Here is a 72089-nt window from a genome sequence, read left to right on the forward strand (position 1 = left end):
GCCAGGAAACAGCAGAGAATGCAGGTCTTCTGAGAGTAATCCTGAACTGTCTCCACTACATTGGAGATGCCTCCCTTTCATATCTTTATCCTAAACACAAGGCAACTACTGACCCAGGAATGTTTCTGCACATATCTATTAATGCAGCAGACACTTTTGTTGCTTCCTAACATCCAACCCTACCCATCTTCCTTGCTAACAAAACACAATCTTTTTCATATACCGGCAGTGTATGAGGACTCTAATTTTTCCATGTTTGCCAACTGCTGTTATAACTCCATCTTTAGTATAGCCATTCTAGTGGGTATAAAGTGGTATTGCATTGTAGTTTTGATTTATATTTCTGCCATGACTAATGCTCTTGAGCATTTATTGGCCAGTTATGTATCTCCTTTGGGGAAAAGTCTACTGAAATTCTTTGCCCATTTTAAAGTTAAGTTATTTGTCTTTTAGTTGTTGAGTTGTGAGAGATCGTTATATATTCTACACACAAGTTCCTTATCAGATATATAATTTGCAAATATTTCCTCTAATTTTGTGAGTTGTAATGGTGTTCTTTGAAGCAAAAAAAAAAAAAACAAAAAACTTTAATTTGGATTAAATTTAATTCATCATTTTTCTTTTATTACTTGTGCTTTTGCTGTTGTATCTAGATACCACTGCCTAAACCTATAGACCATAAACTTTTAAAGTGTTCATTGATAATAGTCAGGTTGAAATCTATCATCTTGCTGTTTATTTACTATTTGCCCCATTTAATGTATTATTTATTTTCTTTGTCTTCTTGTGGTTTATTAGATATGAAATATTTATTATTTTTGTGATTCCTTTAGGGTTTAAAGTACACATCTTAATTTATCACATGCTATCTTTAAGTGATATAGATATAGTACAAGAACCTTACAGTAGTTTTCTTTCCTCTTTTCCCTCCCTCCCTCCCTCCATCTCTCTTTCTTTCTTTCTTTTTCTCTCTCTCTCTCTTTCTTTCTTTCTCTCTTCCTCCCTTCCTCTCTCCCTCTCTCCTTCCTTCCTTCCTCCTTTCCTTCCTTCCTTTCCCTTTCTTTCTTTTCTTTTCTTTTCTTTCTTTCTTTTCTTTTTTTCTTTCTTTCTTTTTCTTTTTTCTTTCTTTCTTTTTCTTTCTTTCTTTTCTTTTTTCTTTCTTTCTTTTTCTTTCTTTCTTTCTCTCTCTCTTTCTTTCTTCCTCTCTCTCTCTACCTTACAGTAGTTTTTCCCCCTTCCTCCCCTCCTCTCTCCCTCCCTCCCTCTCTCCTTCCTTTCTTTCTTCTCTTTCTTTCTTTTCTTTTCTTTTCTTTCTTTCTTTCTTTCTTTCTTTCTTTCTTTCTTTCTTTCTTTTCTTCCTTCTTTCTTTCTTTCTTTCCTTTCTCTTGCTCTGTCACACAGGCTGGAGATCAGCAGCATGATATCAGCTCACTGCAACCTCCACCTCCTGGGTTCAAGTGATTCTCCTGCCTCAGCCTCCTGAGTAGCTGGGATTACAGACACCTGCCATCATGCCCAGCTAGTTTTTGTATTTTTAGTAGAGACAGGGCTTCACCATGTTGGCCAGAACTCCTGACCTCAGGTGATCCACCTGCCTTGGCTTCCCAAAGTGCTGGGATTACAGGCATGAGCCACTGCGCCCGGCCCTTACAGTAGTAGACTTTAATTTCTTCCCTCTAGAACTCTGTGCTACTGTTATCATGCATCTTACCTTTATGTATGTTATAAACTTCAGACTACATTGTTATTATTTAGGTTTAAATGATTGATTATCTTTTAAACAGATTTAAATAATAATTAAAATTTCATCACATAGTTACCATTTCCTTTGGTATTCATTCCTTTGTGTGGACCCAGACTTCTATTTGGTATCATTTTCTTTCTTCTTATAAGACTTTAATATTTCTTGTAGTGTGGGTCTAGTGGTTATAAATTCTTTCAGCTTGTTTGTCTGAAACAGTCTTTATTTTGTCTTCATTTGTGAAAAGTAGTTCTACTGATATAGAATTCTAGGTTGACCAAGTTTTTTTTTCATTCACTGCTTTAAAGATGTTGCTTCACTCTGTGCTTGTGTTGTTTTCTGTGAGAAGTCTGCTATAATTTTTATCTTTATTCTTCTAGGTAACATGCCTTTTCTTTCGGTTGTGTTAAATATTTTTCTCTTTATCATTGACTTTGAACAATTTGATTACGATGAGCTGTGGTATAGTTTTTTATGTTTCTTGTGCTTGGGCTTTATTGAGCTTCTTGGATCTACATGTTAACGGTTTTAGTTATTATTTCTTCAGATATTTTTTCCCATACCTCTTTCTCTCTCCTCTCCTCTGTGGGCTCCAATCAGAGTTAGGCTACCTGAAGTCTTATAGCTCACTGCCTCATAGCTTAGTAGAGAAGGCAGGAAAGTAAGTTGGCTCATCCAAGTGAATGTATCATATGTTGAACAAGATAAATGTCCAAGGGGCTATAGGCACAGAGATAATGGGCACATGACTTGCCTGAAGAAAAACTGATGGGATAAGTCAGAGAAAACTTCACAGAGGCAGCTCTGTTTATTTTTAAAATTCTATTTGTCTCTGTGTTTGTCATTTGGTATAGTATTTACTGCTGTGTCCTCAAGTTCACTAATCTTTTCTTTTATAATATCTAACATTCTTTTTTTTTTTTTTTTTTCTTGAGACAGGTCTTGCTCTGTCGCCCAGACTGGAGTGCAGTGGTGCAATCATAGCTCACTGCAGCCTTGAATTCCTGGGCTCCAGTGATCCTCCCACCTCAGCCGCCTGAGTAGCTGAGACTACAAATGTGTGCCACCAAACCTGGGTAATTTTAAAATTTTTCTGTAGAAACGGGGTCTTGCGATGTTGTCCAGGCTGGTTTTGAACTCCTGGCCTCAAGCAATTCTCCTGCCTTGGCCTCCCAAAGTGCTGGAATTATAGGCATGAACTACCATGCTTGGTTGCTATCCAGTGTATTTTTCATCTTAGACATTCAGACATTGCAGTTTTCATCTATAAACATTCAATGTGGTTTTGTTTGTTTGGTTTTTAGATATTTTTTATCTTCACTTAACATGGTAAACATATGGAATGCAAGAATAATAACTGCTTCAATATCCTTGTTTTCTATTTTTAACATATTCATAAATTTTGAAAGGGTACAATTGATTGAATTTTCTACTTTTTATGGCTATTTTTTCCTGTTTCTTTACATGCTTGGTAATTTTTTATTGGATGCCATATGTTGTAAATTTTACTACGTTGAGTAGAGGATAGTTTTGTATTCCCATAAATATTCTGGGTCTTTTGCTCTGAGATGCAGTTTAGTTACTTTGAAATGCTTTGATCTTTTTAAGTCTTGCTTTTAAGATTTGATAGGCAGGACTGGAACAGTGGTCTCGCCTAGTAATAAGACAAGACCTTTCAGCATAATGTGTTCAATGTCCATAAATCATGAGGTTTTTCATTTGTGCTGGTAGAAACAGGCACTATTCCTGGCCCTATGTGAGTGCCAGATACTGTTACCCTCTCATCCTTTTGGTTGGTTCTTTCCTTAGCCTTGGATAATTTCCTTGCTGATCAGTTGTCTGGGGATTACTTGAAGATCTGCAGATCTCTGGAGTTCTTACCTGTGCAGCTGTCTCCTCTCCAGTACTCTTTTCTGCAAACTCTTGCTGACTTGGTCTTCCTGAACTCTTAGCTCTGTCTCCTCAACTCAAGGAATTCACCACAATTTGCCTTGGTTTTGCCTAACTGTGTCATCGCCTAGAAGCTGTCTCAAAGCAATAAGCTGGGGCAATTGTAAGATTCTCATAACTTATTTCTAGGTTTTCAGAGATCAGTTTCCTTCATTGTATGATGTCTAGTGTCTTGGAAACTATTTTATGTAGTTTGTTTGTTTTTTGGTTGTGACATGCAGAATGATTAACCTTGGCCAGAAACAGGGGTTAAATTTTTTCTTAATAATCATATTATCTTCAAGTAGTGATAATCTTAGCTCTTTCCTTCCAATCCTTCTACGTATCATTTCGTTTTCTTGCCTTATAGTCTTGGCTAAGACTGCCAGAACTGTCATAACAATAATGGTAATAGTGGATTATCTTGTATTATTCTAAATTTTAAAGTTTTCTTGTGTTTTTACCTATGGTAGTTGGTGTAGGTTTTAGCTAATCAATTTCACTTGCTTCCTTATTTTAAATTTGAGTCCAAGAGATCTCCTTAGCACAAATGTATGCCAAGCATTGTACTTTAGGTGCTGGGTGTAGAAAGAGGTAGGTGATAGAATCTTTGAGGAAGGGAGCTCAGAGTTTAATAGGGAAGGCAGAAAATCAAGTCAGCTTTTTCAAATGCAGTGTCTTTGATGCTAAGCAAGAGATTGGTCCAGGTTAGTATGGGCACAGAGATAAAGGGCATATGACTTGCCTGAAAGAAAGAGGGTGGGAGAAGTCAGGGAGGACTTCACAGAAATGGTAATACTTAGGCCTAATATTGAAGGATAAATAGGAGTTCAACAGTCTGACCAAAGGGGAATGGAACTATGGGCAGAAGGAAAAGCATATACCAAGCAGAAACATGTGAAAGCAAATAGTCAATGTGACTACAGAAGTGAGTGCTTGAGGAAATAATGGGAATGATGTCAGGTCTTGACGGTTTTTGGATAATTTTTAACTTTTATTCTGGAGGCTAATTCCTTTCTGAGTTGATCTGTGAATCATCTCTGTTGAAATATAGGGCATATAACCCTGGAATGTATATTGCCTATTCTCATTGTTTTATGGTTTTTTGTATTAACCAGACGAAGTGATAAAAAAAAAAGTCTAGCAGAATAAGAAGATCTGGGCAAGGTGTAGTGAAGAGGGGCATTTTAGCAATCCTGCTTTATACCCTAGGGTCTCCGGTTTTTAAAATTCATAAACCAATAACATTTTCAAAAGAATTTTGGTTGCAAAGATGTTAAAATATAAAAATAATAATTACTATAGATGATCACATCATAACATAAACAACAAAAAAGGCAAGAAAGGCATCATCTGAGCCTGGTTGGCAACCTGATTCTGATTTGTTCTGTAACCCAGTCACGATGTAATAGTTGTGTTTTCAGGTTGGGAATGAAAAGATAGAACAACAGACTGATAACAAAATTAATAACATGTGGCAGGTAAGTCTTCTTATGTGTGCCTCATGGTCAAACCAGGTCCTCCCTACTTCTCCACTCCCATGTAGACGGCCTCCCACTCTAGGCTGGAAGGAATGGTGAACGGAGGTCAGGAGCCTGGTGCCAGCATGTATGTCCCAGTGGGGTGGCTCACAACTTTAGTGACCCTGAGCCTACTTTTCCTATCTAAAAACTTGGCCTTTTCCTATCTAAAACCATTGACCATCTGGCCATGAGCCACATATCATAATAGTCTTATTTAGATTGGGAAGCAGCAATCTAATCAGTGGCTCTTTTGATTAGACCTGGATAGTATGAAGTCAACACTCAATCCCAGAAGCTTCCAGTGACCCTAGATAATGGGCAGAGCTGTACCATGGCTCACCTCTGGGTGAAAGGTCTCTTCAGTCTTGACAAAGTTGACTAAGGACCTTTGAACCTATGACCACACAGATTGCCTCACCCCTTCCCAGTAACTGTGAACTCTCCCAGCCCAGTTTTCCATTTATGTGTCTATGGATGGAATGAAGAATTAGCACCGCAGCCATTATCAAAATCATTACTATAAGAAATTTTGTACTTCTCTAGAAAGGCCATTTATTCTAGAATCTGAAGAAGGTTAGAGCTCAGGCCACTTCCTCAGGCTGATCCTTTTATCTTTCTTGATAGTCAGTTTCTGATAAATTCAACCCTTTTGAGATATTCTGCTTTTTTTTTATTGCCCTGGATGTCCTTGGTCACTCAGCACACCCAGGATGCTTAGCTACCATTATCTTGGTGAAGGTGGGGTAGATTTTTGTCCTGTTTGTATCTGCCAAGTTAGTGACCAGCTCTTCGTCCCTGTAAAAGGCAGAATGAAGTGCTGGTTCAACGTATGTCAGGAGACCACCCACAGGCTGGGATTCTAAACCTGCTGTCTAAAGCGAGTTGTGTCCTCTCCCCAGCCAGGTTGCCCACAGCACCCAGAATCCAGATCATCCATGAATGTCAAAGTTGACAGATCTTTGAGGACATTTATTCTAAGAAATTATAACTAAGAGACTTTAGGAGTCTAGAGAGCCCAGAAACACCTGAATTATGTGTAAAATTTCAGATTACATTTTTCTGATAAGGCTTTCAATAGATTCTCAAACTTAACCTCCCCAAAAGTTCAAGAAGCCTTGACTTAACGCAATCCCTTGTTAACTAATGAGCAAACAGAGAAGTGAAGTAATCTGCACAAGTCACACAGGTAGGAAGGAGTGGAGCTGGAAGAGAAACTTGGGGTCTGCTACATTCCACTCTACTCCCACTTGGAATCTAGAGCAGAATTCCCCAAAGTGGTCCACTCAGTTCCTATACAAGTTAAACATTCAGACATCTGGGTCCATCACAGACCTACTGAGTCAGAGTGTCTCAGGACAGGGCCTAGGTGTTTAGCAAGCTCCCCTAGTGTTTTGGGGACACACTAAAGTTTGGCAATTCAGGACCCTTCCCCAAATTAAAAAACACACAAAAAAGATAAAGTAATAAGATGGCTGTAACCAGTTTCAACTCTTTTAGCTACTTTCTCCACATTTCTAAATGACATGTTTTTATAAGCTTTCTTTCCTCCTCTTCCCCATTTTCCTCCCCATTTTCCTTTTAGCTTGAGATATTATCACCTGATTTATTATCATGGAAATTAAGGATCATGAGACTGATTTGGTTTTCAGGTGCCCACCTGGGCACACCCCTATCATCTCCATTTTCAGGGAATGCTCCAGCAGCACAACTGACCCCACTTCACCTGTCATAGCAGGTTCAATCTCTGCTTATCTGGGAAAGCCGCTCTATGACCCATATTCCTAGCTGCCTTCCACAGCTTCCCTGATCCCACAACACACTTAGCAATCATTAACAAACCTCAATAGGAACATGCAGGTAAGGGAGGGGATCTTTGCATTCTCCTGATTTGCAAGGTCCACCTGCAACCTCTCTGCTACCTTTCTCCTATGTCCAGTGTTTTCATTCCCCTACCTGCACACTTTTCACTGTATATCATCTTCCCAGTTCATCAGTGTTGATAAAATACTCCATACTTCTTCATTGGTTGTTCTTTCATTTATGTTCACTTTTTTTTAAAAGGGTCATTCCTCTGCTAAGGACTCAGTAGTGTAATATTCTTTGTTTTCACCACTTAGGATGGGATGGTTCACATTCTCACCACAGACATCTGCAATCCTAGCTACAGGAGAGCCCCTTGGCCCTCGCGGCCCTGAGTGTAGTATAGAGAGCTGCCTAGTGTCCCAGAGAAGGAATTTACCCTGGGTCACATCCTTCTCCTAGGACCCAAATGCTGCAACATGGCACAATTTTGAGAGTGGAGTCAACACCACACAACGTCCTGCCCTGGGATACATATCCACTCAGAGAGCTGCAGCATTACAACCCTGGCTGGACCCAGCAATGCAGCTGTGTTCCTAGTGCCCAAGCCCCTGCAGTGGCCTACACCCTAGGGAACAGAGAGCTCAGCACCTCAGGGAGACTGCTCCTAGGACATAGGGAGCCAAAACATATGCTTCACAGAGTTTGAGAGTCACCTGCTTGGGACCACTGCCACTGACCATAGTCCCACTCCCTCCAGAGAAGGATCTGCTGTGTACCTGTATGAGCCATCTGGGGACCCAAAACCCAGGCTGCCTAGGCCACCAGTACCATCACAGGTGCTCATGCATGCTGCATGGGGGCCTGAGGACTGGCTGTCTGCCCAGACCAGCACAGCTATCTGCACTTGTTGGCCAGGGGCCAAAGGACTGGCCTTCCTGTCAGTGCAGGACCACCACTGCCATTGCAGACACCTGCATATGCTGCCCAGGAGGCTGAGGACTGGGCTTCCTGGACTTCTACCACCACTGCTCACACTCTTACATACCACCTGGGGGCCCAAAGGTTGGCCTGCCGGGCCTGCTGCCACAATCATGCCATCATCACTTTGGACACTCATGTATGCTAGCCAGGGTCCCAAGAACTAGCTCGCCCTAACTGTTGCTGTCATTTCAATTGCCTGACCTGCTTCCTGGGGGCCCAAATACTGGCCCACTCATCTCACTGCTATTGCCACCTGTGCACCCTGCCCAGGGGTCTAAGGACCAGACTGATCAGGGTTTGCCACCACAACAGATGGTGCTCAGCCATACCACTCAGGGGCCTAAGAACTGGCCTGCCTGGCACCTCAGTTTCCAGGAAAGCCTCACCACAGCCTCTACAAACAACAGTAGCCTAAGCCACTGAGAAACTCACCGACACCACTGACATTGATTATAGCCAAATAAATCATGCAGAGTACATTATAGTGCCTACCCAGAACCATAGCAAAAGTACCCTACCCAACCAACACTATGGATATATCTATAGGAAAAAGACTTTCACTATGGAGGTTACTTCAAAAATTGGAAGAATCAACTATTACACCGGATGCACAAATATCAACATAAGGACACAAGAAACATGAAGAAGCAAGGAAACATGACATGTGAAACACATACACACACACACACACACTCCCTGTAATTCTTCAGTAACAGGCTCCAAAGAAAAGGAAATATATGAAATGCCTGAAAAAGGAATTCAAAATAATGGTCTTCAGGATACTCAGTGAGATACAAGAGAACACAGATAGATAATACAAAGAAGTAAGAAAACTATTCTATGATTTGAATGGAAAATTTTAAAAAGAAGTAGAAATCATAAAAAAAGAAACCTGAATCCTAAAATCCTGAAACTGAAGAATTTAATGAATGAAAAAAATATATAATACAGCTTCAACAATTGACCAGATCAAGAAGAAAAATGAATTTCTGAATTTGAAGACAGATCTGAAATAACCTAGTCAGACCAAAAAAGAAAAAAAATAAATTAGAAAGAGTAAAGAAACCTACATAACATATAGAACACCATCAATAGAACAAACATTCAAATTTGGAAGTTCCATAAGAAGAATATATAGGGAAAAACATAGAAAATCTATTTAATGAAATAATAGCTAAAAATTTCCCAAGTAATGGAAGAGATATAAACATTAAGATACAGGAAGCTCAAACGTACTGAAATAGATTCACCCCAAAAAGATCTTCCCTGAGGCACATCACAGCCAAACTGTGAAAAGTCACAGATATAGAGAGAAGACTAAAAACAGCAAGAGAAAAATGTCAAGTCACATATAAGGACATTTCTATTAGACTAACAGCATATTTCTTATCAGAAACATTATAAGTCAGGAGAGAATGGGATGATATATTCAAAGTATTGGAAGAAAAAAAAGTGACAGCCAAGAATACTATACACAACAAAGCTATCCTTCAGAAATAGAAGAGAAAAAAAATTTTTTCCAGAAAAGCAAAACCTAAAGGAATTCATCATGACTAGACTAGCCCTACAAGAAATATTAAGGAAGTCCTGCATTTGGAAGTGAAAAAACAATGTCTACCACCATGAAAACACACAAAAGTACAAAACTCACTGATAGATACACAAATGAGAAAAAGAAAGGAATCAAACATCACTGCAGAAAACCACCAAATTGCAAAAATAAATAGTAAAGGAGAAAGAAAGGAACAAAGGATATACAAAACAATTAGAAATCAATGAACAAAATGACAGGAGTAATTTACCACTTATCAATATAATGTTTAATGTAAATGATTTAAATTCCCCAACTGAAACATAAAGACTGATGGAATGAATAAATTTTAAAAAGACCAAACTTTATGCTTCCTACAAGAACTCACTCCACCTAGTTTCAAACACACATAAACTGAAAGTGAAGAGATGGAAAAAGATATTCCATGCAAACAGAAACCAAAATTGTCCAGAAGTAGCTATACTTACACCAGATAAAGCAGTTTTTAAGTAAAAATTTAAAAAGACAAAGAAGGTCATTATATAATGGTAAAGGGATCAGTTGCATAAGAGGATATAACAATTGCAAATATATATGCACCCAACATTGTAGCACCCAGATATATAAAGCAAATATAATTAGAGCTAAAGAAAGAGACAGACTCCAATACAAAAATAGTTAGGGACTTCGACACCCCATTTTCAGCATTGGACAGATCACCTGGACATAAAATCAACAAAGAAATATCCAACTTAAATTCCACAATAGACCAAATGGACCTAATAGACATTTACAGAACATTTTATACATCAGCTGAAGAATAGACATTCTTCTCATGAGCACATGGAACATTTTCTAGAATACACCACATATTTGGCCACAAAACAAATCTCAACAAATAAAGAAGCAAAATCATATCAAATATTGTCTCAGACTAAAATGGTATTAAACTAGAAATCAATAACAAGAGAAACTCTGGATACTGTACAAATACAAAGAAGCTAAATAATGTGCTCCTGAATGATTATGTGTCAATGAAAATATTAAGGAAGTCAAAAGATTATTTGAAACAAGTTAAAATGAAAGCACAACACATCAAAATCTATGGGATACAGGAAAAGCAATACCAAGAGGGAAGTTTATAGCAATAAACACTTAATCAAAAAAGAAAAAAGACTAAATAAATGACTTAATAATCTACCTCAAGGAACTAGAAAGCAAAAACAGACCAAACTCAAAATTAGCAGAAGGGAAGAACATAATAAAAAATCAGAGAAGAACAAAATGAAATAGAGACTAAAACAATAATCAAAAAGATCAATGAAATGAAAAGTTGGTTTTTGAAAAGATGAACAAAGTTGACAAGCTATTAGAGTAACCAAGAAAAAAAGAGAGAAGACCCAAATAAATAAAACCAGAAACAAAGAGAATACATTACAACTGATAACATAGAAATTAAAAGGGTCATTAGAGACTTTTATGAACTATATGCCAACAAATCCCCACCTAGAGGAAATGAATGGATTTTTGGACACTTATAAACTACCAAGATTGAACCAGGAAGAAATAGAAAACTTGAATAGGCCAATCATGAGTAACACTGAACCAGCACTTTAAAAAAAAATCTCCCCAAAAAGAAAAGCCCAGGGCTAGCTGACTTTACTACTGAATTCTACTAACATTTTAAAGAACAAGAATTATTTTCAAACTCTTCAAAAAAGTTAAGGAGAAACAAATTCTTCCTAACCCATTCTGTGAGGCCATTACCTTGTCATCAAAATCAAACAAGTACACAACAAACAAACAAACAAACAAAAACTGTAGGCCAGTTTCACTAATGAAAAATTAATATCGCTGATGCAAAAATCCTCAACAAAATACTAGCAAACTAAATCTAACAACACATCAAAAAGATAATATGTCATGACCAAGTGGAATTTATCTCAGGAATAGAAAGATGGTTCAACATACAGAAATCAATAAGTGTGATACATCTCACCAACAGAATGAAGGACAAAAAACACATGATCATGTCAGTAGATGCAGAAAAAGCATTTGATAAAATGTAATATTTCTTCATGATAAAAACTCTCAACAAATTAGGAATAGAAGGAACACACTTCAACACAATAAAGACCATACATGAGAAACCCACTGGTAATATCATACTGAATGATGGATGCCCACTTTCATCACTGTTATTAGATGTCATACAGCAATTAGGCAAGAGACGAAATAAAAGGTTTCCAAACTGGAAAAAAGAAAGTCAAATTATCCCTCTTTGTAGATGATATAGCATATATAGGAAAACCTAAAGACTTCCTGAAGGAACTCTGAGCTGATAAACAAATTCAGTAATGTTGCAGGATACAAAATCACCATACAAAAATCAGTAGAAATTTTATACACCAAAAACAAGTTGGCTGAAAAAGATATCAAGAAAATAATCCCATTTGCAATTTCTAAAAAATCTCCACAGGTGTAAATTTAACCAAGAAGGTAAAAGATCTCTACAATGAAAATTAAAAACTGATGAAAGAAATTAAAGAGAACAGACAAAAATGGAATGATATTCCATGCTCATGCATTGGAAGAATTAATGTTGCTAAAATGACCATACTGCCCAAAGCAATCTACAGATTTAATGCAATCCCTATCAAAATACCAATGGCATTCTTTACATAAATAGAAAAAACAATCTTAAAATTCCTATGGAACTAAAAAAGACACTGAATAGCCAAAGCAATTCTTAGCAAAAATAAAAAAGCCGGAAGCATCACAGTACCTGACTTCAAAATATATTACAGACCTATAGTAATCAAAACAGCATGGTATTGGTATAAAAAGACACATAGACCGGTGGAACAGAATAAGGAGCCTAGAGACAAATCCACATATTTATATCTGATTCTCAACAAAGGCACCAAGAACATACATTGGGAAAGGACATCTTCTTCAATAAATGTTGCTGGGAAAACTGGATATCCATATGCAGAAGAATGAAACTTCATCTGTGTCTCACCATCTTCAAAAATTAACTCCAAAAAATTAAAGGCTTAAATGTAAGACCCAAAACTATAAAACCACTGGAAGAAATCATAAAGGAAACACTTCAGGATATAGGTCTAGGCAAAAAATTTTATAGCTAAGACCTCGAAAGCATGGACAACTAAAACAAAAATAGACAAATAGGACTATATCAAACTGAAAAGTTTCCAGACAGCAAAGGAAACAAACAAGAGTGAAGAGACAACCTGGAGAATGGGAGAAAATATTTGCAAACTACTCCTCTGAAAAGGCATTAGTATCCAGAATATACAAGGAACCCAAACAATTCAACAGCCAAAAGCCCAAATAATCTGATTTTTAAATGGGCAAGTGATCTGAATAAACATTTCTCACAAGAAAACCAAATTACCAACAAATATATGAAAAAATGCTCAACATCACTAATGTCAGGGAAATGCAAATCAAAAACACAAGGAGCTATCATCTCACTCCAGTAAGAATGACTATCATCAAAAAGACAAACAAAAACAAACAAACACTGGTGAAGATGTGAAGAAAAGGGAACTCTTATACCCTGTTAGTGGCAATGTAAACTAACATAGCCATTATGGAGAACAGTGTGGAGGTTCCTCAAAAAACTAAAAATGGAACTACCATAACATTCAGCAATAATATCCAGTATTTACCCAAAGGAAAGGAAACGAATACGTCAAGGAGATACCTATACCTCCATGTTCATTGCAACATTATTCACAACAGCCAAAAAATGGAATCATCCAAAGTGTCTATCGACATATGAATGGATAAAGAAAATGTGGTATATGTACACAGTGGAATACCAGTCAGCCATAAAAAAATGAAATCCTGTCATTTGCAGCCACATGGATAATCCTGGAGGACCTTATGTTAACGGAAATAATTTGGGCACAGAAAGATAAACATCACATGTTCTCACTCATATCTGGGAGCTAAAAAAATTAAGCTTATAAAAGTAGAGAGTAGAACTGTGATTATTAAGTGCTGAGTAAAGTAATAGAGAGAGGAAGATAGGGAGAGATTGGTTATGCATACAAAGTTATAGCTCTATGGGAGGAATAAGTTACAGTATTTTGTAGCACTGTAGAGTGAATATGATTAATAATAATTTAGGGTATATTTTCAAAAAGCTAGAAGATAAAATTCCGAATGTTTACAACATAAATAATACATGTTTGAGATGATGGATATGCTAATTACTCTGATTTTATCCTTACGTAGTGTATACATGTATTGAAGTATGCTCTATCCCATAAATATGTACAATCATTACACATCAACTAGAAATAAAAGAAAAAATAAAAAGAAAAGAAAAAAGAACATTTGTGATTCATGAAAGGAGGTAAAAATAGCAACACTAATAGGACTTTGGAAGAAGTTGATGGCAACTCTCATGAATGACGTTGAGGGTTTCAAGATTTCAGTGGGGAAAGTAACTGCAGATGTGAAAATTAGCAAGAGAACGAGAATGAGAAGTGGAGCCTGAAGATGTGACAGAATTGCTGCAATCTCATGCTAAAACTTGAACAGATGAAGAGCTGCTTCTTATGGATCAGCAAAGAGGGTGGTTTCTTGAAATGGAATCTACTCCTTGTGAAGATGCTGTAAACACTGTCAAAATGACAACAAAGGATTTAGAACAGACATAAGTTTAGTTGATAAATTAGCAGCAGGGTTTAAGAGAATTGACTCCAATTTTGAAAGAAGTTCTATTGTGGGTAAAATGCTATCAAACAGCATCCCATGCTACAGATAATTTTTTTTTTTTTTTTTTTTTTTTTTTTTGTGAAAGGAAGAGTCAATGGGTGCAGCATACTTCATTGTTGTCTTATTTTAAGAAATTGCTGCAGCCACCCCAACCTGCAGCAACCATCACCTTGGTCAGTTAGCAGCCACCCTCATTAAGGCAAGACCCTCCACCAGCAAAAATATTACAACTTGCTGAAGGCCCAGAAGACCACTAAAATTTTTGGCAATAAAGTATTTTTATTTATCTATCCATTTTTGTTTTTATTGCGAGACAGGGTCTTGCTACGTTGCCCAACCTAGACAGGAACTCCTGGTCTCAAGGGATCCTCCTGCTTTAGTCTACTATGTAGCTGGAACCACAGGCACATGCCACCACACCTGGCTTTAGCAATTAATTATTTTCATTTTTTAAATTTTTAAAAATTCTTTATTTCCATAGGTTATTAGTGAACAGGTGATGTTTTGTTGCATGAGTAAGTTCTTTAATGGTGATTTGAGAGATTTTGGTGTACCCGTCACCCAAGCAGTATACACTGAACCCAATTTGTAGTCTTCTTTTTTTTTTTTTTTTTTTTTTAGATGGAGTTTCACTCTTGTTGCCCAGGTTGGAGTGCAGTGGTGTGATCTTGTCTCACTATAACCTCCGCCTCCCAGGTTCAAGCAGTTCTCCTGCTTCAGCCTCCCAAATAGCTGGGATTACAGGCATGTGCCACCACACCCAGCTAATTTTGTATTTTTAGTAGAGACGGGGTTTCTCCATGTTGGTCATGCTGGTCTTAAACTCCTGACCTCAGGTGATCTGCCCGCCTTGGCCTCCCGAAGTGCTGGGATTGCAGGTGTGAGCCACTGCACCTGGCCCCCAATTTGTAATCTTTTATCCCTCACCCACTTCCCACCCTTTCCCCCTGAGTCCCCAAAATCCATTGTGTCATTATTTATGCCTTTACATCCTCATAGCTTAGCTCCCACTTATGAGTGAGAACATGTTTGATTTTCCATTCCTGAGTTACTTCACTAAGAGTAATAATCTCCAATCTCTTCCAGGTTGCTGCAAATGCCACTAATTCATTCCTTTTTATGGCTGAGTAGTATTCCATCAGATACATATGTACATATATATCATATATATACACATATATATATACATATAGTGTGTGTGTGTGTATATATATATCATAGTTTCTTTATTCACTTGTTGATTGATGGGCGTTTGGGTTGGTTCCACATTTTTGTAATTGTGAATTGTGCTGCTATAAACGTGTGTGGAAGCATCTTTTTCATATGACTTATTTTCCTCTAGGTAGAAATCCAGTCGTGTGATTGCTGGATCAAATGGTAGTTCTGTTAGTTCTTTAAGGAATCTTCACACTGTTTTCCATAATGATTGTACTAGTTTACATTCCCACCAGCAGCGTAGAAGTGTTCCCTGTTCACCGCATCCATGACAACATCTATTATTTTTTGATTTTTAAATTATGGCCATTCTTGCAGGAGCAAGGTAGTATTGCATCGTGGTTTTGATTTGCATTTCCCTGATCATTAGTGATGTTGAGCAATTTTTGATATGTTTGTTGGACATTTGTGTATCTTCTTTTGAGAATTTTCTATTCATATCCTTAGCCATGACCACTTTTTGTTGGGATTTTTTTTTCTCCTTGTTAATTTGTTTGAGTTGTAGATTCTGGATATTAGTCCTTTGTCAGATGTATAGATTGTGAAGATTTTCTCCCACTCTGTGGGTTGTCTGTTTACTCTTCTAACTCTTCCCTTTGCTGTGCAAAAGCTCTTTAGTGTAATTAAGTTCCAGCTATTTATCTCTGTTTTTATTGCATTTGCTTTTGGGTTCTTGGTCATGAAAGCCTTGCCTAAGTCAATATCTAGAAGGGTTTTTCCAATGTTATCTTCTAGAATGTTTATAATTTCAGGTCTTAGATTTAAGTCTTTGATCTATCTTGAGTTTTTTGTATAAGGTGAGAGATGAGGATCCAGTTTCATTCTCCTACACGTGGCTAGCCAATTATCCCAGCACCATTTGTTGAAAAGGGTGTCCTTTCCCCACTTTATGTTTTTGTTTGCTCTGTAGAAGATCAGTTGGCTATAAGTATTTGAGCTTATTTCTGGGTTTTCTATTCTGTTCCATTGGTCTATGTGCCTGTTTTTATACTAGTACCATGCTGTTTTGGTGACTATGACCTTATAATATAGCTTGAAATAAGGTAATGTGATGCCTCCAGATTTGTTCTTTTTGCTTAGTCTTGCTGTGGCTATGAGGGCTCTTTTTATGTTCCATATGAACTTTAGGATTGTTTTTTCTAGTTCTGTGAAGAATGATGGTGGTATTTTGATCGGAATTGTGTTGAATTTGTAGACTGTTTTGGCAATATTGTCATTTTCACAATATTGATTCTACCCATCCATGAGCATGGGATGCGTTTCCATTTGTTTATGTCATTTGTGGTTTCTTTCATTTGTTGGTGTCATCTATGATTTCTTTCAGCAGTGTTTTGTTGTTTTCCTTGTAGAGGTCTTTTACGTCTTTGGTTAGGTATATTCCTAAGCCTTTTTTTTTTTTTTTTTTTTTGGTAGCTATTGTAAGAGGGGTTGAGTTATTGATTTGATTCTCAGCTTGGTTGCTGTTGGTGTATAAGAGAACTACTGATTTGTGTACATTAGCAATTAAGTATTTTTAAATTAAGGTATGTACATTGCTTTTTAGATGTAATGCTATTCCACACTTAATAGACTACAGGATAGTGTCAACATAGCTTTTATATGTACCTGGAAACAAAAAAAATTTATATGACTTGCTGATTTCACTTATTGTGGTGGTCTAGAACCAAACCTGCAGTATCTCCAAGGTATGCCTGTACTGGAAAAGGAGCCAGGTGACCTTAAAGATGAGCCTCAACTCTATTTGTTGCATCTGTAAAATGTGGGGGAAGGCCCAACCTATCTTCTGATTCTAACATGTTACAAACATTTTAGACAATTGCTGCTTTCCGATCATCATCTACTTAACAGAGAAGCTGAGGGAACAGGAAAAAGTGATAAAGTCACTGCTACTTGGAGATCAAGGAAAACAATTTAAATGTAACATCATTAATATGGGTACACAACTGGTAGTTAACCAAGAGGTAGCAGGGACATAGTAAGGAAAGATAGTTCTCATAGAAAAAATTCCAATGCTGATAATTTTCTGGAAAAACATTTATTGTGTCTTCTTCTTCTTCTCCTCCTCCTCCTCCTCCTCCTCTTCCTCCTCCTCCTTTTTCTTTCTTTCCTTTTTTTTTTTTTTTTATAATTTCCAATCTATATGGCTATAGCTATATCATAGTGTTTCTTGAGTTTTTTTGGGGCAGGTTTACACTCTGTTTGCCCAGGCTGGGCAGTGATCACAGCTCACTGCAGACTCAACCACCTGGGTCACAATCTCCTGAGTAGCTGGGACTACAGACCCATGGTGCCATGCCAGGTTAATTTTTGTATTTGATGTAGAGACGGAGTTTCACCATGTTGCCGAGGCTGGTCTCGAACTCCTGGCCTCAAGGGATCTGCCTGCCTCAGTCTCCCAAAGAGCTGAGATTACAGGTGTGAGCCTGTACAGTTTAACGAATTAAAGAAAAGTTTCTTTGTAATCCATGCAATTCTATTGCCACTCCTAAGGATTTCCTCCTCCCTCCGAACCAAAATCAGACCTAAGGCTGATTTGTAATAAAAACCCTGGTTTCAAGCACTTTTGACCAAGTACTGCCATCTAGTGGCAGTGAGTGTAACCAGCTTGGGTTTTTTTGCTGGCACAAGGAACCAGAAAGTTTGATCTCAGGGTGCCAGTACCACGTAGGAAAGAAGGCTGTCAGACACCGCATCAGCCACCTTTCTGCCTGGTGCAGGTGGATAAACAGAAACTCTCTTCAGTTCCACCTATGACTGCAAACAAAGTCACCAAGGCTAGTTCAGAGGTCACCTCCTCCGAGAAGCCTTCATTGAGTCTCTCACAGGCCCCTCTACTCTCTGTGCTGTTCCAAGGCCTGTGCTTGCTTCCCTTAGAGCACTTCTCAGCTGGGCTATGTATGTCCCTCTGTCTGTCCCAGACTATGGACTTCTGGAGGGCAGACATCTTGTTTCACACTTTCTTTTATATGCCTAGAGCCTGGCATATAAATAATATATACAAAATTACACATTATACATATATATAATTATACAATTTATGGAATAAAAACGAGTGAATGACAGAGTAAATGTCCGTTACTTTAATGCTAGTTCCAAAAGAATGCGACATCTGCTTCTCTTAAATCATTTTGTAGACATGGCAGATGCTGCAAAGCTTTGCCTAGAGGCTTCTGCAGGAAGACAGAGCTTCTTCCCCAACTGCTGGGAACTGCTGGCAGAAGGTCCTCAGCTGTAACCTTTGTTGGAAATTGTGTCAGTTGAAGAAACAGCCTCGCCCAAGGCCAGCGCTCCTCCTGGGACAGCCGCATCCAATACCTGACTAGTGTGGGACTATGAGGGTCCACAGTTAGAGATTCACCTCTGATTCCTGAAGATGTTGTGATGTTCCTAAGGTCTGCCCTCAGAGGCTTAATGTGTCTTCCTTGTGTTTCCTTCCCCAGGCCCTGAGTAATTCACCCCATCTCTGCACCTGCAGAAACACGCCCCTCCCATGGCCCAGGACACACTTCTCGTGTCCCTGCTCCTTCTGCACTCAGGCAAGCTCAGCCGAGTACTTTGGTTTAATTGGCAATGTTGCCCATGTTTTCAACTGTTCCTTTTGCCTCTGTATCCCTTTGTGTCTTGCATTGTTTCTTGGGTCTCCAGGGCCTGCCTTCCTTCCCCCTTCCCTTGACAAATAAACACCAAACTTTGTCTTGTGGAGTCTCACATTGTGAGAGATAGAGAGTCCACGAGTTCTGAGTCTCCCCGACAGTGTTCGAACAAATGCTGCCCATCTTCACTTCTCAGACAGTAATTGTACCAAGGAGAGTGCTTCCAGACCAGAACCCAGTGAACTTTTTCTGTAAAGGGCCACACAGTAAATATTTTAGACTTTGCGGGCTACATGGTCTATGTGGCCACTATACAATACTGTACTATTGGAGTACAAAAACAGCCATAGGCGATACTCAAATAGTTCCAGTATAACTTTATTTACAAATCAGGCAGTGGGCAGGCTTTGGCCCATGGATCATAGTTTGCTGATGCTGTTCTAGGCAGTCAACATCTACTTCCAGGCCGGGCTTGATCTATGGCTGTCTTGCCTGACTTGTGTGTTCTCTGTCTTCCAATGAGTCTCGGCCTCGTGTAGTCTCAGGCTTGTTCTTCATGACCCAGAACTGTGTCATCCAGATGTCCTGTGTAGTACCTGGGTCAGCCTGAAGCTCACCTAAAGTTTTCCAGTCACCTGAAGTAATAAATTCTATGCTGACCTCGCCCTATTTTATGGTGAAAAGAAACCAAAGACTTTCTCCAGTGTCTGGTAGTGATAAGCCTACGCAGAAGAATTAAGCCCAAGGAGAGGGCTGTTTTAGACAAAGTACTTAGGGAAATCCTTTCTAAACAGGAGAAGTTTGAACAGAAACCTGGCTGCATTAAGAGGGAAGACCTCTAGGGGAAGCCCTTTCCAGGCAGGAGGGCAAGTGAGTGCAAAGATGTGAGGTGGCGATGCGTTTGTCACGTGGAGGAAGAGTCGGGTGCCGTGTGGCTTGAGCAGAGTGAGCAAAAGGTAGACTGTAGAGGATTAAGTTCGATTTTAATCTTACACTTCCAACTACCTGTGAAAATGAGCTTTCCAAAAACACAGGTGCTGTAGCCCTGGTTATTTCCTGAAATATCAATCCCGGCCCATTGTTATGAACAATGCCAAACTCTGTATTAAGAACTCATGACTTGCCCAGGCGCAGTGGCTCACACCTGTAATCCCAGCACTTTGGGAGGCTGAGGTGGGCGGATCACGAGGTCAGGAAATCGAGACCATCCTGGCTAACATGGTGAAACCCTGTCTCTACTAAAAACACAAAAAAATTAGCCAGGCGTGCTGGCGGGCGCCTGTAGTCCCAGCTACTGGGGAGACTGAGGCAGGAGAATGGCGTGAACCCAGAAGGCGGAGCTTGCAGTGAGCCGAGATCGTGCCACTGCACTCCAGCCTGGGCGACAGAGTGAGACTGAAGAACTCATGACTTCACTAGCACATTCATGAGCTTCTGTGTTGGAAGTTTTTAGGTATCTGAACAAAGGCCGTTTGCAAACACTGTACTGCAAACATCATATTGACATCACTCTTCCTCATCATCCATAAGAAAGTACCTGTATAAAAGGTTCCTTCTCTACCATGCCCGCAATCCATTCGCTATTTCTTTAGCCACCTTTATTCAAGGCAGCTTGTTAGTTCATCACTCTTCATTATGACGAACAAATGCATAAGTTCTCTAAATATATTCACAGACCACTGGATCAGAATCATCTGGGGCACTTGTTAAAAATAAAGTTTCTGGGGTCCCTCTCACTGATCATGTAAATCAGAATCTCAAGGTCGAGCCCACAAATCAGCATTTTAAATAAGCTTCCTAGGTACTTGCTACTCAAAGTGTGGTCCTCAGACCAGCAGCATGAGTCCCTGCGAACTTGTTAGAAATGCAGAATCTGGCTTGGTGTGGTGGCTCATTCGTGTAATCCCAGCACTTTGGGAGGCTGAGGTGGGTGGATCACCTGAGATCAGGAGTTCAAGACCAGCCTGGCAAACATGGTGAAACCTGTCTCTACTAAAAATATAAAAATCAGCCAGGCGTGGTGATGGTCGCCTGTAATCCCAGCTGCTCGGGAGACAGAGGCAGGAGAATTGCTTGAACCCAGGAGATGGAGGTTGCAGTGAGCCAACACGGTGCCACTGCACTCCAGCCTCGGTGACAGAGTGAGACTCCGTCTCAAAAAAAGGAAAAAAGAAAGAAAAGAAAAGAAAAGAAAAAAGAAAAAAAGAAATGCAGAATCTCGGGCCCCATGCCAGGTCTAGTGAATCAGAATCCACATTTAACAAAATTCTCCGGTGTTGCCTTTGCCTATTAAAGTTTGAGAAAAACAGGCCTAGACGTTTCTTCTTACATCCTGGAGTGTGAGAACCACTGATTGAATGCTATTAAAGGGAGACAGCAGACTTTTTCAGAATAGGGCCTACACTGAGATTTGGGTCCCAGGAAATGGTTGCTTGGCTTGCCCAGTAGAAAAGGAACTTATGCAGTCTGCAGGTTCCCTTTCTGCATGTGAGACCGCTTCAATCTACAAAGATTTTCTAGTTTTCAATGTATCCAACTGCAGAAGTGTGCCTCCCTTCTGAAGCTTGCAATGTCCTTGCTGACAATTGTTTTCCAGGAGTGTTTATCATGGCCGCCCGTTGTGGAATTTCATATTGGTATCAAATCCACTTTTGCAGGCTGGCTCTGTGCTGAGTTATTAGTGAAATTCAGGTGGCTGGCAGTTTATGCAAGTCAATGTTGTTTTCTATGTATTTTATTCATTCATTCAACAAGCATACACTGAGTGTTGCTAGTTACTGTTCTAGGTGCGGAGGAGAGTGTTGAATACAAAAAATAAGGTTCCCATTCTCACAGAGCTTCCATTAGAATAGAGAGGGGGGAAAAGCTAACAAGCACATTAATGTGATAGCAATAGTGGTATGAGGGCAATAAATCAACAGTACGATAGAATGACTGTGGGCAGATGGGCTCTTCGGATGCTCTAAGGCCATTCTGAAGTTATAAAACTATTACCTCACTCCTAGAAAAGAGAGGTGGTCATCACACCTATCAAAACCAACATTGATTAAGAGCTCAAGTGGCTGGTATGTGGCCCAAGGGCTGTAGGCACAGTGGTGAATGGAGCAGGCTTCTGCTCTCAGGCAGTTGATGTTCCAGCAGGAGTTGGGCTGGGGTGGGCAATAAACAAAACAAAATATAAGGAAGGCAGCTTCAGGCTGCAGTAAGTGGAATAAGGAAAGTAAGAGTGGTGCTTTCATAGAGAGAAACAGGGAAGGGAGAATGATCAGGAAATGTTCATTCAGAAGGTGATGTTAGTGCCGATACCTCAGTCGTGAGAAAGAGCGTGTCACGGAAGACCCTAGGGAACAGCATTTAATTAGAAGGAACGACAATGCCCAAAGATGTGAAAAAGCTTGGCTTATTTTAGAAAGGAAGAAAGCTAAGTACTACTCGAGCATCACAGTGGGTGAGGGTTGGAGTGTTTCAAGGTGAGACTAGGGAAATCACTCAGGGACACACGGGCTCAGAACTGAACGGTGGAATGGCGATGCGAATTGTGAAGACTTTAATCACTGGTGTGCTGGGACCAGTTCTGCTGCTGGAAGAATGTACTGTGATGTGGAAGGGCAGAGACAATAGGTGGTAGTGGTGGGTAGGAGGTGGAGGTGGTGGGAAGTGGACCCATACATTCTAGGGATAGAACCCATGGGGCTTGCTGATTGATAGAACATGGGTGACACGGGGAAGGGAAAAATCAAGAATGCCTGCTTGGGGGCCTCAGCAGCTGAGCCAATGACAGTGCTGCTTACAGAGTGGGAAATAGTAGTAGGGAGAATGCAGAGTTCTGTGTAGGGCATGTTGCACTGACGATGACACGAGCACTTCATTTCGTACCCTAGCTTTGTAACCATTGTTTATGCCCCTTACACTTCTTTCTTTTTTGCTTCACTTCTGTCCTGTCAGTTTCTGATAGAAGAAATGTAGCAGTTAGGATACTGTTTGGCTCCTTGCAAGAGAAAATAAGGTTTAGACAAGCAAGTACAAGGCTTGTTCAGTTGCTCAAGGAAACCACCAAGGTCTCAGGCCCCTTCTATCTTCCTGCTCTCTTCTCATTAATGTCTGGCTTTCCTCTTCATGGTACAAGGCGGCAGGCAGCTGTGCCTCCAGGCATTGGAAGAAAATTCTCCATGAATATTTCATAGTTTTTCACGGTTCAGGCTTGCTGAACAGAGGAGGTGTTTGGATTGCCATGGCCTTAGAAACTGGAGACAGTGTCTCCCTAAAGGTATAGAAGTCCTGAGAGATTTGGAGAGTTCAATTCCTCTCTTTCTCCATCTTGGAGACATTTCTTACAATCCAGGATGATCAACCAAGTGATGCCTTCCTCTTCTCCCTTGGAGGAGATTTCTTTAATCTCTCCCTGGAGGGAAGGATGAGCAGATGTACCAGTGGCCTCTGAAACCCCTAATGTGGGGATGTAAACTCTGCTTTCACCTAATTCTATTTAATAGGGATAAATGGGTAGACATGTCTTTCCTATCTGCTTGAACAAAAGTACCTCTGAATTTAGCACAAATGCTTTCAGGCATACAGAGCCATGCTTAGCACGGGCCGAGGGAAGGAAAAAGGCATGACTGGAAAACCAGTACCCAGTTCTTATAACAAACATCTCTTATAAACACACACTGCTCAGATGGTGAAAGAACAGCACCAGAAGTAAAAATAACTACAGAACTATTTGTACCCTTCTCAAATGTATTCTGCTGGTTTCTCAAAAGCTATTGAGTAAAACTAGATATCAGAATCCTAAAAGGCATCTCTCATTTGTATTAATTCTGCAGCATTCACTGCTATTTAATAAATCCAGCAATGGAAGAATGTATTTGGAACAGTAGGAAAGAGTACATAATATTAATATATTTGAGAAGCTCTTAGCAACAGAGGAGGTTGTGTTCTCTGAGTTTTTAGAAATCATTTCTAAAGTTGTTTACTTATTAATTAAATCATGCCTGAATCAGGCTTTCTCTGATTGTTTTATTCTCTCAGTGGCAGCAAACGTGCTCCTTCCCAGGACTCAGTCTGCCCTGCAGGCCTTAAAAGCCTTCCTCTCTGGGCACCCTGACTCCTAGTCAATCAATTTTTATATTTTTTGCAGATTTCAAATACAATATAATTCACATAGCATAAAATTCACCTCTTTAAAGTGTACAATCCCATGATTTTTAGTAAATTCATACAAATTTGTACATCCATTCCCACTATCTAACTCCAGAAATTTTAATCACCCCTAAAAGAAACTTTGGAATCATTAGCAGTCACCCCCCATTTCTCTCTTGCCCAGCCCCTGGCAACCACTAATCTATTTTTAGCCTCTACAGACTTAAGTAAATCTATATGCCCAGAACAAGTTTCTGGGTGTTACCTATAAATAGAACCATACAATATGCAGGCTTTTGTGTCAGGCTTGTTTCACCTGCATAATGTTTTCGAGGTTCATTCATGTCATAGCATGTATCAGTATTTCATTCCTTTTATGGCTGAATAATTTTGCACAGTTTGGATAGATCACATACGTTTATCCATTTTTCAGTTCATGGACATTTGGGTTGCTTCCACATTTTGGCTATTATGAATAGTGCTGCTATGAACATTCTTACGCTATATTTTGCATGAACCTATGTTTTCCATTCTCTTGGGTATGTACCTAATAATGGAATTGCTTGGTTGCATTTTGAGGAACTGCCAAATTGTTTTTCCAAAGTGGCTGCAGCAGTTTACATCCTTACCAGTAATGTATGAGGGTTCCAACTTCTCCACATCCTTGACACTTGTTATCTTTTTTGATTCTAGCCATCCTAGTGGGTGACAAGCGGTATCTCATTGTGGTTTTGATTTGCATTTACCTAATGACGAATGATGTTAAACATCTTTTGATGTGCTTATTGGCCATTTGTCTATCTTCTTCAGAGAAATGTCCATTTATGTTCTTTGCCCATTTAAGACTTAGATATTTTTATTACTGAGTTGTAAGAGCTTTCTATATATTCTGGATACTAGATTCTTATCAGGTATATGATTTGCAAATATTTTCTCCCACTTTGTAGGTTGTCTTTCACTTTCTTAATACAGTCCTTTGATGCACAAGAGTTTTAATTTTGACGAAGTTCAATTTATCTGTTTTCTCTTTTGTTGCATGTGCTTCTGGTGTCATATTTAGGAAACTGTTGCCTCACCCAAGGGCACAATGATTTAAACCTATGTTTAATTTTAAGACGTTTATAGTTTTAGTTCTTATACTTAGGTCTTTGATTGATTTTGAGCTAATTTCTGCATACGGTGTGAGGCAGGGGTCCAAACTCACTCATTTGTGTATGGATGTCCAGTTATCCAATTATAATTTATTTAAGATTATTCGTTCCCCATTGAGTAGTCTTGACATCCTTGTCAAAAATCAATTGATCATATAGGTATGGATTTATTTCTAGATTCTCAGTTCTATCCCATTGATCTGTTTGTCTATCCTTATGCCAGTACCAGGCCATCTTGATTAACATAGATTTGTACTAGGATTTAAAATTAGGAAGTGTTAAGTCCTCCAACTTTGTTTTTCTTTTTCAAGATTATATTGGCTACTCTGGGTTCCTTGCACCTCTAAATGAATTTTAGGATCATTTCTGCAAAAAAAGCAGTTGGAATTGTGCCAGTCAGGTTTTGTTTGACAATTTGGGGCTATTTATTTGGCACTCTTGTTACTGAGTCAGGAACTCAAGACGTGAGGGTGACTCAGGGTACTTAAACTTAAATATTACCCCATTTCCTCAAACCACCACCACACATACTTGGCAAAATGATGGATCATCAATTTAGGAGTTCGAAAATGCTCTGAGAGAATAGTTTGTCCTGATTTGGAATGCCATCTTCTCTCTCTTCTGCCCTGCTGTCTTTGCCCAGCTTGGACACCAGAAGCAGCCTGAGTTCTGTCCTCTGCCCTGCACAAAGGCTGGAGGACTTTTAGCAGGTTGCTTTCTTCTCCAGAAGTCCAGGCCCTAACCTAATCCTTAGCAAGGGCTCTGGTCCCTAACTCCTACATCCAGTGCATGGCAACAAAGGTAAACTCTCCTGTACAGCTTTGGAGAAGCCTCTCTAAAGACAGCTCTTCCTGGGTCACACAGAAGAAACAGCACTGCATCGACCCCAGGGTTCTGCTTCAGCATTGGCTGGAAGATCGTTGGCTTCAATGTTATAGACAGCTAAGCACTCTAATCAATAAAGGTTGAAAAGAAAAAAAAACAGGCGGTTTCTAATCCTATAAAAACTAAATGTTGATACTGTGTAGAAGTCCCCGAGAACTCCACATCCCTACTGCTGCTTGGCGATTCAGAATTCTGTCCTCCTCATGGGCCATGCAGATGTTTCTGTTCTCTGCGGTTGTCCTGTTCTTTATGTCTCAGGCAGAGATTCCTAATGAACCCTGTTGTTCCCTGAGCGTTTTGCTCCTCTCTTTTCTGGGGAGTCAAACTACAATTCAGAGAACAGTTTTTAGTCACTCCTCCTGCCCATAGAATCGCAAAGGCCTGCAGGCCTGTGTAACTGTGGCAGAGAGCTTGTGGGAGAGGTCCGTGGAAGGTGCACCTGTCCTCATGCAGACTCTACTGGTTGAGTCTGTAACACAGGCTGTAACACACACGAGTGCTGTAACACATGCTGCTGAATCTTCTTTTTGCCATGGGCCTCAGTTTCCCTGGCCTCTGAGCGATTAAGTACATCTGATAGAGCGGATGAAAACCCTTTGGGGGTCCCTGCCTGGCCTATACCCGTCTCTCTTGGAATGTCCCCTCTGACCCCTGTGTGAACTCTGTGACAAGTCCTCAGTCCCAGCTTGGGACAAGAAGGCCAATCCCATTAGCTGAGCAGTGACCAGTCTCTCTCTCCCTCTCTCTTTCCAGAATCTGAGATCCACCCAGACTAGGGTCAATCCATGGTAGCTGCATGCACCTGTGTGGATATGTCAAGAGGGCACCAATCCCAGCACTTTGGGAGGCCGAGGCGGGTGGATCACGAGGTCAGGAGATCGAGACCATCCTGGCTAACATGGTGAAACCCCGTCTCTACTGAAAATACAAAAAAAAACTAGCCGGGCGTGGTGGCGGGCGCCTGTAGTCTCAGCTACTTGGGAGGCTGAGGCGGGAGAATGGCGTGAACCCGGGAGGCGGAGCTTGCAGTGAGCCGAGATCAGGCCACTGCACTCCAGCCTGGGAGCACAGCGAGACTCCGTCTCAAAAAAAAAAAAAAAAAAAAAAAAAGAGGGCACCAGGTATGGGCCGAATTTTGGAGAACAGGTCAGTTGAGTAAGCAGAAACCACAAGTGTAGGAGGATGTCAGAGATAGGAGGAAGAAATAGGCACAAACAGGCAACACGAGAGGGTCGCTGGAGGCCCAGATGGGACTGCCAGAGTGACCTGGCCCACTCAGAACTAAACCTTTGCCTGAACCTCTCTGGTCTACCTCCTCTAATTTTGCTTCAGTGGGTGGCCCCAGGAGCTAAATGTGAATCCAGGGGCATTTGGGCTTATCTAGAGGGCGCTTTTGTTGTTGTTGCTGTTTTGTTTTTCCTTCAAGTTCTTGCCTTTTTGTTTCTCTTAAAAAATGAATGGGGGTGACGGGCTTTTATCCTAGAATAGACCTATGCTTAATAAAAAGTGTTTCTCAAAAAATATAAAGAATTTTCATACCCCCCAAAACCACTGAAATTTTTTTATAAAGAATTTTCGGAATTGAGCCGATGTCACCAATCTGGTGGGTTCTGAAATCCAAACAGACTAACCGCAGGTTGAGAACCAAGGCTCTCATGCTCTCCAGCTCTCTGATGCTGCAGATGAGAGACAAGAATCCTAAAGGAACGCAGGGCCTTTCTTCTTCGCACCTTGCTGTCCATTTTCTAAACTGAAAAATGAGGTTTGGTGGGACTCACAGCCCTGCAACGAAGATTCTGAAGCTGAATGTGAATAAAGCGTTTACTAAAGCGCCTTAAAACACGGGCCGCCGGAGGGGCACAGGGCTTCTCCCTGGTGATACCTCCCTGATCCCGCACCGCGGCCCACGCGCCCTCCTCCGCGCTCCGCCCTCCGCACCCCACCCCACCCCCGGGTCCTTCGCTCCCCGGAGCTGAGAACCATAGCTCCGGCCCCGACCGGAAGTCCCACCCCACCGCCGGGGACGCGGACTCGGCAGTGCTCACGTTCGCAGCCCGGGCATCCCCGCTGCGCTCCGCTCCCCGCACCGGTAACGCGCGCCAACCTTGCCGCCCACCCGGGGTCGTAGCGGGCGAGATTTCCGAGCTCCGGACGCTCTTGCGGCTCTGCTCAGCCCTGACTCCAGCAGGCCCGCGTCGGTCGCCCCGCCCGTTTCTGGAACCTTTGGTTCCGGCGCTCGGACTTGGGGGAACTTGGGAGGGTGGTGGTGGGGTTTCTGATGCTTTGCGTTTTCTGCGGGGTTTGGGCAGTCAATGGAGAAACCCGGAACAGAAGTCCGTGGTGTTTTCAGGGGCAGGGAGTGGAACCTCAGGCGCCTGCGAGCCCCCTGAGGGTTTAGGCGGCCCTCCTTCGCGGGATGACTGGCGCCGGTAGGCTAGGAGAGCCCGGGGCCTGCCTCCACCCCTAGGGGTGCCGTCGGCTCCTGGGGTCCGAGTCTCCGCCCTGCCCCACCGCTTCTCACAAAACGCCTTCACCTCCATGAGGAGCGCCCGTCTACCCACCTCTCGTTCCCAGCCGTCGGGCTGCTCCGATTTTCCATAGTGTTTATTTATCCTGGTTATCGGTCAGAGTTTTTCTCACCTTCTCTACTCTGGAATAGGGTCCAGAGGAGTCGTGAGGGAAAATTATTAGAATATAAAATCCCAGGAGTCACGTAGTCCGGGTCTGCATCCCATGCTTGGAGGCCTCACAGAGCAGCCCAACAAACAGCACTTGGTTTTCTTCTTCAGCTTCACCACCTCCTGTGGTTGCTGTTTCCGCCTCTGGCTTACATTGAACCCAGCCATGTGTATTTCTCTTTAGCTTTGCTCCATTGGCATGGGAATGCTGCCCCTGGAGGGCATTGGACAGAACAGGGACAGTCCTGTTGCGTGAGGGGCATGGGTCTGTGCTAATGAGGCCAGCTCCTTCCATGACCTGCTCAGAGCCCCGCGCCAGCCCCTCTGTCCTCTGTTGCTGGACAGTTGTTCCATATCCTCCTTCCCAGTGCCCCAGGTGTGATATTCCTTCCACCCAGGGAAGGGCATTCCAAAAATACTTTCTTTTGCTGTACCTGATTGCCCTGCTTGCTCCTGCCCTCACTCCTGCGACGGGTTCTTTGGGCTTAGGCGTAGCATTTAAGTCTGGTCCTATGAAGGCCGTCTTTCTGTTATGCCAGGGTCTTGGGCAGTTTGCGTTGGCTCTAACTCTTACTACAGAATTGCAGAAATTCCTCTCTTTATTGAGCACCGCTAACACCTGCCCCCCAAACCTGGTTCTGTTTTGTGAAATACTGTCTGCTTTGCTTATCCACTGCAGTTAACTTTTGGAGTTAGCCAGATTTCATCTCTTTGACATGGACTTCCACATGGGGTGACCTTGTGTCCTAGGTTGCCAGAGACAGTTCTGGCTTATACCATTGTCCCAGCATAATCACTTTCAAAAGATTCATGGTTTGTATGATCAAGCTTGTCTCTGTCTCTAAGTTAGATACACTTATATTTGTAGGTAAGAGAGTGGCATGTGGCAGCCCACGTGAGACTTGCACTTGGGCCCATAGATGTCAGAGCCACAGACTAGGAAATGAGAATTCCTCCAGGTCAGTGCTCATAGGCCTCATGTAGGTAGAGAGCTTTGGGTGGCTTTGCCCTTAGAGGGCAGGGGTTCCCCTCCCGCCCTGGCACAGAAAGTCCAAACTAATACTGAGGGCTATGTCTTGTCAAATTCATCCCCAGAGTTACTCTGGGGCTTCGAAGCCAGTGCCCCTAAATTCACTGTCATGATCCAGAGGAAGGTGTTCAGAGTTCAAGCCCAGCTCCTTGACATGGCATCTGGCTCCTGGAAAAGTAACCGATGTGGAAGTGTGACCAGAGTTAGGCCTAAGGTGCCCTGGGCTTCCCCAGGAACCAGAGAACTCAGTCCATGCAGGGCCAGTTAGTTTTAAAGACTGCATGTTAGCACTTGTAACTGTCATAGGATTAGGCTAAGAGGGAGAACACTGGTTATCCACTAGGATGACCAACCATCTTAGTTTGCCTGGGATTGAGGGGTTTCCTAGGACATGGGACTTGCAGTTTTAAGACCAGAAAACTCCTGGGCGGACTGGGATGAGTTGGTCACCCTCTTCTCAACCCTGGCTGCACGCTGACTCTCTTGAGGAGCCTCTTATTTAGATTCTAATTTAATTGATTCAGGTAGTTGTATTTTTTTTTTTTTTAACGCTCTCAAGTTGATGCCAACAGGCTACCAGAGTTGAGAACTACTAGGCTGTAGACAGTGTTTCCAATAACCATTGAAGGTGTTTGGTTTTTGAGCAGAAGTGGTTCCAGACATCCCTGAAAGGGGTGTATAACTCTGTGTGTTGGCCTTTTACCTTAGCAAGAGGGATATCAAGCTGGTAGTTGCCTACTATTGCTATTATCTGTCCCCACCCCCAGGCTGCCTTTCTCACTGGTGAGGACCAAGCTTTCTCTTTTCCAGGCATGCTCCGATACCTTCTCCCTCAAGACAGGAGGTCAGTGGAATAGCCTCATTTTGATTGATGGAATCATGATTTACACGGATTTCAGATGAAGCTGGCATGAGACTTGAGACAGGACTGCCATCTCTAGGTCTGGGACATATGCCCCAGAGAGTGGTGGTCCAGAGGCTAACTGTGAGACTGTGTGTGCTTTGGCTTTGCCCCATGGGGTGTGGGAGCTTGGAGACCAGGTGCCTCTGGGACTGTCCTCTCTGCAGGCCTCCAGGATCATGTGGTATGTCAGCACCAGGGGCATAGCCCCACGGGTCAACTTTGAGGGGGCCCTCTTCTCTGGCTACGCACCCGACGGAGGCCTCTTTATGCCGGAAGAGCTCCCACAGTTGGACAGAGAGACCCTGTGCCAGTGGAGCACACTCTCCTATCCTGGCCTGGTGAAGGAGCTGTGCGCCCTCTTCATCGGCTCTGAGCTCATTCCGAAAGATGACTTGACGGATTTTCGATTTTGTCGAGGACGACCGATGAATCCATTTGTTTTGAAGCGTGATCTGGAGGCAAGCCGATTTTGATCTGACGAGTTTTGAGATGATCTGCCGAGATTTGCGTGTTTTTTTCTGCCTTTTTCTTTTTCCTTTTTCCTGCTGCTGCCGCCGCCGCCGCGCTGCTGCTGCAAGCGTTGCCGCCGGACGCAAACCTCTTCAACACTAGGGATTTTAGAATCATCTTGAGTGACTTGAATGTTGAGGTGTTTCCTTCCTGCACGTAAAGCACCCAGACCCCCAAATTGCTATTTTATTTTTTGAATGTTAATTCCAGAAGGGACTTCAAGACTGTCCCGGACTAGCTTGTCTTAAGCTATACTGTGCCCATGGATTCCCTCCAGGATCTTGTTAAAAACCAAATTCTGATTCAGTGGGTCTGGCATAGGAGTGACAATTTCGCATTTCTGTCAGATGTCCAAATAATACTAGACTACTGGTCCATGAGCCACACTTTAAACAGCAAGAACAAAATCCATAATGTAATGGTGGTGGTTTGTGGTTGGGGAAGAGAAAGGACCACTTAAAATGCAATCTGATGACCAGCAGTAATGGCATTGCTTGGGCATTTGTTGGAAATCCGGGACTGCTTCAGATTGACTGAACCAGCCTGCTTTTTAACAAGATCCCAGGTGCTTGGTTTGCCAGTGACAGTTTGAGAAGCTCTGCTCTAGGACTGCTCCAGTCCTGCCTTAGGGAGGGCTGTATATCAGCCATCCAAAAGCTCTGGCGTCACAGGTGTGAGATTTAGTAATGCAACAAACAAACAAAAAGCTTCCTATCTTTAAGAAGGAGCATTAGATGGGATGTGACATTGATGTGTTATGTAGCTATTAATTGACCCCTGATTGGAATACATGCTCACGAGACAGTCAAACAATGAGGAAGTATAAAAAATGAAAAAGTCTTCTAGCACCAATCCTGGTCTCTGAGGAAATCACTATAAGGAATCTATGAACAGTTTGGTGTATGTTTTCCCAGACTTTTTTTCTAGGTTTATACAATTGTATTCAAAAATGGTATCATTTAAGATGAAGATTTTTGGCCTTTTAGTAGCAGGAGTTGGAAACTTTTATCTTCAGAGACTGAGAGGGAACTTGAGAAAGAGACCAGGCCCCTCATTGGCTATCCACCCCACTACCCTCACAGATCTGATCGACCGAGCCTTCAGCAGATTCCGTCACAGAGAGGTGGTCCATCTGTCCAGGTTGAGGAATGGGCTGAACGTGTTGGAGCTGTGGCATGGTGTCACATATGCATTTAAGGACCTGTCCCTGTCCTGCACAGCACAGTTCCTGCAGTACTTCCTGGAGAAGAGGGAGAAGCACGTCACTGTGGTTGTAGGTGTGTTTTGGGGGCACGAACCCGGAATACCTCAGTGCTGTGACTGTAGGGTGTCCACCTATGGGATGCTGTTCACGGAGCCACTCAGGGACTATGGTACTGGTTCTTCCAGAGCAAGGTTCCTAACCTTTTCTGGTGCCATAGACCCCTTTGCCAGGCTGATGGAGGCTATGGAACTTCCTCAGAGTAACGTTTGAAGTGCACAAAATGCTTAAGATGATGTGGTTCGCAAGTTCACTCATGTCCTGAATTTTATCCGTGGATCCAGGGACCCTATGTGGAGTGCTAGGTTCATACCCTCCAAGTATTTGAAGCAGTTGTTGCTATATTTGACAACAGTGCTTCGGGGACCCTTTCTTTCCTTGTTCATTCCCTTTGTTCTAAAGGGGGAGGGTTATCCTTTCTTCCCGTCCAGGAACGTCTGGGGACACAGGAAGTGCTGCCATTGAGAGTGTTCAAGGGGCAAAGAACGTGGACATTATCGTTCTGCTGCCCCAAGGTCACTGCACAAAGATTCAGGAGCTCCAGATGACGACGGTGCTGAAGGAGAACGTACATGTGTTTGGAGGTGTGTGCTGAGGCAGAGGCTCTAGGGACAGTGCAGCCCTGCCTTACCTGGGTTTGCTTTGGGAGATGGGCTGGAACAAAACTGCACAATTGGGTAACTGTCTTCCTTTCATCAGTCATATTTGAGGTTGGTGTATATGCCTTGGCTCGGCTCTGGGCAGGGTTCTGGCTACACAGTAAACTATTGGAGATGACAGATGCATAAACTGATACCAACAGTACAGCAAACTAAGTACGGATTGAAAACCATATCCCAAAAAATGCCACCTCCATGCATGTCCAACCTGCAAGTGCCATGTATGTCAGCAGCCATGCAGAGTCATAACCTGAGCCAAGTGACTTGGGTTTTGTTCCAAGACTCTGAAGTTTAGAGGACACCAACATGTTAAGTAATTATTTTAAGAGAATGTGTTGCCAGGGGCGGTGACTCACGCCTGTAATCCCAGCACTTTGAGAAGTCAAGGTGGGTGGATCGCTTCGGCCCAGGAGTTTGAGACCAGCCTGGGCAACATGGCAAAACCTTGCCTCTATAAAAAATACAAAAATTAGCCGGGCTTGACGGTGTGCACGTATAGTCCCAGCTACTCCAAAGGCTGAGATGGGAGGATCGCTTAAGCCCAGAAGGCTGCAGTGACTCAGGATCATGCCATAGCATTGCAGCCTGGGCAACAGAGTGAGACCCTGTCAAAAAAAAAAAAGAGAATGTGTCATTATATGTTGACGGTTCCTGCTGTTCTTTATGGGAACAACTAAGCCATGCACTAGTTATCCGGTCTAAATATTTAAAATAGGGATCAGTGGTACCCACCACTGGTTATACTCCTACCTGAGTCACATCATGAGAATCACAGCATTTTGTGCTTGGAGAAAGGCAAAAGCCATCTTTCTTAATATCAGGCCATCTATTCCTAATGGATTTAATCATTATAGGGATTGGGAGTGGAGAAAGATGGGGCGAGTGTGGGTGGAGCTGTACATTTTTATTTTTACCTCTCACACCCTGCTGGACCCCAGGTAGCTGTAAGGTGGGGACTTGGATTAAGTTTTGGCCTGGGTGGGCTGTGGCCTCGGGCACGCTTTCCAGGAGGCCTGGCTTAGTTTGGTCACTCACCTGACAGAACAGCAAGTGTGATGGCAGAGAATGTTCCTTCTACAACTGTCCTGGCTTCTTATGATCATCCTGTAGAGGTTATTTTTGTATAACATCAGCTGTGACAAGGAGCAAAAGCACAGTGAAAGCAAACTTATCCAAAGGAATAGCATAATATCCTTTGTCAGTTTGTTCAAGAGCAAGCAAACTGCCCCTCTGCTCTGTTCTTTAGCAAGTGCATACACTTGCCAGTGAAAAGTCCATGCTAATGCAGGTGTTGACGTCGTCTTACACATTTGCCTTGCTAATTGTTCATATTTGGCTGCATTTTCCCGCAGTTGTTGCAAGACTTCAATGCACAAGATTCAGGCTCCTGAGGGTCCTTGTTATACCCCAAACACCAAAATTGCTAGTTATGGATCTAGGACTGTTTTTTCCTAGAATCAAAGCAGAGAATAGCATCTTGTGCCTCTGTCCTGCCTCCTCCTCCCTTTTTTTCTTTTTTGTATGCAGACCTAAGGGTGTGACTGAAAGCTCCATTCCTGACTTGTGGATTGGAGAACAGTGCTCGAGTGTAAAGTAATGGTGGGAGTGCGGAATCTGATGAATGTATTAAGTCATTAAATCTGGACCTGAAGGGGGTGTTCTGTTGTGTACATGTTGAAGAAAATCAGAAACTAAGGCAGCAGACTTCACAGAAATCAGTTTTGTTTATAAAAAGCACTATTCAGATGCTTTCTTTCCTTTCTAGAGCTTTCTGGTTTGGTTTTAAGGAGGATGTGTGTTAGTTCAGGATGTAACAGCAAATATGTATTTTTCCGTAGACTGGTAAGCTTAGCGAGTAGGGATGGACCACTTAGATTATTGCGTGTGGACAGTTGGTTTATAAACTCATTAATTTCCATGTACGTTGTATACTTGGTTCTTCTTAAGCACAGAATAATCAGCAAGTGCTAGGTATTTATTAATTATATTATTTGGGATGCTTTTGGCTAGAAGTAGCAAAAAATTCAACTCAGACCAGCTTAAACAAGAATATTTTCCAGCTTCCATAACTGGAAAGCCAGAGGTGGAGTGGGCTCCCAATTGCTTCATTCAGTGACTCACACTGGCTCTCAGGAACCCAGGTCCTTCCCATTCTCTGCTCTGCCCTCCTCAGTCCTAAGGCTCATTCCTCTTGTGGTCATATGGTGTTTCCTTGAGGTAACCAGGTCTCTCCCTTGCTGTTGCTCTTTTCTAAAAGCAGTGAATCTTTTCTTAGAACCCAGCAAACACGTCTTTGTGGTTCACTGACCTGAATTTATTCACATGCTCATTCTGGAGCCAACCCTGACCCCATGAGAATACCAGGCACTGATTGGCTTGGTCCTGGCAAAGGAATGGAATCACTATGACTGGCCCTGGCCATTCTGGATACACACGGGGATCTAGAGTCAGTCCCCCAGCTCCATTGCTGCTACACAGTGTTGAAGGGCAGAATGGTTAGCACCTTTAATGCCTTCTCTGGCAGATTTCCCAGTAAAGTTCACCGCTCTCCCTTCCAAGTGTAGATCAATGGAGACATACTCAGGTGTCAGATAAGAAATCAATATTGGCTTGATTGCTCATTGAGCTAGATGGGGGATATAACTTGTATTAGTGGACAATTCACCATAAATTTATCCAGTAATTCACTCATAAATTACGCTGATGTACACACCCAGTTTCATGGAGGGGAAGTTCTGTCCATGTAATCTTACCTGCCATGTAGGAGCAGAGAGCAGAACACCTACCCTGTGACCCAATGAGGGCAGAGGGCAGACCACGGGGTATGTTGGCTGTTTCCACCCTGGGCCCTGGTAGAGGACTGTGGAGGAAAGGCTATGACTCTCATCATTTTCCAGTCAGGCACACGGTTCCTCGTCGGCGGAAGAGTGGGGGAAGTGGGCAGGGATTACAAAGAGAAATTTTCCCAGGATCCCAGAAGGTTGACATTTGCTATCTTATTTTAGATAATGGTAGAAACATTGGAACTGGTTCTGGCTCCCCTTTCTGTTCTAAGCTAGGGCAGATATTTAGGAACACAAGCATCTGAGGCATGGTTTCTGTCCTTGAGGAGCTTAATATTGAGTCTAGAAAGTGAGGCCAAGCTACGTGAAAGTAAAGAAACCTAGGCTACGCGAAGGTCCCAGGAGGATGGGCTCAGCCTGGGAGGGCTGTCACAGGCGGGTGCTGACCTCCTGGGGGCTCTACATGCTCCTGACAGCTGCCCTCTCCTCTTGCCCCGGCAGTGGAGGGAAACAGCGATGAGCTCGATGAGCCGATCAAGACTGTGTTTGCCGACGTGGCTTTTGTCAAGAAGCACAATCTGATGAGCCTGAATTCGATCAACTGGTCCCGGGTCCTGGTGCAGATGGCCCACCACTTCTTTGCTTACTTCCAGTGTACGCCATCCTTGGACACGCATCCTCTACCCCTGGTGGAGGTGGTTGTGCCAACAGGGGCTGCCGGTAACCTTGCAGGTAAGGAGTCCCCGGGGCACAAATGGGCTTTCCAGAAAAATAGCTGCGGCCCCAGTCCTTCTAGCTGCCTTTTGGCTGCAACTGTGAGGAGAAAGAAGGTGGAGTCCCAGTTCTGAAGGTGATGAGAAACCCCACAGAAGAAGCTCCCAGAAGATTTCCCCTGTCATTGCCTGGGACAGCATCCTGGGCTCCTGCTGCCAGCAGCAGAGGGTGATGGCTTAACCCTGCATGCTCCTGCAGCCTCACCTGATGTGCTCGCCGGCTCAGCAGAGTGTGGAGAGGCAAGGTCAAGGGTCAGCCACTGTGCCTGGCTGGCAGTGCCCTCAATCAGAAATGTGGACTTTGCTCCCAACCCTGGCCAGCTACCCAACGTGAGGGCAAGCAGCTTGACTGGCATGTGTGTTCCCATTCCTGGATGCACTACCCTGACCCCATGTGATGTGGAAAGAGTTCTGGACTTGGGGTTCTGGCCCCAGTTCTGTCCTTTACTAGCTGAGAGGCTGTGGAGCAGTCCTTTAGAGTCAACCTTTGAGCTATAAAATGAGATTGTATCACTCATCATATCTCCCAGGACTGCCTCAATGAACGAATAAGATTCCTGTGTACATGCAGACTTTGTAAGGGCAAAGTGCCGTGTAGCTGTGTAGCATTAAAATCATTTTATCTAATCACTAATATTTATCAAGCACTTAGTATGCAACTGGCACTGTTCTAAATGCTTTTCACATAGGAACTCATTTATCCACCTGTGGAGAAGACACTTTCCATTTTATATTGAGGAAACAAAGGCACAGAGAAAGGAGTCATGCCCTGGTTACACAGCTGGGCCAGGAGTGCGACCCAGGCAGTCTGGCTGCAGAGCTGGCGAGGCTAGGGGAATTACTGTTCCTGATAGTTCCAGCAATGGCATTGGTTCTGATGAGCACCAAGGACGGTCTAGCTGAGAGCACAGAAGCATCTGAGTGGTTAGGAAGCCACTGGGGGAGGTGTGCAGATGTGGCCCAGGTGTTGGTTGCGTGGGGCTTCCTGACTTCTGCCACTGAAAGAAGGGTGGAGAGAACAGCGGGCTGGCAGGCAAGGAGGGAATGGCCTCTTTGCCGCTCATGGGGTAAAGCCCACCATGCTCCCCATTCCCATCACCCTCCAGTTAGTGATGCACCGAGTTGTGCAGCCAGTGGCCCTCTGCAGCACAGAGCCTACCACAGTGCCCGATACAAAATAAACACATGACCAACGTTTCCTGAGGGCGTTCTTATCCACCTTTGCTCTGTCAGGAACCAACTCTTTGGCTTTAAGACCCTGGACCTTCCTGAGCCTCCATTTCTCCCCTGTCAGGCAAGGATATAATGATGTTCTCATGAGGACCAGGTGCAATAAGAAAGAGAAAGTTGAGATCAGTAGTTCAAGACCAGCCTGGCCAACATGGTGAAACCCCATCTCTACTAAAAATACAAAAATTAGCCAGGTGTGATGACGCATGCCTGTAATCCCAGTCACTTGGGAGGTGGAGGCAGGAGAACCGTTTGAACCTGGGAGGTGGAGGTTGCAAGTGAGCTGAAATTGTGCCATTGCACTCCAGCCTGGGCAACAGAGAGAGACTCAGTCTCAAAAAAAAAAAAGAATGAGAAAGCGTTTTGCCAGGTTAACAGTGATGTTGGGTGGTGTGGTTGTCCCTAACTCCCCTTAGCTACTCACCAGAGATAAACTGCTCATGAAAGCACCATATGTAAAACCTTCCTAAACGATGTCACATGTCCGGGCTCTACACCTCTTAAGGGGAGGAATTCCTTGCTTGTTCCACGCAAACAAGAACTGCTGTTGGGGTGGACTGAGGATGCTGCTCTGGCCTCCCCTGGTGCCTGTGCAGGGAGAGTAGTCTGGGAGGCTGAGTCGAGGGAGGGCATGTACTCAGGACTTAGACATATTTTGAATCCTGACTCTGACACTTAGGCTTTGGACAGGTCACTTTGACCTCTTGGAACTTTCATTTCCTCTTCCAAAAATTGGTGTTTTACAGTAGTCAGCCATCTATGAAATACTTTGGCCCCTTGCAGGGACTGAGACATAGAACAGCCTCAGGGCATGGTGATGTGCTCCTGGTCATCCTCATGCTCACTCTCCCTGTGTGTGTGTGTCTGAAACAGGTTTATTGCTAAATGATTCACATACCATTCACACATTTTAAGTGTATGATTCAGTGGTTTTTAGTATAATATATTCACAGACTTATGCAACTATCACCATAACCAATTTTGGAATGTTTACGTCACCCTAAAAAGAAACCCTGTACCCATTAGCAGTCACTCCTCACTTTTCCTTAGACCACCTCCTTCGCCAGCCCTTGGCAGCCACGAATCTATTTTGTTTCTCTATATAGATTTTCCTATTCTAGATATTTTCTATAAAAGGAATCATACAGTGTGTGGTTTTTTGTGCCTGGCTTCTTTCCCCTAGCATAATGTTTTCAAGGTTCATCCGTGTTGTATCATGTATCAGTACTTTTTCGATTGTATGTATATACCATACAGCAGTATATTTTGTTTATGAGTTTATCAGCTGATAGACATTTGGATTCTTTTAACACAGCTATTATGAATAATGCTGCAGTGAACGTTTGTGTATAAGTTTTCATGTGACCATATATTTTTATTTCTTTTGGATATATAACTAGGAGTGGAATTTCTGTTATATGATAACTCTATGTTTAATATTTTAAGGAACTGACAGACTTCAGTTTTCCAAAGTGGCTGCACCATTTTGTGTCCACCAGCAATGTAGGAATTTTCCAATTTCTCCACATCCTCACCAACACTTTTTATTATCTGTCTTTTTGATTCTAACCATCCTAGAGGGTGTGAAGTAATAGCTCATGGTTTTTGTTTGTATTTCCTTCATGACTAATGATGTTGAACATCTTTTCCTGTGCTCATTGGCCATCTGTATGTCTTCTTTGAAGGAATGCCTGTTCTTTTGCCCATTTTATTATTATTATTATACTTTAAGTTTTAGGGTACATGTGCACAATGTGCAGGTTTGTTACATATGTATACATGTGCCATGTTGGTGTGCTGCACCCATTAACTTGTGATTTACATTAGGTGTATCTCCTAATGCTATCCCTCCCCTTTCCCCCCTCCCCACAATAGGCCCCGGTGTGTGATGTTCCCCTTTCTGTGTCCAAGTGATCTCATTGTTCAGTTCCCACCTATGAGTGAGAACAAGCAGTGTTTGGTTTTCTGTTCTTGTGATAGTTTGCTGAGAATGATGGTTTCCAGCTGCCATCCATGTCCCTACAAAGGACATGAACCCATCCTTTTTTATGGCCGCATAGTATTCCATGGTGTATATGTGCCACATTTTCTTAATCCAGTCTGGCACTGATGGACATTTGCTTTTGCCCATTTTTTAATTCGGTTATTTGTATTTTTATCATTGAATTGCAACAGTTCTTTATATATTCTGGATACAATCCCTTATCAGATACATGAATTGCATTTTATCCCCGTTCTGTAAGTTGCCTTTTCATTTTCTTGATGGTGTCCTTTTTAAAGCAGAAAAGCTTCAAAAAGCACAAAAGTTTCTTAACTTTGATGAAGCCCAATTTACTTTTTTCTTTTGTTTCTAAAAAGCCATTGTTCTCTTCCTCTCTTGTCTTAAGCTGGGTACATTGCTCAGAAGATAGGCCTGCCCATCCGTCTGGTTGTGGCAGTGAACCGCAATGACATCATCCACAGGACTGTCCAGCAGGGAGACTTCTCTCTGTCTGAGGCTGTTAAATCAACCTTGGCATCAGCTATGGACATTCAGGTAGGCCTGGGGGAGGTGTGCAGATCCGGCCCAGGTGTTGGTTGGGTGGGGCTGGATGGGGCTGAGATCAGTGTGGACCTGAAAGTGACTTTCTGCCCAGGTGCCCTACAACATGGAGAGGGTATTCTGGCTACTCTCTGGCTGTGACAGCCAGGTGACAAGAGCCCTCATGGAGCAGTTTGAAAGGACCCAAAGTGTGAATCTGCCCAAGGAACTGCACAGCAAGGTCAGTCACTGCCCACACACCACAGAGAAAGGAAAGGGTACAGCCACATAGCAGACTTGGGGTTTGGAAGTCTAGTCAAGGGAAGAGGACACCTGTTTCTTGAGCACCTGCTATGAGCCCGTCACTTTTACTGACGCTTTACATGGAACAATTTATTGAATGAGGAGAGGTAATAGAGAACATAGTTTAGAGTCAAATGGGCTCAATCCCAAGTGAGCGCTGAGACACTGGGCCAGTTTCCTAAACTCTGTCCCTCAGTTCCTTCATCTGTAAAATGGCAATAGTAAGAATGCCTACCTCATAGAGTTGTTGTGAGATTTAAGTCAAATAATATATGTGAAGCACTTTGCATACTTCCTGGTAATATATGGCTTGATATATTAACTTATTTTTACTTATTATTGTTGTTAATTTCCAATAATACTGTCAACCTGAAGCCATTTTGCCCATCCAGTATGAACAGAGACCATTGTTTCCGTTGAGCTCTTCCTTTCTTCCTTTTCCTTCCTCTCTCTTTCCTCCCTCCCTCTCCTTCGTCCCTCTCTCACCTTCCTCCCTCCCTCTCTCCTCCCTCCTTTCCTTCTTTCTTTCTTTTTTCTTTCCCTCCCTCCTTCCCTTTCTCTGTCTTATTTTTCTTGGAAAAGGAGAAATTTTATTCCCTTGGAATGGTAGGAATCTAATTGGGAAGGATTGTTTTTATTTTAATGCAACGTGGTGATGGTACTTATTCTGTGTTTAAAAAAAAAAAAAAGGATTTCTGAAGCTGCCTTTAATTTTCTCTACCACATTCCCACTGAGTGGCCATCCAGACTGTGCATACCTCCAGTGACCAGACCCTCACTACCTCACACCAGCTCTCACCATTACAAAAGTCTTTACGTTGAGCTAGAATCTGCTCCTTCTAGCTTACACAGTCTGATTCTACATCTGAGTGTTTCCAGTATTTAGAGAATCCTCATTTACCAGGTTAGTCTTCCCACTTCCTTTAGTGGTCCCTTGCATGACATAATTTTGCATGGTCAATATCCACCTTAAAGTGTTGTTTTCCAAGTTGGATGCAGTTCTCTAGGCTGAGCCATACCAATGCAGACTGGAGTGGAATTTCGGCCTTCTGGAATCTGTACTTCTTTTGATGTACCCAAAGATCAATTTATTTGGTTAATGGTTTGACATTCACATTCCTTCTCCTCATATAAATGAGGTGCTCCATGAAGACAGGCACCATACCCCCCACTCCTTCATTCTCTCTCTGGCTATACACAGAGGAGACACTTCACTTGCTGCAATGGCATTCATATTATATATCTACTATGAGCCAGGAACTGTACTGGGTGCTAGAAACACAAAGACAAGTAAAATACATTCATTGCCGCCTGGGAACCCTCATTCACAGCAGGTAGCTGTAGGAAAATCTGGAGGCTGAGGCAGGTGGATCGTTTGAGGTGAGGAGTTTGAGACCAGCCTTGCCAGCATGGTGAAACTCCATCTCTACTAAAAAAAGCAAAAATTAGCTGGGCATGGTGGCACATGCCTGTAAATCCCAGCTACTTGGGAGGCTGAGACAGGAGAACTGCTTGAACTCGGGAGGTGGAGGTTGCGGTGAGCCAAGATCGTGTCACAGTACTCCAGCCTGGGTGGACAGAGACTCTGTCTCAAAAAAAGAAAACAAAAAGAGAAAATCTATGATACTCTATGATCCCTATTGCAGTCAAGTATATGCAGGGTGTTTGGTGTATTATAAGCATGCAATACATTTTCAGAAGATGATCAAATAAACCAAACACACTGAGGGAGCACAGACAAGGCAGTCTTCCTCTGTCTGAAGGAAGTGGGGAGGGCTTCCTGGAGGAGGTGCTCTGTGAGCTGAATAGCAACTGATAGGAAGGAGGTGTGCCAGCAACCAAGCTGCCTGGAGCCTTCTGGCTGTGGCAAGTTGTTAAACAAATCTTGATTTGTTGATTTGCTGATTAGGAGCCAAATCCCAACTAAATGGATTGATATAAAACTCAAATGTATCCTTCCTCCAAGTTGAGCGAGTCAGCTCAAAACTGGGAGGCCGGATTTTTACTGTGAGCCACGTCTGAGCCATTTGGTCTGAATGTCCCATTGGATCCCTGGGGTTTGTGTGGGTCTGTGGTAGAGAGTGGGGTTTTGTCATCTTTCCCTGCTTTCCCAACATACCTCATCTTTCTGACCTGGGACCCTTCAGCTTTCAGAGGTGGTGACATCCGAGTCAGTGTCTGATGAAGCCATCACCCAGACCATGGGCCGCTGCTGGGATGAGAACCAGTACTTGCTGTGCCCCCACTCGGCGGTGGCCGTGAACTACCATTACCAGCAGATGGACAGGCAGCAGCCCAGGTACAGGCCGTGGGGGCTTGGGCCACTGAGGGACCATTTGAATTTCAGGGGCCCTCTTCTTCTCTAAGCGGTGGGAGAGACAGGACTTCGAACAAATGGCTGTAATGGAGTGTGATGGGTGCTGTGTGGAACTGTGCCCTGGAAACTGTGGGCCCAGAAGAGGGAACGTGACAGGTATCCCAAGGACAGTCAGGGGCAGAGGAGGTGGCTGAGCTGGCCTCCAACCCGGAAGAGCAGTTTGCCAGGTGGCGTCATTGTAGCGATAAGTTTGAGGTACCAATTTTCTGTCTGTGTCTCTGTCTTCCATACCCCACCCTATCCCTAACCTACCGCTGTTTCTTCTCCTTCCTCCTCCACCTTCTCCTTTCCCATCCCTCTATTCTCTCACTGTCCTCCTGCTGCCACCTGCCCCCATCCCCAGCAGCACTCCCCGGTGCTGCCTTGCCCCTGCCTCTGCAGCCAAGTTCCCGGAAGCTGTCCTGGCTGCTGGCCTGACCCCTGAGACTCCTGCAGAGATCGTAGCCCTGGAGCACAAGGAGACACGCTGCACCCCGATGCGGAGAGGTGACAACTGGACCCTGATGCTTCAGGACACCATTGAGGACCTTAGCCGACGGTGGAGGGGTCATGCCCTCAACGCCTCCCAGTAGCCTGGCTGGAGGTGGCTTTCTTTAGGCTTCAGATCCCAGGGAGGTGCATCCTCTGAGCTGCCTTGTGACCCTCCCCATTAAGCATAGGTTAGGAGGTTCCCAGGAGGCTGCTCAGCTGGGTCTGGAGCCAGCTGGCTTTGCTCCGTTCCCTGGCTACTCTGTGCCTGGTCACCAGGGAGGCTGAGTGAGGGGCTGTGAACAGTTGCCAGAAGCACCCCCTCCCTCCCTGGCCCACGCGGCAGTGTCTGAGCTGTAGGGAAAGTTTCAGGGCCTGCAGAAGAAGAGCCTTGGGCACAGGATTGACCATGGTTCCAGGGGTTTAGGACCCCAGACTTGTGAAGGTGGGGGCAGCTCACCACCTTCATGCAGCCTTTATATGTTCTCTGAGCCTTAGCTGATTTGGCCCCCAAAACACATCCAAAGGTTCTAGCCCGCCTTGTCAGAGACTTCCACCCTGTTCACATGTTGGCAATTCCTGGAATAAAATGCTTGTTCTGTGTGATGGAGACGGCACATCCTGTGGGCAGGCCCCTTCCTAGAAGGGCTGCAGGACCGTGGGCAGCCCTGGGGGCCGCTGAGTGGCGGGCTGAGGTGTGTGCGGCATCCCGCTGCTGCCCTGCATTGGCCCAGGCTTGAGGCGCCATGGCCCTGGTGGTGCTGGCATCCATAGAGGTTGAGGTGGGGCTCACCAGATGGAGACCCTGTGGGAAAGCATTGGCATCAATGTGCAAACCGAGTCAAGGCCCTGTTGCTCATACATCACTTGGGATTGAGCCCATTTGACTCAGGTTCCAATCCATTTCATCAGGTTCCAGTCCTGTGTGGGTTGAGGAGAGTTTTAGACAAATACATGAACAGCAACAGAAGCCCCATGCCTTGGACGCTGGGGGCCCCTAGGAGGGGAGGGGAGGGGAGGCAGGCGTTGGATGGAGGAATATGTTGCCACTAGAGGACACTGTTGCCGCCACCCTGGGGGCTGCTGTGAAATGACCTAGTGGGCATCTGTCCTCCAGAGCCCCCTTCCCCTGCCTGCCTGAGGTCTGAAGCTGAAGGCGCTGCTCACCAGGTGCGGTCCCTGCCTGGCATTCCCCATCAGAACATCCCAGCCCCGTATCGCCGTGGGACTAAAGGGAAAGGCCTGTAGTGCCCTCTGCTGGAAGACTGGACATTGAGGCACTCAGTCAGTACCCAAAGGGGAGGACAGGGATGCTGGACCCCAGGAAGACAGAAGGAGTGTTCTTAAAGGAGTGACAGTGACTCCTTACCAGCCACGACACTTGGCAGTTTCTGAGATACTTTAACATCCACAGCAGCAGACACTGATGCAGCCCCTGGGGCCACTTACCCATTAGATATGATAGGCCCAATGCTTAGGGGCCACCATTCATTAGAGGCCCAGGAAAATGTCTTCATTTCTTTTAAAACCAAAAGAAAACAGTATAATCCAGCTGGGATTTTATTCATCTTTCTTCTAACGCAGTTGTACAATAGAATTTTAAGTATTTTTTATAGAGGAAGACACCCATGAAAGCAAAAGTGCCTAATACCCACAAAAGTTACTATGCAGCCCTGATAGCACCTACTGTGTGGCAGGTGACATTTTACAAAAATTAACTCATTTAATCCTGACAGCAGCGTGTGAAGCAAGTGCTACTGTTTCCCCTGTGTTGCCGATGAGAGCACAGAACATCCAGACTCTGAGAGACGAGGTAACTTGAGGTAACTTACCAGGGTGGCAGCACGGAACAGAGAGGCCGGAACTTGAACCCAGACCTTGTGGCCTCCAGTTTGGCATGTAGTTCTCCTCACACCGCCTCCTGAGTCAGCGGGCACGTTCTTATGGGGCTTGCTCTGCTGCCTGCCTCCCTCCATCCTTCCCCAGGCCCTGGCCCTGGCCATGCTCCTGGGTCTGCCCGCCATATTTCTTTCTTGGATGGATCTGGGAGCATGGCTGTGCTTCTCCAGGAGTCTTCCAGGGGCTGCAGCAGCCCTGCTTTCCCGGCCTCTTTAACTGGCACTGGTGCCTGCTGTGGGCGGGCCCATGCAGGTGGCTCCTTCTCCTTTGCTGCCATATTCTGAGGACCTCAGGGCAGGGCCAAGGTCACGGGGAAACCCCATCCCCTGAATGGTTCTGGGACCTATCCAGCTCTGAGAGGCCACCATGCCTGTGAGGGAGGCCAGAAAAAGGCCGCACCAGGCACAGCGCACATTGACAGGAAACCTGAACTGAGGCTACACTGGCCACGGGGAGTCTTGGGGAAATGAGAAGGAGGATAAGAGCAAGATGAAGTCTGGAGAAGTGCGCACCCCGGAACACTAACACACACACACACACACACACACTCACACACTTATGAGCTGAATTGTGTCACTTCCATTATATGTTGAATCCACAGTATCTCTGAATGTAACTGTATTTGGAGATAGGGTCTTTAAAAAGGTAATTAAAATGAAGTCTTAATGCTGGGCCCTAAACCAGCGGGACTGGCATCCCTTATTTTATAAGAGGAAATTAGGACATAGACATGTGGCACAGAGGGAAGACTGCGTGAAGTCAGAGGAAGAAGGCGGCCATCTGCGAGCCAAGGAGAGAGGCCCCAGAATTAAAGCAACCCTGAGGACACCTCGATCTTAGACTTCCATTCTCTAGAGCTGGGAGGAAATAAATTTCTGTTGTTTCAGTCTCACCCGGTCCTGAGCAGACTAATACACAAACACACACTCCACTTAATGGAAAAAGCAAGGATCTTAGTACCAGATGAAGTGAGCATCAGGGTGGAGTCTTTTCTGAGCCACCCACTTACTGGTAGTGATCACAACTAAGCCTTTTAATCTCTGTGAGCCGTGGTTTCCTCATCTGCATCTAACAATACAGATGATCCCTGACTTAAGACTTTGCAGCTTTAGGATGGTGATGGTGTGAAAGCAACACGCATCCAGTAGACTGAGTTCATATGCATTCAGTAGACTTCAGATTTTGATTTTTCCCCAGGCTAACGATAGTCTCTTGTAATGCAGGGCAGCAGCAGTGAGCCCAGCTCCCAGTCAGCCCTGCAATCACGAGGATACATAGCCCATATTCCACCGTGTGCTGTGTTGACAGATGACTTTGCCCAACTGTAGGCTAATGTCAGTGTTCTGAGCACATTTAGGATAGGCTAGGCCAAATGATGATGTTTCTGTAGGTTGAAGGTATTAAATGCAGTTTCAACTTAGGATATTTTCAACTTACGAAGGGTTTATTGGGATGTAACTATTGTAAGTTGAGGAACAGCTGTACTTACTTTGCTGGTTTGCTTTGAGGATTACGTGAGATGAGATAATGTATTTCCAAGTGCTGGGTAAACTCTCAAATGCCATACAAATGGTTCTTACTATTAACACAATTATAGTCTGCACTGAACAATTTAGTACTTTTAAGCTATCTTGTATTTTTTACTAATTGCTTTGTGAATTAGTCTTATCTTGCCTGTGATATTGCCTCTTCCTTAAGGATAAAGTTCTGTGGCCCCCCCACGGTGCTGATGCAGCTTTGGGCACAGGGTTAGAGGTTGACCTGGCCCAGCCAATATGCCCTGCAATAGGATCTGTTAGGGTCACTGGCGTCCATGTGCCACAGATTAGTCAGTAGTGGTTCTGCTAGCCAGTTAACAAACTATGTTAATTTGCAGTGATGATGGGGATAGTACAGTTCCTCTCTTGAGCACCAATGATGTGCTGAGACCTTTATAAAACACTTTCGAGACATTGATTCCCTTAGTCCTCATGAGGAGTCTAGGAAGAAGTAGAGATGAAGTAATGCAGCTCAGGGAGGTTAGGTAACTTGTCCAAGGCCACACAGCCAGTGTGTGGTGGAGGAGGGATGTGTAGGCTGGGTATAGGATCTGTGAGCCTAACCACTGGGATAGACCACCGTAGCAGGAGGAGTGCTTTGGGCCCAGGGCCTCCAAGTTCTCATCAAATCAGTATGTGGTGGTCTGAAGGCTAGATGGGGAGGCAGAGGGTAGAGGAGAGGATCCATCATTAGGAGAAGGGCCAGATGCTCTGGGGAGGGGGCATGGAGCCAGGAGCTTTGGGAAGAACTTCCCTCTGACTTTGGGCTGCGTGTGGAGCTGGGCTCCTCGCTGTGAGGGTGGCCAGGATCAGGTGTCTGCTCAGAGGAGGGTGGTGGTGTAGGAAGAAAGTGAGAGTGGTTCTAGGGATTTCCAGCTGCTGGCAGTGAGGCCCAGCCGGGTGAGTCCTGCTGGAGGAGTGGGGGAGATAGACGAGGCCTGGGAGCTTTTGCTGAGTTTTCCCAGCTGTGTCCCCAGAGAAACGGGGTGAGCAACACAACAAGGGCAGGGCCATCAGCCTCCTGGAAAGAGGACAGGGTCAGCTTCTGTGTTGGGAGCTTGCTGCCTTTGCCCAAAAGAGTCTTCCTTCTCAGATCTGCTCTTTCAGACCCTACCCATCAGTCCTCCACTCCACAGCCGAGGAGCCTCCCGGGGGCCAGGAGCTGGGCAGATGCTGAGGCCTACCATGTGCTGGGCAGGGCTGGATACCAAGGGAGAGGTAAAAATTAAGAAAAGATGTGGCTGGGGTTGATGGAGTTCCATGGCCTTGCCCAGGAGCTGCCCCATGGTTTGAGCAATGTGCTGTCCCATGCAGGCATCCAGGCGCCTCTTACCCTTCCACCCCTGCACTGACCTTGGTGTTGTGGAGGTTGGTTTAGGGGTCTGCTTCCCCACTACCTACCCATTCCTCAAAGGCCACTGCCATAAACCCAGGCCCTAGCCCCACACCTAGCCTTCACTGCAAATGCTCAACTGGAGAAGAACCAGTAGGAGGAGCTGCAGGCCCAGAAAGATGCCTGGGTCGGGGGCTGGGGGTGTGTGGAGAAGAACGGTCTGGGTCTTGAAGGGCTGCGAGTGCCCAGGGAGCCTTCTAGAGTTAGGACTATTTTCTTCTCCTCAGTGGTGTGGTCATTACAAAGATTTATCGTAAACCAACACCCTGGAGAAGGCACAGGGCCTCCTGTTGCAGGCACAGGTGTCTTTGTGGCTGGGGAAGGGACTTCCTTCCTCCTGAATGGATGCTCGGGAGCTAAGTAAACCAAGGCCGAGAAGCCCTGTAATAGACACAGTTGAGAATGGAGGCAGGGCTTGGACCGTTCAGGCCAGGGTGAAACTGCGGGAACCTCTCCTTGGTTTCGCCACCAGGGAGCCCATGGAGGTGACCCTCTTGCCCTTTCCCCTTCATCTCATCCCTGGCTTGGATCATTGTTTTCCTCCCATCGTGCCTTATCCAAGGCTTCCTCCAAACAGGGCAGTGCTTGCTTGTAAAATTGGCTCAATTCAGGCCATGAGGGCTTAGGTGGATTGAGGTGAGCTCTGTGCAACGGTCCTGCAATTAAAGGTCACTGCCACCTGCCCAAAGGGCCAAACACACCCTCCAAATTTTCCAAGCCCAAGATAAACCTAGCAATGATTTGTGTAGCCAGAAGAGGGCAGCAGAGTACACCCAAGGCCCTTCCTTCAAAGAAGACTGACCGCCTCCCTTCCTGCCCCCACCTCACCCCCAGCCCCACTCCGACACCCCACAGGCAGGGAAGTCTGAGCTTGTTCTCTGGGAATTAGAGGCCCTGAAGGTTGGGGGGCAGGGTGAAGAGGAAATGGGGCCCCAAATGGATATATATTTTGAATTGATTGCTTTTCAAATTTCATATTGGGACCTCCCTCCTTTAAAAGAAAAAAAAAAATCACAGATACCTCCAATGTTGTCTGAAACAGTTTTCGTTTTTGTAATAAAGCTACTTAAACATGTACAAACATAAAATTACCCAGGAACTCCTTGTACTGATAGCTCCCATACAAGGATAAGCAGAAATGAACATTCAAATTAAATATGGACAAATCTACAAACAAAATTTTAAAAATTCAAAACAATCTCGTTCATATGTGCTATATCACGTGCTACCCTCAGGACTCCAGTGCAAAGGGACTCCGGCACTTCATTCCTAGGACGTGATTTTTGTTGTTGTTTATTCCGTGGATTTATCTCCGATTTTGGTGGAATAACTTTGCTCTTCCGTCCTTTTCCTAGTCTAACCAAAGGGAAATATCCCAAGCACAGCATCCCAAGCACGTCCCATGTCACATGGTCTTCACTTATTGCCAGCTCGTTGTATATGTGTCCCTTCCGTCTGCTACTCCTTACTGGCTTGTGACAGTTGAGACACTATTTTTAAGGTGGCCAGACTGATGATCCAGAAAATGTCTTTTTTCAGAGAGAGAGAAAAAAAATCAAGATGAAATCACCCTCCCACTCCCCCACTCCCACACACATATCATTGATAGAGAAGTCTGAAACAGCAAGAATGCATGCCTGCAGCACCGTGTGAGAAACATCATCCCCCCAAGCCCTTGCTTCTTACAGATGAGCAAACTGAGGCTCAGAGAGGAGAGTTGCTTTAGCCAAGGTCACACAGCTCATCAGGGCAGGGCAGCTGGAGAACTCAAGGGCCTCTCACTTTGTACAGCAGTGCCTCCTGTCAATACCCTCAGGCAGCCCAAGGCAGGCTGAGCCCTGGGAAAGGAGCCCTGGGGATGCTTGTAGAGATCAGTTCTCCCAGTTTGGGGTTGAGTTTTCTGCAGGTTTCAAGCGGCCATCTTCCAAAGCTCAGAAAATGAAACTGCGTGGACACAGCCACTGCTGCAGGTGTGAAGACTGTCTCAGAGCTCCCTGGAAACCCTAAATCTCTTCTAGACTCCAGGTCTGGCAAGAAGGCCCAAACAAGGGCTCTGTGTGTGTTCTCATTTAGTGATTTTTTTTTTTTTTTTTTTTTGAGACGGTGTCTTGCTCTGTTGCCCAGGCTGGAGTGCAGTGGTGTAATCTCTGCTCACTGCAACCTCCACCTCCCGAGTTCAAGTGATTCTCTTGCCTCAGCTTCCCAAATAGCTGGGATTACAGGGGCCCACCACCATGCCCGGCTAATTTTTGTGTTTTTAGTAGAGATGGGGTTTCACTATGTTGGCCAGCTGGTCTCGAACTGCTGACCTGAAGTGATCCGCCTGCCTCGGCCTCCCAAAGTGCTGGGATTACAGGCATGCGCCACTGCGCCCAGCCTCATTTACCGATTTTTTAAAAACCTATTAGTAAGGTCTTTCAGGTATTGAGGCCGTACTGGATACTATTATTAGGGCCTTGGGAAAAAAGATCCATTTTTGCTCCAACTCCAGGGGCAGGTTTTTAACATGAAGTCTATTAACTGCCAAGGGGTCCATGGATAGAATTCAGGGAGTCTGAGAACTTGAAGGGGGGAAAAACCCTGTATTTTTATTTTCCTTAGCCTGTAACGAAAGGTTAACACTTCCTTCAAATATACATGTCGGCAGCAAACCAGCTAATCCTAGCAACACCTGTGTCTTTGTCAACACTAGAAATCACAGACCTTTTCACACGACATTACAGCAGTTGTGGGAACCTTGAAATATCATTAACACTCATCATCACTACTTTGATATATTATTAGACCTGACACCATATTGTGTTATTTAAGTACTGAGAAAGAGCATATGTTTCTGTGTTCAAATATTTTAAAATATTTTCATAACTGTCTTTCAATATAATTGGTTTCCTTTCTTCTCCCTTGTATTTTATTTTATGCATTTGAAAATATTCTAGACTGTCAAAGGAGTTCATGACACAACAGAAACACCCTTTGTCTTGGGAAAACACATCTGTAAAGAGTTACCTTTTTTTTTTTTTCTTTGAGACAGGGTCTCGCCCTGTCACAAGGGCTAGAGTGCAGTGGCACAGTCTTAGCTCACTGCAGCCTCAACCTCCTGAGCTCAAGTGATCCTCCCACCTCAGCCTTGTTAGTAGCTAGGACTACAGGCGCGTGCCACCACGTCCGGCTAACGTTCCTATTTTTTGTAGAGATGGAGTTTTGTCATGTTGCCCAGGCTGGTCTCGAACTCCCAAGCTTGAGCCATCCACCCACTTTGGCCTCCCAGAGTGCTGGGATTACAGGCATGAGCCACAGTGCCTGGCCAAGAGTTACCATCTCCTGTGCATCAACTATAAATTGAGCACACCTGGGTTCTTTAGGTGTATTATCTCTAAATCTTGCAACAAAGAGGTGTACATTATTATCCCCCTTTTATACATGAGGAAACTGAGGCTCAGAGAGATGCCTAATATCATTTATGCTACAAAACATAATAAACATGTCAAGTATTATCATAGAAATATGGACAAAATGAGGGTAACTAAATGACTGTTTTTGTTCACTGCCATATTGTCCATGCCTGGCACTTTCTAGATGCTCAGCAGAGGTTTGTCGAATGACAGGATGAAAAGATATCTAGTAGCCCTGCCAGGCACGGGACAGGAAATCTTCAAAGGAAAGGTGAGGGTCAGGATGAGTCCTAGGATTCGGGGAAGTGCCGGGCTGGTGTAAACCAATCATGGTACCCCATCCCCTGTGATAGCTTCAGAAATGGCCTGTTACCTGGTTCTGGCCCATGAGATGGGGAAAACTCACTCAGGACCATAGCTGCCTCTTGACATTGGGGTGAAAACGAGTGCAACTTGGAGCCCCTGCAGCCACCTTGTCCCCTATAAGGATAGCAGAGCAGAGGTGAGGGGGCAAGGGCCTTGGTGATGCTGAGCAGCCCCACAGCTTCTCACTCTGCACTTTTTGTTAGGGAGATGACAAGGCTAGTTATATTTGAGCCTGTTTTAGTTGAGTTTTCTGTACCTTGCAGCTAAGGCATCCTAAGTGATGGAGTACATGTGAAGAGGGAGGCAAGGGTCATCCTGAGAATGGCATCTGTGGCGTGACATGGCTGCCATTCTAATGAGCTTGTGCTTTATCCCAATCGGTGATGGCTGATGGCTTGGGGTGGATGGTCTGGGGGACTGAATGATTAGAGGAAGGGGCTGAGGCCGGGCACGGTGACTCATGCCTGTAATCCCAGCACTTTGGGAGGCCAAAGCGGGTGGATCACCCGAGGTCAGAAGTTCGAGATGAACCTGGCCAACATGGTGAAACCCTGTCTCTACTAAAAATACAAAATTAGTTGGCCATGGTGGTGGGCGCCTGTAATCCCAGCTACTTGGGAGACTGAGGTAGGAGAATCACTTGAATCTGGGAGGTGGAGGTTGCAGTGAGCCGAGATCACGCCATTGCACTTCAGCCTGGGCCACAAGAGTGAAACTCTGTCTCACAAAAAAAGAAAAAAAAAGAGAAAAGAGGAAGAAGGAGGAGGAGGAGGAGAACGAGAGGTAGGAGAAAAGAAAGAAGAAGAGAAAAGAAGAAAAGAAGAAGAAGCCGAAATGGTGTGGTTTGTGATTTAGAGAGATTACTTTGTGGGCAGTGTGGAGGATGGGGATAGTGCAAAGTGATAAGCAATGGCTAAAAAAGGTAAGATGATGCAAATATGGTAAATAAGCAAATCGGAAATGCACCTTATTCTGCTCTCAGATTGATGAAAAAGAGGAATAAAACAGGTAAGCATGTTCATATTGGAGATTTGTTGTAAAACTCAACTTCCAGGGAACGCATTTGAGTTGGTGTAGTCTCATGGATGTCACAGTGGAGAGGCTGCTGAGGAGGAGGCTGGAATGGTGGTGTTGAGACCCTGTCAGCACCAGCAGTGATGTCAGCATCTTCAAAGAAAGCATTACAGTCTCCTCAGTGTCATTTCAATGCTAGGAATCTTCCCTTCTAGTGTCTACAATTTTTGAAAATTGATAATTTTTCTGTGACTTAAGTGATTACTCTCAATGAACCGTCATACCTCATTTTCTCTACTCAGAAATTTTCAAGCATATAATACATTGGTATGAACTATAGTCATCATGTGGTATGATAGATCTCTTGAACTTGTTTCTCCTGACTGAAACCTCATTTCTTTTCTAGATAAAAGAAAGTGTGTTATGTTTTGGCATAGGTTTAGGTAGATGGTTCCAAGCACAGAGACCTGACCTGTCGTGGGGATGGAGGTGATGCTCGTGGTGAACAGAGGAGTAGCCTGGGAGTCAGGAGGCCTCCTCCCCACTTCTGCCCCTACTGCTATGTGGTTGGGTGCCCTCCAATACCTCATCACCTCCCTGCACTGCAGGACCATATCTGCAAATCAGTGGGGCTGGGCTATTCACAGCCCCATGTCCTCTGCTTTCTTTCTCAGTCCCTGTGCCCTTGGACTCTAACAACCCCTCGTTGGGCTGCATCTTTTGCTTGTGCTGGTCCTTCAGAGGGAAAGGATGGGATTCCTCAGGAAACAAAGTGCTGTTCTCTGTCTCAGGTTTGATGTCAACAGACAGTTGAACATCCAGTATTTGGCACCTCGGTAAGCACAAAGAAGCATCCTAAGGAAGGTAGGCCCTGGACAGAAGAGCTGTACACACACACACACACTCTCTTACACATTCACACACACACATTCACACACACTCACACACGATGTGCAGACAGAGACACGCACACACCAACAGACACAGACATGCACACACAGATGCACACATGCACACACACACAGATATGTACACATACACACACTCACAGACACAGAGACACAGACACGCACACACATGCACAGACATGCACACACACAGACACGCATACACACAGAGACACACACAGACACACATGCGCGCACACACACACACACGTCCACACATAAGGAGTGGGAACACCCGGCAATTTCCTGTGATGGTTCTGAGAACTCATTACAGTGTTGGGCACTTAGTGAAAACTTCCTAGAGGGAGTGAATCAAATGTGTTACTAAAGGGTGGTAGGTTTTGGCTAAGGGAGGCCTTCAGCTGTTACAGGCTGGAGTGTGTCTCTTCCCCCTCCAAAATTCATATGTTCAAGTTCTAACCCCTAATACTTCAGAATGAGACTGTGTTTGAAGATAGGGTCTATAAAGAGATGATTGTAATAAAACAAGGTCATTAGGATGTACCCTAATCCAACGTGACTCATGTCCTTATAAAGAGGAAGTTTGAGCACAGACACGTGTAGAGGAAAGTCCAGGTGAAGGCACAGGGAGAAGATGGCCACCTGCAAGTCAAGGAGAGAAGCCTGGACCAGATCCTTCCCTCGTGACCCTCAGAAGGAACCATCCCTGCTGACACCAACACCTTGATCTTGAACTTCCAGTGTCCACAACAGTGAGATGATAAAGCCCTGTTGTTTAAGTCTCTCAGCTGTGGTACTTTGTAATGGTGGTCAAATCCTAGTTGACTAATACACCAGCCAAGAGGCAAAGCATGCTGGAATGTAGTCAAGAGATCAGCCTGCCTTGACGAGGGAAGGGAGAGGACTGAATTCTGTGGTGCAGCTCCTGTGTGCCGGGCAGGTGCAGGACACACAACCCCATGTGAGGCGTCCCGAACGCTGCCTTCAGATGAGAAACCAGAGGCTCTGAAAAGTATGTGGCATGCTGAGGACCACGCTGCTAGGTCGTGGCTTCCCTCTGCCTGCTGTTCACCTCCACCATCATCATTGTCATTTTGGCTGGGCTGGTGCTGCTCACTGTGGCCCACATCCAAGAGCTCTCACTTTGCTGACCTTCCCATCTGTCCATGAACATTTACTCAGCTGTGTAATAGATGCTGTGATGCTCTGCCCAAATTCCCTCTTTGGGGTCTACACACCTATCTATCCTCCAGCTGCTGGGAATACCAGATGCTCACTGCTCACAGCTGCATCCCTTGCTGGACATTGCCCTGGGTGGCAAGGCTACACCTCCTCCCAGGAATCCAGGCTGGGATACAAAGGACAGCTCCTGGGCCCCTGCAGGACTGTCTGAGTCCTCTATTGCAGCTGCTTTGTGAGTCATCTTCTTTCTACCTGTCCTGCCTTCCTCACTTCCTCACAGGTATATCTCCCGAGGGTACACCCCACAAAAGTCTTTGCACACAATTTTCCATCTCCATATCTTGGAGACTTCCCTTCCACCTGAGAAGGTCCGATCTGGAGAGAGCCCTGGAGGGAAGTCAGCACTCTGTGTTCCTGCACTCACCCCGCTTAAGACAGCCTCATGACCAGAGGCAGGACGTCCCCTCCCTGGGCTCAGGTGCCTGATTTGTAAAACAGCCGTGGCTTTTTCAGTCTTTTCCTCTGAAGTTCAGTGGAGGAGAGAGAACATGACAACGCAATCCACCTGCCCTGGCAGTGCAGCTGTTTACAGGGGCTAAGTAAATGAAAGTTCTCACCACATCTAAACCACCCATGCACATTTCCATGCCATTCCTTGTTCTGAGTTGAATTGTGACCCCGTAAAAAATGATGCAGTCCTAACCCCCAGGATCTGTGACTGTGACCTTATTTGGAAATAGGGTCTTTGCAGATGATCAAGTTTAAGATGAGGTCATTAGGGTGGGTCCTAATCCCATATGACTGCTGTCCTAATGAAAAGGGGGCGTTTAGACACGAAGACAAACAAACATAGAAAGAAGATGATGTGAAGACATAGGAAGAATGCCAGCTGCAAGCCCAGGAACACTTGGGCTACCAGAAGCTGGAGGCAGGCTTGGGACAGATTCTCCCCCAGAGCCCTCAAGGGAAGCCAAGCCTGCTGACACTTTGATTTCAGATTCCGGCCTGCAGAACTGTGAGACAATGCATGTTTGTTGTTTAAGCCACCCAGTTTATAATAGTTATGGAAGCCCCAGGAAACTAATAACTCCTTAAAGTTATTAGTTGCATTTTGTCTTAGTAAATGCAAATATAAAACTGCTTTCCTTTGGGAGCAGTGGCTCACACTTGTAATCCCAGCACTTTGGGAGGCCCAGGTGAGAGGATCACTTGAGTCCAGGAGTTGGAGACCAGCCTGGGCAACATGGCGACACCCCATCTTACAAAAAAACATACAAAAATTAGCTGGATGTGGTGGCGTGTGCCTGTAGTCCCAGCTGTTTGAGAGGCCGAGGAACCCAGGAGGTGGAGGCTGCAGTGAGCTATGATCACGCCACTGTACTCCAGCCTGGACTACAGAGTGAAACTCTGTCTCAATTTGAAAAAAATGTTTTCCCCTCAACTCTTCAAGTAAAATTTATGTTCCTACAAGACACCCATGCTCAGTCTATGGCCTGAAGAATGCTCAGTGGCCCCACTCCACCTATTTGGAAAGATGCGGGCTTGGATTCAGGCATTCGTTCATTCATTTACTCATTTATTCAACAACTTTTTAAGGCGCACCAGCAACAAGCTGGGCATGGTCTTCGGCATACATATATGAAAAATAAAATCCGTACTTCTCTGGAGCTTTCACTTTGGGGAGGTCAGGAAGTAGGCAAGAGACAAGTCAATAAATAAGCAAGTAATTCCAGATCAAGGAAAGTAGGCAAAAGGGCAAAGCTGTGATGGGGACAGAGAGGCACAGGGCCAGCTTTGAATGGAGTGGTCAGGGGAGGGTCTCTGAGCTGCCAATCTAAGAATGAAGGCTGGATAACCAATCACAGGGCCACTCCAGGAGAAAGTCACAGGCCAGAGCAGGTGCTTAGGGCTGGGGAGGGCTGGGATGTTTGAGAATCCCAAAGAAGGTAAGTGTGGTTGTGGCCGTGCCCCCAAGGATGATGGGATGAGAGGAGGTCCCTGACTCCACAGGGACCCTATCAGGCAGATCCTTGTAGGCTCCAAGAGGGGCTTGGATTTTATTCCAAACAGTGGAACAGAATGGTTTACTCTCTATGTTTAAAAGATCAGTCTGTACTCTATGATCCAGTAATTCCACTTCTGGGTATATTCCCAAAGAACTGAAAGCAGGGATTCGAACAGATATTTGAACACCCATGTTCACAACTGTATTACCCACGATCGCCAAAAGATGAAACCAAATGCAGTATATACATAGAGTGGAATATTATTCAGCCTTAAAAAGGAATGACTTTGTGACACATGGATGAATCTTGAGGGCATTACACTGAGTGAAAGAAGTCAGACACGAAAGGACAAATATTATATGATGGATTTTACTTTTATGAGGGACTTAGAGTAGTCAAATTCATAGAGGCAGAAAAGGTGGTTAGAAGGGGTTGGGGGGAGGGGAGAATGGGAAGTTTCATGGGTATGGAGTTTCGGTTTGGGATGATGAAAACGTTTTGGAGATGGATGGCGGTGATGGTTTCATGACAGTGTAAATGTACTTAATGCCACAGAACTGTGCACTTATGAAGGGTTAAAATGGTAAATTTTATGTTATGTGTATTTTACCACAATTTTAAAAAGCAAAAAGATCTGTTTGGTTGCACCTTGGAGAGGGGAAGGAGAAGCAAGCTGGAGAAAAGTGGGCAGCCCAGGCCCTGTCCCCGCTGCTCCTTGCATTAACAGGCTGGCTCCAGACCGTCCATCCAGAGAATGTGCCTAGGTCCCAGCACTTTGGGTGCTGAACCTGCCGCAGAGGCCAGGACTTGGGGGGCTCGGCTCAAAGCTCCCCACATTTGAAATGACACTGCAGCCTTGCATCTAGTTGTCATCTGTGGCTAAGATGGGGAGGCTATGGGGCAGAGTCCTGGGACCACCAGCTGCTGCCCAGACCCCTTCCCGCCTCCCTGAAATGGAGCATCCTGATCTCCTGATCCCCATCAGAAAACTCCTGCAGGCTCCTTTCCTGCACCCGGCCCCTGGCGCTGCCTGGGCAGGCCCAGCACAGGGGAATCACCTTGCCCTGGAAAAAAAAAAAAAAAAAAAAAAAAAAAAAGGCAAGAGAGGGAGAAAAGCAGCACAATTAAAATCTTAGTGTATGAATAATTACATTTTAAAAATCCCCACTTTTTTTTTTACATCAAAAGGAATTCTATAATCAGAGGTTTAATTTGCAGATTTAGTGGCATTTGGCAGGTTAAAAGTAGGTGCTGTGAAGTGAGTAAGCGTGGGATTTGAGGCTGGAAGCAAAGAATGGGGGGATCTGCTCCACCAGAAATCCCAGCTTTGAGCCGCCTCTGAGCTTCGCAGCCGCACTTCCTCTGCCCAAGCCGCCCTCAATTGAGCTGCTGCGCGGGGGCGGGAAGGAGGTGCGGGTGCCGAAGGAAGAGGGACAGAAGTCCAGTCCTCCAGCCCTGTGGCCTGGCTTCCTCCTTTCTCCTTAAGAATAGCTTTACTGTTTTTTTTCTTCTGATTATTTGCTCATTGAAAAAAAAAAATCCTGAATATATAGAAAAGCAAAAAGCAACAGAAAGAAAACAAAGATCACCTGTAGTTTCGCCGCCTGGTGGGAGGAGTCCCTTTTCCTCTTTCCTAAGATAATATGAATAAAATCCCGTTGCCAACTGGACTGACCTTTACAGAAGCACAGTTTTATTACTCTATTTTTCCTTTCCCTCTTCTCTTCTGAGAGTCTCCCTCTCTTTCCTTCCCCAAAGGAAAAAATAAATCAAAACAAAACAGGAACTTTCGCAGATTAAAGTGGGAAAAGGAGGTTTTGGCCCAAGAAACTTCCCAGAGGAGATGCCTCCTGGAAGGGGTTTGGAGCAGGGCGGTCCCTGGGGGTGGGGCCAGTGGGCAACAGAGAAAGAGAACCCTGGGTGGCATCCCACAGGGAGGGGAAGGAAAAGAGGCAGGAGTGGGTTGTGTCCATCCCTTCTGTCAACCAGTTGCTGGGGGCAGGCAGTCCAGGAAGGGGAAACCTTGGGTCTGGTGACATTCCTTAAAGGAGGCCGTTTCCACGTAGGGACCACAGTGCTGGCTGTCCACAAAGAACTCGCAAGAGCTGGGGGTGTGCCCTTCAGCCCCAAGGAGTTGTGTGTGTGAGAGAGAGAAAGAGAGGAGGGGGAGGAGGAAGAGGGGAGAGAGAGGAGACAGGGAGAGAAGAGAGAAGGAGGGAGAGAGAAAAGACAGAGAGAGGAAAGAGAGACAGAGAAAGAGACAGGAAAGAGGTGAGAGAGAGAAAGTGTGTGAGAGAGAGAGTGTATGTGTGTGAGAGAGAGAGAGAGAGAGAGAAGGTGGTGCTCACTAAGGCACACACGCCAGAGGCTCCTGGAGAAACTCTGTAGTTGCTGGGCTGTTTCGGATGAAAAGGTACCTGCAATCTGGTAGTTTGAGGGAACAGGACAGGCACTTTTAGAGACCTAAAGGTGGCAGCACAGAGAGACCTTCCTGAAAAAGCTGAAACTGCTGGCCGCACAGCCGCTCCCTAAGCCCTGGTGGGTGGAAGGAAGAGCTGGCACAGACACTACAGATGCCTGACGGATATTCATGGCTACCATTATTTTACCATGGCCATCTCCTCCCCCAAGAAACTGGGGTTCCGTCCTAAAGCCAGAAAATGGAGATGTAGGTTGAGGAGCTTGTCCCAGGACTCACAGTTGAGAAATGGCCTAAAGGGCCCGGCATTTTGGCTCCCGCCTGTGATCCCACTGCTTTGGGAGACTGAGGCAAGAGGTTCCCTTGAGCCCAGGAGCTTGAGGCTGCACTGAGCCGTGATGGCACCACTGCACCCAGCCTGAGCAACAGAGCTAAACCCCGGGAAAGAAAGAAAGAAAGGGAGGGAGGGAAGAGGAGAGAGAGAGAGAGAAGGAACTTATGTCATTCTGAAATATTTTTTACAAGTACAATGTATTGAAGGGACATGAAGATGATTAAAATGTAGTAATGTTATTGGGTCACGCTACATAGCAGAACATGGTCTTATAGATTCTTTGCAGCAAGAAGTTATCAAAGGGAGATTTATATTTTTACTTTAGAATAAAATTGTGAAATTCCAGAAATTAAACTATTTTTATTTTGTTAGTAACTAAATAGATCAAGATTTTAAAAATATAGGTGTATCTTTTGGTATAAAGTATGATCCCTAGAAATTTTTTAAATTGAAGTAAATCTCTTTGCATTATTTAAATACCATCTTTCCATTTAATATAAGGAGCAAGGTAGCTGCTTTGGATCTTTGTTATCAGGATCAATATCAAGTCTATTTTTATATTTTATTTTTCTCACTGCACAATGTAGCAAAGAAGAAAAGATCAACTGCTTGTTTTGCAATATTTGTACAGTGCTTTATTGTTGTTATTATTTTTAGCAATTAATTATTTCATTTTGAACAGCTCTTCTCCCAACTTTTCAGAAACTGAAGGTTGTCTCTTCATTTGGAGGCTGCCTGACTTTGTGGCTGTCTGTCAGAACCAGTTTGGGAGCACATGATTCTGCTTTTTACTTAAGAATTTCCTATACAATTACCATATGACCCAGCAGTTCAACTTTACGGTATATATCCAAAGGAGTGAAAATCAGTTTGCTGCAGATAGATGTTTGCATTTCCATGCTCACAGCAGCACTGTTCCTACTGGTGAAGTTATAGAATCTAAGTGTTCATCAGCGAATGAATGGGTAAAGAAAATGTGGTATGTATACACAATGGAATACTATTCAGCCTTAAACAAGATGGAAATTCTGTCATTGGTAGGAACATGGATAAACCTAGAAAAAACTTTGTTTGTTAAGTAAAATAAGCCAGGCACAGAAAAACAAATATCACATGTTCTCACTCATGTGTGGGAGTGATATGGTTTGGCTCTGTGCCCCCACCCAAATCTCATCTTGAATTGTAACTCCCACAATTCCCACGTGTCATGGGAGAGACCCAGTGGGAGGTGATTGAATTATGAAGGCAGGTCTTTCCTGCACTGCACTGTTCTCATGATAGTGAATGAGTCTCATGAGATCTGATGGTTTTAAAAACTGGGAGTTTGCCTGTACAAGCTCTCTGTTTGCCTGCCACCATCCATGTAAGACGTGACTTGCTCCTTCTTGCCTTCTGCCATAATTGTAATCCTTCCTTAGCCACACTGCACCTTAGTTAAACCTTTTTCTTTTGTATATTGCACAGCCTCAGGTATGTCTTTATCAGCAGTGTGAAAACACACTAATACAGGGAACTATATCAAAACATCACACCGTATCCCACAAATATATACAATTATCTGTCAATTAAAAAGAAAATAAAATTATTCTAGATCCATGAAAATTATGAGGTAGTAGAAATGTCTAGGATACAAGAAATACTTAATTGCACCACAAATATGTTTGGATCTTATGGGTCTGAACATACAGCATAGGCTGATAGCGATCATTGAAGAATCACACAACACAAGGATCAATTATTATATGCCACACATAGATGGAGCTACATTGGATGTCACATGTTTATGATCAGGTAATGCTCCCTGGGATTCTTCAACAAGGCAGGTGAACAGGTGGTGGGGAACAGGTGGTGTTTGGTTACATGAATAAGTTCTTTAGTGGTGATTTCTGAGATTTTAGTGCACCCATCACCTGAGCAGTGTACATTGTACTCTGTGTACTCAACGCGTAGTCTTTAACTCCCTCCCACTACCCTTTCCCCTGAGGCTCCAAAGTTCATTATATTCTTCTTTTTTTTCTTTTTTTTTTTTCATGAAGTTTCGTGCTTGTTGCCCAGGCTGGAGTGCAATAGCACAGTGTTGGCTCATTGTAATTTCCACGTCCTGAGTTCAAGCAATTCTCCTGCCTCAGCCTCCCAAGTAGCTTGGATTACATGCACTTGCCACCACACACAGCTAACTTTTTTGTATTTTTAGTAGAGATGTAGTTTCACCATGTTGGTCAGGCTGGTCTTGAACTCCTGACCTTACGTGATCCACCCGCCCTGGCCTCCCAAGGTGCAGGATTATAGGTGTGAGCCATCACACCCAGCCCATTGTGTTATTCTTATGCCTTTGCATCATCATAGCTTAGCTCCCACTTATGAGTGAGAATATATGATATTTGGTTTTTCATTCCTGAGTTACTTCACTTGGAATAATGGTCTCCCATTCAATCCAGGTTGCTGTGAATGCCTTTATTTCATTTCTTTTTATGGGTGACTAGTATTTCATGGTATATATGTATACACACATACCACAGTTTCTTTGTCCACTTATTGATGGATGGGCTTTTTGGCTGGTTCCATATTTTTGCAATAAGACACACCATTTTTAAAAAGCATATTATCGCATAATAATATCAACGGCACCGATGACCAGTATTTTTCTTAGGTAGAGATTTAAAAATTTTTTAGAGCAAAAGTATAGCTAATATAGCTTTGAGGGTTTTTGTGTGTGTATGTGTGAAACATCTATTAACATCCCATGGGACATGATAAGTTGGTGAAATCATGCTAATTTCACCTGAGGTGCAAAAAAATAGCAAATACTCTGTATGCCTTGGTAAAAGACATGTGCTCTGGAGTATAGGAGAAAGGGCATGGAAGATTCAGAGACCTGCTATGTTGATAAAGCTTTTAAGGGTCTACTGCTTTGGAACACGGTCAGGATATTCCCTCCAAGGTAAAGGACAACCTATTGTACCTTAAAACTCCTACCACTAAGATAGAAAAATGGCACTTAGTAGATATTTTGGGGTTTTGGAAGCTGCACATTCCATACTTAGGAATACTGCTGGGACCCATTTATCAGTTAATGCAGACACCACTAGCTTTGAATGGGGTCCAGAGGGAAAACAGGCCCTAGAGCAGGTTCAGACTACAGGACAAGCAGCTCTGCTGCCTGACTCATATAGCCTAGAAGATTGCTTGATATCAAATATATCTGTGACAGAGAAAGATGGAAAGATGCCATCTGGAGCTTCCAGCAAACTCCCGTGAGAAAGTGGTAGCACAACACTTAGGGTTCTAGAAGGAGGTCAAGGCATTTGCAACAGAGAATTATACACCATCAGTTCAAGAACAGCTCCTGACATGTTCCTGGGCCTTTGTAGAAATTGAGCCTCTGACCACAGGAAGTCAAGTGCCATGAGGCCATGAGCTGGATATTGTTAGAGCCACCAAGTCATACGGTGGCGTAAGGGAGGTGAATGGTCTGGGCCACAGAAATCTATTGTGTATGAAAGTGGCACACTGGAGACTGGGTCTATGCAGGTTAGGGTAGGGGGCAAGTAAACCACACAGATAGATGGTCCTGACGTCCATATCCCTTACCCCTGTTGTTCAGTGCGTCTTCCTCAGCTCACACCTATGGTCTTGGGCAGGAGGGAGGGTGCTCCCTATGACCAGCTGACAGAGGAGGAAAAAGTTCAGTCTTGGTTCATGCGTAAGTCAGTTTAGTGGTAGCTGCAGGCCCAAAGTGGACTGTGGATGCACTACAGCCTCTCTCAGCATGGCCCTAAAAGACAGCAGTCAGGAGACCTCCCAATGGACACCTGGTGTGATATGGCGTAATAAGATACACACATTTGGTCTCTGGCCCTGGTTCCTGGCACACAACTCCTAAAACCCTTGGAATCTCCAGAATAAGAATGTCTTTTGTATGCTAATGAGGTGACTGTTGGCTCCTAGATAGCTTCAGGATTGGGGCTGGTCATCAGAGGACTTTCAGCCCACCCCTCAAACTCTGGAGCTGGGAGAGGGGCTGAAGGCTAAGTTGATCACCAGTAGCCAATGATGTAATCAATCATACTTACATAATGAAGCCTCTATAGAACTCCAAACGAACAGGTTTGCGGAGCTTCAAGATAGTTGAACACATGCCTGGAGGGTGGTGCACCGGGGTAGGACATAGAAGCTCTGTGCCCCTTCTCTCCTGTACCTTGCCCTATGTCTCTGGTCCATATGACTGTTTATCCATATCCTTTGTAACATCCCTTATAATAAACTAGTAAATGTATTTTCCCGAACCTTTCTTGTAAATGAATTGAACCTAACGAGGGGGTGGTAGGAACACTGATTTATAGCCTGTTAGAAGCACAGGTCACAACCTAGAGCTTGCAATTGGCATCTGAAGTTGGGGCAGTCTTGTGAGGTTGAGCCCTCAACCTGTGGGATCTAACTCCTGGTAGATAGTGTTAGAATTGAATTTAATTATAGGATACCAATTACAGTTGGTATCTGCTGGAGAATTGCTTGGATGGTATGTGAGGAAAAATCCTCTTATACATATTGGTGACTTCTCTCCATTCCATACACACAGGTGAAGTGTTCTGTGTTAACTATATAGGAAAAGAAAAAAATACTTTGTTTTTTCCTGTATCTCCTACATCTGGTCATTTTCTTTTTGTGGACAGAGCAGTTGCCTAAAGAAAGAGTAAACACAGACTTCTGGGCTGTGGTGAATTGCTTGGCTGGCTTGTCAGGAACCTAAAAGAAGCAACATTGGAAGATCAGGGACAAAGAACTTTGGAGAAAAGGTTTGTGGATGGATCTATGGGAGTGGGCCCAAAGTGTGAGGAATTTTTGTTTTGTTTTGTTTGTTTGTTTGTTTTTGAGACGGAGTCTTGCTCTGTCTCCCAGACTGGAGTGTAGTGGTGTGATCTTGGCTCACTGCAACCTCTGTCTCCCAGGTGTAAGCAATTCTCCTGCCTCAGCCTCCTGAGTGGCTGGGATTACAGGCACGTGCCACCATGCCTGGCTAACTTTGTACTTTTAGTAGTGACAGGGTTTTTCCATGTTGGCCAAGCTAGTTTTGAACTCCTGACCTCGTGTGATCTGCCAGCCTTGGCCTCCCAAAGTGCTGGGATTACAGGCATGAGCCACTGTGCCCAACCAGGTGTGAGGATCTTTATATTGACCCCTTAATGCTCAGCAAGAAGCTTTCACTGCAAAAGAGGGGACTAAACAACTGAGCAATTAGGATCACTCAGCCAACGGATCTCAGCCTACTTCTGTCTTCAGCTAGCTCAGTGTTTGCACAATGGCTCATGAACAGTAACCGGGGTGGCAGGGATGGAAGTCATGCGTGGGACCAACAGCATGGGTATCATCACAGCAAGGCTATTTCCTGCTTTCCATAAATATCTATGTGACCCAAATCTGATCATGCCTCCAGAACCAAATAGTAGTTTACAGGGAATACAGAGGAGGGAGAGGAGAGAAGAACACTTGAGTCACACCAGAAGGATCCAATCAGGAAAATCCAAACTATGAGTGACTCCATAGGGCAAGTGCCTGAATTTCTTCAACAAATAAATTGCAAGATGAGATAGAGTATAGATTAAAAGGCTATTTAAAAATTTATCATCAGATTGAAATGTGTGGTCCTTACTTGGATCATGATTTTAAAAAAAAAAAAAAAAAGGAAAAATTCTGACATTTACCAAATAATTGGAAACATAAACCCCAAAGAGGGTTTATGTCAAATATAATCAAATATTTGATTATATTAAAGAGTTGTATTTAATTTGGGGGGTATGATAATAGTATTGTGGTTATGCTATGAAAAGAGAGAGGAATCTTAATCTTTTAAAGATACACATGGAAATATTTACGAATGAAATAATACAATGGCTGGGATTTGTTTCAAATAAAACTAGAAGGAGAACTTGGGTAGGGTATAGATAAGGTACCACTGGCCAGGGGTTGATGGTTGTTGTCAGGGATGAATAATAGATAATTAGGGTTATCTATTAGTAAATAGATATTAGTTCCTTCTTGCACTGCTATAAAGAAATACCAAGACTGGGTACTTTATGAAGAAAGTTTATAAAGTTTGGCTCATGTTTCCTCATGCCGTGCAGGAAGTACAGCAGCATCTGCTTCTGGGGAGGCCTCGAGGAGCTTACGATCATGGCAGAAGGCAAACAGGGAGCCAGCACTCCACATGGCCAGAGCAGAAGGAAGAGAGAGTGAGGCAGGAGGAAGAGAGAATGAGGCAGGAGGAAGAGAGAGTGAGGCAGGAGGTGCTACTCACTTTTAAACAACCAGATCTCATGAGAACTCTATCAAAAGAACAGCACCAAAGGGATGCCGCTAAACCATTCAGGAGAACTCCACCCCCACAATCCAATCACCTCCCACCAGGCCCCACCTCTAACACTGGGGATTACAATTTGACATGACGTTTGGTCGGGACACAGATCCAAACCGTGTCATAGGGGTTCATCATACTCTTCTGCTTCCACTTTTTACCTATTATAAATTCCCGACTGAAAAATGTTGTGTGATATGGACCCATTTCCTCATCTGTAAGATATAGATAAAGGAGACACTCTTCAGTCTCCCTTACGGAATGTTATAAAAGTAGAACTCAGATAATAGATATGGAAGAAAAATGGAAAAGTTAAAATTATTAAGCAAATTTAAGTTAAATAATATCATAGATGAAACTCTAAGCAGGACTTGACATAAGCCAGTGTGCGTAATAATGGCAATAACTTCCCCTCACCTCCCCACCTTCTGTCTGGACGGAATCTCTGGGATTCTTCAAACTGGGCTCTGGGACTCTCTAAGGGTCTTGCTCCTACTTTCTCCAAAACAGTTCTGCTTTGGTCTGTTTGTTATAGTGGGTTCAGGACCAAATTAAGACTTTAAAAGCCCTGCATACTGTGTACTGCCAAGGTTGTGGTGCCCCCTTTCCTACATACAGCTTGTTTTTAATTGCTGCCGTGACAGTAACTCATTTTTAAGTATGCCAATTGAAAGATTCCAGCTCATTTATTCAAATGGAACTTCTCTCTCTCCCCTTCCCTACTTTGCTGAGGCTCTGAGGATGTGCTTGGTATGCCTTTTGGGTAGTCACAGCACTGACTAGGGTGTCACAGAATATTTCATTTAAAAAGGAGGTTTCATTGCTTAAACTTTAGATCAGATCAGATGTCTATTTAATCCTCTCTCCAATAGCTCACCAAGCATTTCTCCAGCCTTGGCTTAAAATCCTTCCATACTGGAGATTTATGCTCTCCACGGAGCAACCCTGGCACATCTTCCGATGTTTGTTAGAAAGTCTTACATCCAGGCCAAACACCTTCAGTTCTTCCTCTGCCCTCAGGGCTCCACTGAGTATATTTAATCCCTCTTCCACTGTCTGGCCGGCTCAGCCAGGCATACGGCCAAGTCTTTGGAGTCAGCCTGTCCCTTCTCCTTCTCTCCCACCCTGACTCCTCAGTCTTCTCAGTTAGTAAGAGTAACAGTAGCTACAATGAACAGAATTCGCCACGTGCTAGGTACCAAAGTCACACAGCTGGAGGGTTTTAGTGCAAAGTACTAGTTTCTCTGATTCTGGGGTCCATGTTACTAGCCTCTACATTATGATTTTAACTTCTTATCTAGTGTAAAACAACCTCAAAGTGTTGCCTCCTTAAAACATTCAGAGAATAAGAGAATAGAAAAAAATTCTCAGGTACTCTCTGGCCTTTGACAGTGGAGCATGGCCTACAACCTGAAATATTGAATCGAGAAATCTCCATTGTGAATTTGAAGTCCTTCTGAGTTGGGTAAACGTGGTGGATCTGCTCTGCTTCTCCTTTAAGGTGGCATCTCTTGTTATGGACAGAGCTGGGGCCACTGTGACTTGTGGCAGCAGGGAGGGAGGAGTCCTTGGATCTCCTGAGTGCTCTTTGGATGTCACTGGAGTCTGCAGTGATCCACGGTGGTATTTATTCTGTAGGAAGTTCATGACTGAGGTATGGAATGGGAGTCATTGACACCTCATTGAAGTTCGGGGAGGTGGTGGCATCTGGTTGGCTAGCTTCAGTCCCTGTCACTACTCTGGCTACAAGGAAGGCTGGGTAAGTAATTTCTTGGGTTTCTGCCTCCTTTGTGTGAGATACTCTCTTTTCAATAAGATTCATAAGGTGGGGAATTTCTCTAACATAGGAAGGAGGATCAAAGCTAAGAACTGACAAAGGTCTATACTCCCAAAGTCATGATACTCCCCAGGCCTCTTCATTTAATGAATCAACAAATACTTATGGAGTCCAAGGTCCCTGTAACACACAGTGAATGGAAGGTAACTGTCACATTTAGCCTAAACCTCACAACTCCAAGGGTTTTCAGATTCTATATGCACCAAGCCCCAACGTGGCTCTTTATTTACAAGACCAAGGTAAGAGTTGAGGGTGGAGGACGATTAAAGTGACTTGCCCTATCCTCGCAGATTTACGATGCCTACCTAAAATTCCCAAACCCTCATCCTACTGCAAAACTTACATAGGGCTATCAAGGTGGTATTTCTAAAACATATATAAAATTGCATCATCTCCACAGCTCAGAAATCATGGATTAATCTCCATTACCAGGAGAATAACCATTCATTATTCACTCATTCATTCATTTGTTAATTTCAAGCTAAAATGTTGCCTGAGAAAGCCTCTGTACTCCTATACTTGGGTCCTTATGGTTGAACCATAACCTAATTTAGTGGGTAGCCAGACTGAAAACCTAATTTAGGAGTATGCCTCTGTAACAATAGCTGAGTCTCAGTCAACCCCAGCAGTCATACTTCAACCACTCACAGGCAGCCAACTGTTCAAATCACGTGCAAATAAGACAAGTGCTGAGCTGTAACCACTATGGCTGTTTCTGTACCTGTTCATTTTCTGTCCACCACTTTCCTTTTTCTATGCATAAATTTGCTACCACCACGCAGCAACACTGGAGCCTCTCTGAACCTATTCTGGTTTGGGAGGTGGCCTGATTCACTCATTTTTTTTTTTTGTTCTCAATTAAGCTCTGTTAAATTTAATTTGTCTAAGGTTTTTCTTTTAACACACTCAAAGTTTATTGGTGCCTATTATGTACCAGCTACAGTGCCAGACACTTGAGATCTAAAGATGAAAGTGGGCTAGGCACGGTGGCTCACGCCTATGATCCCAGCACTTTAAGAGGCCAAGGAGTGGGGATTGCCTGAGCCCAAGAGTTTCAGATCAGCCTAAACAACATAGTGGAAAGCCCCATTCCTATAAAAAATAGAAAAAAATTAGCTTGATGTGGTGGTGCACACCTGTATTCCCAGCTACTCGGGAGGCTGGGATGGGAGGATCGCTTGAGCCCCAGAGGTTGAGGCTGTAGTGAGCTGTGATCGTGCCACTGCACTGAAGGCTGGGTGATAGAGTGAGACTGTATCTCAAAACATTTTTTTTTAATGAATAAATAAGAAGAAAAAAAGATGAAAGCCATGGACTCTTTCATCAGGGAGCTCAGGGCATGGCTGAGGAGATGGCTATAAACCCAACTGCATCTGGAGAGACAGGACCAGAGGCATCAGAGTACGCCTGGTCCCTTCTGCTGAAATGCCCTTCCCAGCACAGCAAATTAACCCCACTCCCATTACCACTCCAATCCATGTATCCTGCTAAATCCTGAGCTGCTTTCACATCAATATAGACTCCTCACTGGGAGACTCTCCATGTTCCTCTGCGTGTTCTGAATGCTGGAATCTCCTGGAGACCTGTGTGGGGAGAGAGGAGGTGGGGCCCATGGCATTTTTATTGTTTGCCTTCTTCAGTTTCTAACAGGGCAACCCCTCTGATTTCTCTTTAAAAAAAAAAATCAGCGTGTGTTCGGTAATGCCTTTCGGGAAGATTAAAACACATTTTAATGTTTTCAATACTGAATGCGATGGGGTTCCTCCCCAAAGCCACATTGACCCTGCCTTGCACCTGGTAGGCACTGAGTGACCATCTGTGGGGTATGTGTGGCGGCTCACCTCCCACCTCTATCCCGCCTGCTCAGGATAGGACTCTTCAAGTTGGGGGCTCCCTATGCCAGCTCAGAGCTTAGGAAGAGCTTTGCTGCTTGGGAGATGCTCCGCCTCCATCCACTCTAGGGAGGAATCTGGGCCCAGAAGATAAAATGGTTTTCTACCTGATGAAACTTGCTGCTGCTCAGATTGGCCAGCAAGCTTTGGTTTCTGGCCAAGTCCACGGTGGGCTTCCCTGCTTTGATGTGGTTTTGCAGGGAAAACATCCGCAAATGAGCAACAACCAACAGAGCTGCTTTTCTCTCTTAGTCCACCTTGAGTTTTTGAAAAGCAGTGCTAATTAGCCTCTCAGAGTTGGCTGGGACTGGGAGGCCACAGCACCTCTAGAGGAGGGAATGGGTGCAGGCTTCAGAGCCTGAAAATCTGAATACACTTAAGTTACTTTAGGATTTCCAAACAGTTACCCAAACGGTCATTGGTGGAAAAGGGGAAGACGAAGAATTTAGAATTAGGAGACCTGGGTCCTGAATCATTCATGCTCTACCTCTCAGTCAAGTATCTATGAATAGCTATCCATGTTAGATATTAATCAGGTAGAAATGCCAATTCAACAATAAGACAAAAGGATTGTTCTTTGATATCAGAGGCAAAGCACGTTGCACAACTATTGTTGCAAAAGACTTTTCATTGTATCAGATATACGTTATATCACAATGGCAATAACAAAATTGCCTACGAATGAATTTAATATTTAAAATATTTTAATTTGTCTTTTTTTTGATTGTGCAGAACTTTAAAAAACCTTTTAAATTTTGAAATAAATGTAGATTCATAGCAAGTTGCAAAATAAAGAGTATATAGGGAGGTCCCATGCACTTTTCACCCAGCCTCCCCCGATGTTAACATCTTGCATAACTAGTACACTTTCAAAACCAGGAAATTGACTTCGATACGATCCATAGAACTTGTTCATATTTCACCAGTTTTGCAAGCACTCATTTGTGTACATGCATGTATAGAGTTCTGTGCAATTTGATCACATGAGTAGCTTTGTATAACCACCTCCACAATCAAGATGTTTCATCACCTTAGGGATCCTTCATGCTATCCCTTTACAGATTCACACTTTCTCCCCTGACCCCAATCCCCAACTTCTGGAGACCACTCATCTGTTTTGACAGTTCAAGAATGTTGCATAACTGGAATCACACAGTACGTAACCTTCCAAATTGGCTTTTCCCCCCAACTCAGCTGAATTTACTTGAGATCTCAGGCAAGCTTTTGTGTTCATCAGTAATTTCCACCTTTTCCTTGCTTAGTTGTATTGGTGGCATGGATGTACCACAGTTTGTTGAACCGTTCACCCATCAAAGGACACTGGGGTTGCAATTATCCTTTATTAAAAAAAAAAAGGAATCATTTATTGGTTCATTCAATGAACATTTATGGCGTTGCCCTTGTGTGCCAGGTGCTGCAGTGTGTACTGGTGATGTAGCAGTAAGTGAGAGAAGACCATAGACCCATAAACAAAGAGGATGATTGCAGGGGGTGTTAAGGGATATGAAAGAAACAGACAGGCAGAGCGGAGAATTGCAAGAGTACATGACTCCTTCAGATGGGAGGTGGATGGAGGCCCCTCTGAGAAGGCAACATTAAAATTGAGACCTGAATGATGTGGAATCAACCCTTCCAAAAGTCCCAGGAAAGAGTTTTGTTTTATTATTTGTACACATTTTTGGGGAAAAGCTCTTGACATATGTATACATGTAGAGAGTTTATATATATGTATATAATATACATACACACACACACATACATACATACATATTTATTTATTTATTTTTAGAGAGGGCATCTCACTATGTTGTCCAGGC

The 72089-nt window shown here is 44.1% G+C and overlaps 1 protein-coding gene across 4 annotated transcripts; it reads left to right on the top strand.

The window, feature by feature from the left end:
- The first annotated feature begins 28215 nt into the window (after positions 1 to 28215).
- THNSL2 (threonine synthase like 2) lies at positions 28216 to 44350 on the top strand. 4 transcript variants are annotated; one of them, XM_031655333.1, is made up of 10 exons: positions 28216 to 28332; positions 30762 to 31249; positions 32313 to 32317; positions 32448 to 32642; positions 33058 to 33210; positions 36570 to 36800; positions 40459 to 40607; positions 40708 to 40833; positions 43043 to 43194; positions 43616 to 44350. In XM_031655333.1, exons 2-10 carry the CDS (start codon positions 31032 to 31034, stop codon positions 43842 to 43844), a joined length of 1458 nt encoding a protein of 485 aa, XP_031511193.1. In that variant the 5' UTR covers positions 28216 to 28332; positions 30762 to 31031; the 3' UTR covers positions 43845 to 44350. The 4 variants fall into 4 exon arrangements, with proteins under 4 accessions (XP_031511193.1, XP_031511195.1, XP_031511194.1 ...); XM_031655335.1 differs by having other exon boundaries at positions 28221 to 28332; positions 31020 to 31249; XM_031655334.1 differs by lacking the exon at positions 28216 to 28332 and adding an exon at positions 28375 to 29734.
- Positions 44351 to 72089: the final 27739 nt, after the last annotated feature.

Source organism: Papio anubis, chromosome 14 (assembly GCF_008728515.1).
Source record: "Papio anubis isolate 15944 chromosome 14, Panubis1.0, whole genome shotgun sequence".
NCBI classification, from domain to species: domain Eukaryota; kingdom Metazoa; phylum Chordata; class Mammalia; order Primates; family Cercopithecidae; genus Papio; species Papio anubis.

Bases quoted from the DNA above. Each gene is read 5' to 3' on its own strand.
- THNSL2 (XM_031655333.1), top strand. From the start codon at position 31,032: ATGTGGTATGTCAGCACCAGGGGCATAGCCCCACGGGTCAACTTTGAG. The intron at 33,211-36,569 runs GTGTGTGCTGAG...TTGCCCCGGCAG, and splicing joins GAACGTACATGTGTTTGGAG to TGGAGGGAAACAGCGATGAG. The intron at 40,608-40,707 runs GTAGGCCTGGGG...CTTTCTGCCCAG, and splicing joins CATCAGCTATGGACATTCAG to GTGCCCTACAACATGGAGAG.